Source organism: Zea mays, chromosome 4 (assembly GCF_902167145.1).
Source record: "Zea mays cultivar B73 chromosome 4, Zm-B73-REFERENCE-NAM-5.0, whole genome shotgun sequence".
Lineage (NCBI taxonomy): Eukaryota > Viridiplantae > Streptophyta > Magnoliopsida > Poales > Poaceae > Zea > Zea mays.
The window spans coordinates 126,007,037-126,078,785 of NC_050099.1; the positions used below are offsets into that span (position 1 = coordinate 126,007,037).

General features: G+C 47.9%; 2 protein-coding genes and 1 long non-coding RNA gene across 8 annotated transcripts; 1 reads left to right on the forward strand and 2 right to left on the reverse strand.

Annotated features, from left to right (window-relative positions):
• The first annotated feature begins 29,326 nt into the window (after positions 1–29,326).
• Positions 29,327–32,146, forward strand: LOC100282166 (nucleoside diphosphate kinase). Of its 6 annotated transcripts, none has more exons than XM_008679018.4 (6): positions 29,376–29,592; positions 30,005–30,229; positions 30,368–30,475; positions 30,596–30,705; positions 30,794–30,837; positions 31,685–32,146. In XM_008679018.4, exons 1-5 carry the CDS (start codon positions 29,516–29,518, stop codon positions 30,817–30,819), a joined length of 546 nt encoding a protein of 181 aa, XP_008677240.1. In that variant the 5' UTR covers positions 29,376–29,515; the 3' UTR covers positions 30,820–30,837; positions 31,685–32,146. The 6 variants fall into 6 exon arrangements, with proteins under 6 accessions (XP_008677239.1, XP_008677240.1, XP_008677238.1 ...); XM_008679016.4 differs by having other exon boundaries at positions 29,379–29,592; positions 30,578–30,705; XM_008679015.4 differs by having other exon boundaries at positions 29,380–29,592; positions 30,578–30,705; positions 31,707–32,146.
• Positions 32,147–33,267: 1,121 nt separating this feature from the next.
• On the reverse strand, positions 33,268–34,202 carry LOC103653652 (uncharacterized). The gene is made up of 2 exons (XR_565620.3): positions 33,905–34,202; positions 33,268–33,730 (listed from the first exon to the last, which is right to left on the reverse strand). It is a non-coding gene; the product is annotated as an uncharacterized lncRNA (long non-coding RNA).
• Positions 34,203–34,583: 381 nt separating this feature from the next.
• Positions 34,584–35,979, reverse strand: LOC118476945 (uncharacterized). Its single transcript, XM_035967323.1, has 2 exons — positions 35,779–35,979; positions 34,584–35,689 (listed from the first exon to the last, which is right to left on the reverse strand). The coding sequence occupies exons 1-2, from the start codon at positions 35,941–35,943 to the stop codon at positions 35,366–35,368; spliced, it is 489 nt and encodes a 162-aa protein (XP_035823216.1). The 5' UTR covers positions 35,944–35,979; the 3' UTR covers positions 34,584–35,365.
• Positions 35,980–71,749: the final 35,770 nt, after the last annotated feature.

Here is a 71,749-nt window from a genome sequence, read left to right on the forward strand (position 1 = left end):
TGCGAAGATGCCTTCCACACATTGAGGCACCATCTGACCACAACACCGGTGTTAGTGCAACCCGACATCAGCAAGCCATTTGATGTGTACTGTGATGCCTCTGGCACTGGACTGGGTTGTGTCTTGATGCAGGACAACCGATTCATTGCTTACACATCAAGGGACTCAGACCTCATGAGAAAAATTATCCCACTCATGACTTGGAGTTAGCAGCAGTGGTCCATGCATTAAAAATATGGAGACACTATTTGATGGGAACCCACTGCAATATCTTCACTGATCATAAGAGCCTTAAGTACATCTTTACTCTGGCTGATCTGAACATGAGGCAGAGAAGATGGCTAGAGCTGATCAAGGACTACGACATGGAGGTACATTATGACCTAGGGAAGGCTAATGTGGTGGCAGATGCCTTGAGTCGGAAATTGCAATGCAACTGTGTTATGATGGATTCTCGCATCAACACCCTATGTGATGAGTTGAGCAAAATGAAGATTGAAGTGATCCCTTCTGGTGCTTTGTCTCACATTTCCGTTGAGCCAACTTTGCAAGACCAGATCATTATGGCCCAACTGAGTGACAAGAGAGTACAAATCATTAAGGAGAACCTCCATCAGAAGACAGAGAAGTATAAATGTTTTCGCCAAGACGAAAAGGGTATATTGTGGTTTGAAAGCAGATTGGTGGTTCCTAAAAATAAAGATCTCAAGAAGAAGATCTTGGATGAGGCCCATCTCTCCAAATTCTCCATGCATCCAGGAAGCACCAAAATGTACCATGATCTGAAGCCCTTGTATTGGTGGACCAGAATGAAGAGGGAGATAGCCCAATATGTATCAGAATGTGACACATGTCAGAGGATAATGGCAAGCCTCTTGAAATCAGCTGGAGCCTTGCAACCCCTATCTATACCTTCGTGGAAATGGGATGACATCAGCATGGATTTTATTGTGGGTCTGCCCAACACCTCTAATCATCATGATTCAATTTGGGTTATTGTGGACCGATTGACGAAAGTGGCACATTTTCTTCCAGTGCACACCACTGATAAGGCTCAGAAGTATGCAGAGTTGTACATTGACCGAATCGTGTGTTTGCATGGATTACCCCGGACCATTGTCTCTGACCGAGGAGCCCAATTTGTTGCCAGATTTTGGGAACAACTGCAAGAGTCTTTGGGAACCAAGCTAATCAGAAGTTCAGCTTACCACCCGCAGACTGATGGTCAGACCGAGAGGGTAAATCAAATTCTTGAAGATATGTTGAGGGCTTGTGCAATCGATTGTGGCAAGAACTGGTATAAGCACCTCTCCTTGGCAGAGTTTGCTTATAACAACAGTTATCAATCCAGCCTAAAGATGGCACCCTTCGAAGCTCTCTATGGAAGAAGGTGTAGAACACCCCTCAATTGGTCTCAGCCTGGAGAAAGAGAAGTTTTCGGACCTGACTTAGTGACTGAAGCCGAAAGGAAGGTCAAACTAATAAGGAAGAATCTAGAAGCTGCTCAGGCCAGGCAGAAGAGTTACCATGATAAGAGAAGGAAACCTCTCCAGTTCGAAGTGGGAGATTTCGTATACTTGAAGGTATCGCCCACCAAGGGAGTGCAGAGGTTTGGGATCAAAGGCAAGTTAGCCCCTCGCTACATTGGACCTTATGAGATCATAGAAGCATGTGGACCCGTGGCATACAAATTGAAGTTACCTCCAAAAATGTCTGCCATCCACAATGTATTCCATGTATCCCAACTGAAGAAGTCTGTTCGATTGCCGACTGAGATCATAGCAGAGCCAGAATTGGAGATAGAGCCAGATCTATCGTACCAAGAGTACCCTTCCAAAGTTCTGGATTTCAAAGAAAGATCAACTCGGGCTAAATCGATCAAGATGTATAAGATCCAATGGAGTAATCACTCAGAATAAGAGGCTACTTGGGAGACTGAAGAATTTTTGCATTCCAACTTCCCCGATTGTCTACCTAAGGAAATTGGTACGTAATCATGACCAACCCCTCCCCCTACCCTTTGAATCTAAAAATAAGAAAAATGATCTTAATATAGAAAGAGTTAATTGTAAGACTAAAATTAAAAAGGACTTCCTTCTGAAGTTGCAAAGAGAATGACATTCGAAGAGCAGTTTACCAAGAAGAACCTTAATGAATAAATCACCCACATCAAGAAAGCCTTAACCCTCACTTCACCTCGGGAGGACTCCGACCCGAATCTCGGGACGAGATTCCTTTAAGGGGGGAAGGCTGTGACACCCCAGTGTCACATAGGGTTTCTTCTTTAAGCTAACTTAAACCATTATCACATGTGAACCAAATAGAAGAATGAACATCAAAAATTAATAACAAAGGTTTAAAGTGAGTCTTTTTCATCTTAAGAAAATTCTCCTTAATCATTTCATGAACCTCAAGGTAAAAAGAACTCTCAAACCCTAATTAATCATAAGTGGACCATTTAAGCACATAAAGGGAATTTGGGAAAAGACTTGGGAAGAATACAAAATTTTCTTAAGAACCAAATAACAAAGTTGTAGTGCGCTAAATGACCAACAAAATATAGTCAGAAGGTTTTGCCATTTGGATTTTCCAAAATCCCCAAATCAGCCCTTGAACCAATGCCCTATGGGAAATTCAGAATTCTGAATTCTAAATTTCAAACCTTTCCTAAAGTTCAGATGTGTTCCCTATTATCCAAAACTCAAATCCTCGAAGTCCAAATATCAAAGTGGCGCCAAAATACCCTAGGAACACTCTGGAGAAGTTTGAGATCAAACCCAAATCGTTTGACATGACTTGACACAGGTTTTGTCTCGGTTTGGACAGTGCTGACAGAGCAATCTTCAAGCCACCATATCTTCTCACCCAGGCCATATCTTCACTCGGGACTCACACATGACAGGAAGACCTTGGCACGGCGAAGAGACGCTACACAGGATCCTTGGCAAGATATGCACGTTTTGGTCGGCCAACGGGCGTTTGAACTTGGGCAGAATCACACTTCCACGTGTTCGATCGCGTGCCCAAGCGCTCGGTCGCGCACTGGCTGCCCTCTGCGCGCGCACCGTGCACGGTCGGCTTCTGTCCCCGCGCCTGCGCCCAGCCATGCCTAAGGGCACCTATAAGTACCTCGGGTGCGCAATAGTCTGCCCTTCACTGTGCCTCATGCCCGAGCAAGAACTCCAACTCCGGCGAGCTCTCCTCCGCCCGCCATCACCGCCCGAGCCTCGGCCACCGCGGCCAGCTCCCCCCAGCCACTTCCAAGTCGCGCCAGTCACTCGGTTAGCTTCGCTAGTAGCTCGTGAAGCTTTCCAAGTCCTCGGACCCAGCAGAACTTCACCAGAGACCCGAGATCGTCCTCGCCAGACATCGGTCGCCCGCGGCCGCGCGTAGACCGAGCAATCCGATGAGCCATTCTCAAATTCCTCGCGCGCTTACCTTCCTTGATCTCTGGTAAAGCTCCCTGGCCCATTCAATCAGATTATGGCGCCGTGAGCAGGCCGGATTCCTCGCCGCCGGCGAGCTCCCCCGCCTGCGCACGCGGACCGACCTACTCCGACCATCATAGCCGACGATCCGTACCTCGACGTGATCGCTAGAGACCCCCGGACCTCACCCGACCCCTCACCGGAGCAACCTCGCCGTCGGTAAACCCCTCTGCCCTTTTCTACCGCCGCGGTCACTGTTCCATTAGGGGAAGGATCACGGGTTCGATTTCGTAAAACCCTAGGGGGTTTTCTGCAGAGTCATAGACTCAGATGAATAGTGAACTGGGGACCTGTCTGTAATACACTTAAAACCTTTCGCCAGGGACCCAGTGCAAAACCCTTTTTCCTTTATCCATTTCTGTTTATTCTTTTTAAATTCAGCAGAGAACTTAGGAAATTTATATCTTGAGTAATATTCAACCAAATTTAGCCAAACCAATTTTGCTGGATTCAAAATATTATGAACTATCACATAAAAATATTGAACCTTGTGCTTTCTATTTTAAATTTTAGAGTTTGAAATTAATTAAAGAAACTGACCAAACCTTTTTAAAAGGAACAAAATTAGCTATGCTTCTGTGCTGAACTTGAGAAAATTTGTAGAAGTTCAAACCCCACTTAGACATTGTTTAAAAATACTAAGCACCCTAGTATTGAACATTTAAACATGGTTATCTATTAAAAGCCATAATTGCCCAAAACTTAAGAAAATAAGAAAGGTATTAGAAAATAATGAACAGTGGATGCAAATATTTTTCCTAGTCCACTTAAGTAATAGAGAACCTAGGAAAAATAAAAGGAACCCTAGTCCAGAGCAAATTCAAGGTGAAATGTTTTATTAAGCACTAATCAAACTAGAAAGACAATTATTAGAATTAAGAAAACAATTTCAAAATTGTTAAGAAAAATTCAGTGGACTTGTAACCACTAGGACACCAATACAAAAATGATAAACACCCTAGTCCATCATTTTAAGTAGGGTAAACAAATATAACTTGATATTGAGCCATATTTCAATTAAATCATAAGGAAGCCAAAAAGTGTACAATAGTGGGCAAATAAATTTTTATCGGATTAATAATGAAGTAGGCCACCAGAGAAAAATGCAAAACCCAATTGAAAGCTACAAAGTAATACCCATTGCCCCTACTTCATGAAAAAGGCCATTTAGTTCAAGAAATTCCTACCACCCTTCCCTTAAGAAAAAAGTTACCCAAATTTAGAATGATTGCTCTTGCACAAAGAATAAGGTAGGAAAAATTAGAAATTTGTTGTTTGATATTTTTCAAATATAATGGTAGTAGAAAGCACCCCTTTGGCTAGAAACTTTAAAAAATCATAATAAAATAACTAATAAGTATTAGTGGCTGAAAATTTGTACAAAGTCATGTTATAGCATCTAAATGCCAGCAAAAAAAGTCTCAGAAAATAACCCCCTGTTAAAGGAAGGTTGTAGTTCAAAACACCCCCTCTGCCCTAATATTTGATAATTTTATACAGAGAGAACCACTCGCTCTTTAAGCCCCAAATTTTGAGACAAAGACTTATACATCAGTAAGAAGCCACTGTAATTTTTGCAGAATTTGTGGAAATTTATTAAGCTATCTTGTAGTTCAAACCCGCCTTAAAAGCATAAAAGAAATAGAAAAGAAGAGAGGGAATAATAAATCTCACTCCAATGAATTCAGCTAGGAATCTTAATAAACTCTCACTAAGACATTAAAAAGAAATCAATGGAACACCAAAATGAACTTACCAATTAGCTTAACCAAGCTTAACCCTAATTTGCTAAGTGTACCACAAAAATCATCAGTAGTAAGATTAAGCTCTACCTTATTAAATTGATCACCCCCATAAAATTTTAATTGCTAAATTGCATATCATGTCATGCATGTATCTTACTCATTGCATTCATTAGATTGCAATCTCGCTGACGGAGAGTACGTGCTCATCCCTAAGCAAGGAGGTGTCCACGAGGAAGACCAGGAGCAAGCTCTCGAGACTGCCATCGAGGATCTCCCCGTAGCCCCAGCATTTGAAGGCAAGCCCTGGTTTTATGCATAACCAGTGATATATATGCTACTTTACTTCACTTAATGTTTGTAGGCTTGCAATGTGCACTTAAGTGTAGGAGTTGCTTGAAACCTTTAGTTGCATGAACTCAGGATTCCTTTTTGAGATGGATACTAGTACGCTAGGTTGAGTAGCTGCTATGCTAATCAGGATCTCGGTAGAAGTCGAGTGATTTTTCTAGCACTCGAGCGAGGTCAGGAATTGATTGTATTCATCTTGATAATGGGATCTAGGATGGTCTATGGACTTGGATCCAGGGAGGATGCCTTGTCCATGAGACGAGAAAAGAAATTAAGGATTAATGTGTGGATACCTGAGTCAAGCGTTTGAACGTACTAAACACATGTCGAGAAATATGGTAACCGGTAAACCTAGTACCTGAGTGAAGCCGGGCGTGGACTTTTCTCCTCACTTGTCCTGAGACTGGGTCTCCCATGCTAGCTATGGTGGGTACAAGTGCGGTCACTGCACGGCGGCAGCCGGGGTCAGTGGAGCATTGTATGCCAAGGCGGTGAGCCCTGGCCGCGAACGGGGAATCGATGGGGACGGTTGACGTGTGTGGGGACGGAGTGCCCTTACATGTCGTGTGTTTAGGTTTACCTTGCAAGGTTAAAACTCGATTTGAATCGTCTGCTTCTCGTAGCTAATGAGACTGCTTGACCCCTTGTACTACATTGAGTAAGAAGTGAAATGAGGTTTACATGAGATAACTTGTTGATTGTACTAAATGCTTGTTACCATGTATGTTTAGAAGGAGCAAACTTAGCTAAGATAAAGATGCTAGAATTTGAAAAGCTAAAAATTGATTTTAGACTCAGCTAGTGCTTTTGGCAAACCAAACCCCTCAGCCAAACAGCTGCATGGTCTAGAGGTAGAGGAGTAGTTTGCTCACACCGGGTAAGTCTAGCTGAGTATTAGTATATTCAGCCTTTCTTGTGGCATAATTTTTGCAGGTACGCTCCAGGATATGGTTGACGGTGTAACTTGGCCCACAACCCTGCCACCGGGTTGGACGGTTGAGTGGGATGCTGCTCCGACAGGAGAGGAGCAGGAGGAGTAGTGGGCTAGGCCTTGCCCTATTCCTCCTTTTTGATGATATCGATTATCCGCTGCAAATCTATCTTATGAACTTATTTCAGTTTACTTGAGAAACTCCGATTTATGTAATAACTCAATACTTTAATTTGAGGTTTTCTTGTTTTATTGTATTTCTTCTGTGACTCACCTTCGAGTGAGTTTGTGGTATTTGATCTTGGTTAAGTGGCTCTATCAGACTAGATCTGAGGGACTGACGGGTTATTTCGGTTTAAGTGTGTTGTGGCCCTTGAGGCGTGACTTAGGCACTTAAGCTGGAATAATTCGAGCGGTTCTGCCACAGCGCCAAATGTTGTGGCCAGGAAAAAAAATTGTGATCTATTTAGTTAAGCTTTGTGGATAGTTTTATATTGTAATATAAGTGTTATTAGGGTGCGACATAATATATATGTTATTAGAGGGACCGGGGTTGTAGTCCCGGCCGAATTTTTTGTTTTTAGCCCTTTATGCGACAAAAATGTACAATTACACCCCCAGAAATTTTATTTGCATGTTTGGACCCAATACTCGGCGCCATAGGCTATGGCGCCGAGGTAACACATCAAGCCGCCATAGGCTATGGCGCCAAGCTCTGACGTGGCACTAACGGCTATCTGCGTCTTAGGGCTGACGCGGCGCCGACGCGGCCTCGTAGCTCTGCGCCACAGATCTTGGCGCCGAGCTACGGAGGCCTATAAAACCGGTCGTGCTGCTGGCCGAGAAGACCTCATTTCTTCTCAATTCAAAACTTCATCAAAAGTTGTTGTATTCAAAGTTTCGAGTTGCAACACTTCATAGACCAAGGTATGGTGTCTCACTGATTCGTTTTGTATATTGTGTTGTACTTTTTCGATTATTAGTTTCCAATGTTGCTCATAATATATATAGTATCGTTAATATGACGAGTACATTTCATTTGATAGTTTGTGTAAACCTATTATAAAGTCTATTAGGTACAAGTGATAATTATAATAGTTTATTAGATGAAAGACATGTACCGGGAGGCGTTGTGGCAGAAGAAAAGTCGTCCTCGGGAGTTATATCCAGACGTATCTAGTAAGGATGCTCCTGTTCCTCTTGAACTTCCTGTGTCTAACTGTGACTATGGCAGACTGGCTTGGGTATGTCAATCCAAACATCCAGACATGGCTGCTCGCTGCTTCTACCTTTGTGGCGGTTTTAACATACATAGCTTATGACTTGTGACTTAATTTTGTTCGAATTTTTTATTTACTAGTTGTGTAATAGTGCTTCGTTCCATTGTTTTAGGAGCACCTGAGGTGTTTCTTTTTCCAGTGGATCGACGGTCCTGATAAATTTGACCCTCGATATCTTCTTTTCGCTAATTGGTTGTGTGGAAGGACTAGTCATGAGCGTTTTAAGCATTGGGTACCTCCTCCCCTAAATCCTCCACCAATGAAGGATGCAGAGAAGGAGGTAGCAACAGAAAGAAGGATGGACTCACCGCCTCGATGCGATTGTGGAGATCGTGCTGTCATTGACGAAGACACTGCGAAGCACTTTGTGTGTCCGAATATTGATTATCTGAACCCATCGATGCGCTAAATGTATAAACTTGTTATTTTTTACAATAAATTACTAATTTATTCTCCTGCAGCCATACGGGTGGCGTAAGTGTCGTTTCAGAGAGTGGTTGTATGGTCCTTTGTCCCATTGGCCAGAGGTAGAGGTAAAGGAAAAGAAAAAAAAAATCAGTGGGCGGAAGAGTTGAAGTTTGATCCAGTACTCTGCAAATGTGGTATTAAAGCTAAGTATGGATTAGTTCCTTTCGAGCTTGGTGTTGGATATTTTTTTGGACATATGGTAGATTACGATGAGGTTGGTATTTACTATAATGTTAGACCCGTACTTACTATTTTTTTGTAGGAGACGAGGAAATGCAGTTGGGAAAGTTATGACGACAAAGGAGAGGTGATGCGCACAATAGAGTCCAAGAGACTAATGGGACAGAAGATGCGTTGTGGATCTCAACTCGTCGATTCGTACATTAACAATCGCATATGCGACATGCGTAGGTACGCAAAATCTGCCTTTTTTGACAGCCCGAAGCGTGCAGAGCAGAGGAGGTTGAAGGCGGCAGATGAGAAGAGAGCACAGGATGCAAGGGAATGGGAGGCGGCTAGAGCCGAGAAACAGATGTTGGATAATCTTGCTGATCGTCTCAAGGGAAGTGAGTGAGAAAAATGATACTATAATTTTGTTAGTACAATTTATTTATCCTGACTTTGCTAACTTATTTTTCTCATTATATTTGCAGAGATTGGATGTGGCGTAAACTATATGGCAGATGAGGCACATGCAAGATATGTTTAGGAAAAATGGCGACGGTGGAGCTGATGGAGGAGGACGACGACACATCTAGATTGAGTGAGCTTATCGCTCTCGTAGAGGCAGGATTACATGGGGAAGAGGAGGACGACACATCAAGGTTGAGTGAGCTCATCGCACTAGCTGAGGTAAAAATATTAAGTGTTACAAGGTTAGTAAAAATATTAAGATATCAAGAGGAACAATATCAAGGTTAGTAAAAATATCAAGAGGAGGACAACACATCAAGATATCAAGGTTTGTAAAAATATTAAAATGTAACAAAAACATTGACATAGTACAATAAAAGTTGTGTAAAATAAATATTAAAATGCATCACACCTGACTAAGTGTCCAAATGCATGTACGTGAGTTGTGGCCAAGTCTCTCGCATTTTCCGCATTCATTCTGCTCTTGGTCCACGAGAAAGGGGGAAGCTCGACCTCTCCTACTGCGGCCAGAAACCTGATCCAAAACCATGTTGCACCGGCTCCTTTTCCTACTACCACATTTGTCCCATCGATGCGCTGGATCAGCAACGTATACCGGACCGGTGTACGTTGGCCACTGTGACTCATCAAGAAATGGCTCAGAACGAGGGCTCCAGGTACGTACTAAGCTCTCTACACTGAACTCCGAAGGTATTCTGCTCTCAAATGCAAAGTTACGATGATGTGCGGCTGCAACATAATGAGAACATGGAAAATGGTACTGTCTAGGTTTACCACAACCGCACGAGAATGCATCAAGTAACACGACATGTGTCCTCGAAGGCCGCACCTCACCGTCGGAAGTTATGCCACCTATTGTTGTTACCTCGTATTTACCCAACTCCTCATCAAAGCATTGTACCTCATGTCTATGGGCACGTTCCTTTGCATTATTAAGGTGTGTTGTTGGTTTAGGTGCCCATCTCTGCCCTCGCGTCTGCATTGCCTTGGCATGTGCGTGTCTATCATTAAACCATGCCACGAGCCTATAAAAAGTGAATGTTACTATAGCATTGACTGCCATGTCGCGTATACCCTTGAGCACACTGTTAAATGACTCGGCCATGTTGCTAGTCTGGAACTCGAACCTCCAGCCACCTTCGTCGTAGGCCCTTGTCCATTTCTGCGGTTCCCTCAGCAATCCAGCAATCCAGTTCTTACCTTCAGCATTTGTTGCATCTTTTAGTTCCTTCAACTTATCCTCAAAAAACGAAACCTCCAACTGTCGACAGACCTCCTCAAAAAGGGGGAAGTTAGCCTTGCTATGATCCTTTCGAAAAAAAGATTTTCTGCTAGATGTCGAGTGCACCATCTGTGGTGCATGGGTGCATAGCCAGGAATCTGCTCTTTCACTGCATTAAGAATACCTTGGTGTCTGTCAGATATGACACCAACCTCGCGACCAGGGCCCACGACATGGATCCGAACAAGTCGCAAGAACCAAGACCAACTATCTCTGTTCTCCCTCTCCACCAAAGCAAATGCCAAAGGAACCAATGCGTTGTCTGCGTCACATGATATGGCAACCAACAATGTGCCCTTATACTTCCCAAGCAGAAAAGTACCATCAATAGAGAGCACGGGACGACAATGCCTGAAGGCCTCTACGCACTACGAGAAACACCAGAAAGCACGAAAGAAGATCTCTCTGCCATTCCTCCATTCATTAGGTTTAGGGATGTACTCGTAATGCATGCCTGGGTTTTTTGCTTTGATTGCATTGAACAATGCTGGTAACTTCTCGTAACCCTCCTCCCAATCCCCGTATATCATCTTCCATGCTCGCTGCTTTGCCCTCCATGCTTTTCCATACTTGATCCTGTAACCAAATAGCTCCGAAGTCATTGTCATAATTGACTTTACCTTCAAGTTTGGCTGACCCTTCAATATCCCCAATAGCCATTTCGCAATTAGGGTAGATGTCAACTGACGATGCTTAGAGCTCAGCTCTGTCTGGGCACAAGTGTGTGGACCTACAATTTTGGTGATCTTAAACTTTTTGGTTTCCTTCTGCCTTCAGGCACATACCCTCCAATTACATTCTGACACCTCGCACACAATAGTGTAACGACGCTATGTATACGAGTGTCTCACCTTGAACGGCCTCTTGCGGTTCACAGAATATTCCTGTAGCCATCGTCTCAGTGTAGGCAGGTCCTTGAAAAGTAAGCCTACCTTAATCTCAATGATGTCGGTGTTATCCGGAGCCTCTAGCAGTTCATCATCACGTCCTTCTGCATATGCACCAGTGGAATGACTTAGACTGCTAAATTCATGTACTGCAGGGTCATGCTCGGGACACAAACGTCTTATGAGTTCAATTTTTTGCTCGGTCATTTCTTGAACCGGACGGTGATCATCAAAATCTAAGGCCCGTGCAGCCTTATATGGCTCCTCCTCATCCTCAATCTGAACATCAACACTATTTGATGCCCTGCATATGTTGTCCATATTGTATGATACAGTCACATCAAGATAAGCACCATTATCTATTTGTGGAGATCCTGCATCGGGTCGAAGCAGGAAATACTACATTAAAAAGTCTAATCAAACGAAATAACGATGGATATGAACAACATGTTAAAGACACTTATTAGGATGATCTTGAATGATATCCTAGGTCAATGGGATCTCCTGGGGGTACCACCAGATTAGAAGCCCCACAAACAACGGGAAGAGGACGAGAAATGTCATACTCGTGTGAGCCCGATTGAGCATCGGGCACAACAGCCACTTCTTCCGGAAGCTCTAGCAAAGGAGCTTCAATACGAGATGCATTTGGCATTTGTGGAGACAACCCGACTGGAGCATCGCAATGACTAACAGATAACTTTTGAACAACCACATCCAAACATGGTGGAACAACCGTCTTCACAATTCTTACATATCTCACCCAATCATCTTTTGAGGCAATGGAGATCAACTGTCGGACAACTGTTCCATATGTAATATGGGACAACAAACCCTGAATTGATATTCTAGGGTCGTTTATATTGCAACTAATCTCCTCACAAGCTCGAGCGAAAATCTAGCCAAAAGATGGTCTTTCATCGAACATCATGGTCACGTTCTTCATACCATAAAAACTAACATTCCCATAAGCATCTGTCTCCACTTCCTCCATGGTATAGTGTCACTAGGGTGTCCATCTATTGCAAACACATATTACTAACTCAATATCCATTAAATATGGTATCTGACTAACACTATCAAGTAAAAAATGGGCAGCACCTCCCCTATATGGTCAAGTTTCTAAAATCTGCAGATAAACCTTTAGCGCGATGGCTGAACATATAAAAGTACTAAATAAACCCTAAGCTAAATAAATGCTAAATAATGTTAATTAACACTAACTACTACCTTACAAGTAAACCATAAACCCTAAACTATGCTACAAAATTAATGACTACTCACTAACGACTAACTAATAACTAATACCTAAACCTAACTCATTAATAACAAATAAATACATAAAAATTAAAGAATAATTAAAAATGGCACATGGCATGAGAACTAATTATAAATGACTTATAAATAACATGTAAACAATAACTAAAACTAACTAAACAATAATATCAAATAAATACATATAAATTAATTTAAAATTAGAAAAAATTACCTTGGAGCAGCCGGCGGCGGGTCGGGCGGCCGGGCGGCGTGGCGAAGGGCGAGGAGCAGGGGGCGGGGCGGCGCTCGGACGGCGCAGGGAGCGACGCGGCAATCTCGGGGAGCAGGGTGGCGCAGGGGACCGCGCGGCCGGCGCGGCGACTCGGGCAGGCAAGCGGCGGAGGGACCTCGGGGGGGCGGCGCGGCACAGGGAGAAGAATGAAATCAACGGGAGCGAGATTGGAAAGGAAGAAGAAAGGCGGCTCGGGCGCTTAAGTCCTAGCTTGGGCCAAGATCTATGGCGCCGAGCTAGGCGCCACGTCGGCTGTCGCGTCAACAAGCTCGGCGCCACAGGTCATAGCGCCGATATGTGTTAGTTCGGCGCCATAGCCCATGGCGCCGAGCTTTGGGTCCAAAGTTGCATTTAAAAATTTTAGGGGTCCAAACGTAAATATTTTTAAAAATAGTGCTGAAAAAGAAAAAATTCGGTAGTCCCGGCAGTCCACCTCCTAGATCCGCTTCTGAATACATATGAACTTAAAAGGAATAGATAGACTGACATTTCGAGTCACGACACGCACAAAAACATACAGGGCTTCATCAGTATAGAGCTCGCTCAAGCCGTACCTTTCCCTGAACTTTTCTTTGGATTAAAAATGACACAAATGAGGCTCCAAAGGAATGGAAACGTATATATATGGCAGGGGATTTGCCGCCCTCCTACCAAGCACCAGGCTCCCTGTCCACCTATCACTTGGGCAAGGAGCTGCGAGGACCATTCTGTAAAAAAAATTACATTTAGCATATGTTTTATATGGCTTTAGAGTAAAATTCTAAGAAAAAGCTAGCTACAGCATGAGAAACACGTAACTTTAGAGTTGCAAATTCTATGAAGTTTTTAGAGCTGTAATACAAAATTTTAGAGTACCTCTTTTGGTACTCTAAAATTGTCGGGGACCATAATTAGGGGTACCCCCAAGACTCCTAAACTCGGCTGGTAATCACCATCAGCACAAAGCTGCAAAGGCCTGATGGGCGCAATTCAGGTCAAGGCTCCGTCCACCCAAGGGACACGATCTCGCCTCGCCTGAGCCCAGCCTCAGACAGGAACAGTAGACCCAGGTGGATTCACGCCTCGCCCGAGGGCCTCCTCAAGTAACGGGCGCACCTTCGACTCGCTCGAGGCCCAGCTTGGGCAGGCTTCGCGGAGAAGCAACCTTGGCCAGATCGCCACGCCAACCGACCGTATCGCAGGAGCATTCAATGCAAGGATCGCCTGACACCTTATCCTGACGCGCGTTCCTCAGTCGACAGGGCCGAAGTGACCGCAGTCATTTCGCCCCTCCACTGACTGACCCGACAGGAAAACAGCGCCGCCTGCCCTACTCCGACTGTCGTGCCACCCGCCAGGGTGAGGCTGATAGCAGCCAAGTCCAGCCTCAGGCGCCATAGGAAGCTCCACCTCGCCCGACCACAGGGCTCAGACTCCACCTCGACCTCGGAAGACGGTCTCCGCCTCGCCCGACCCCAGGGCTCGGACTCCACCTCGACCTTGGAAGACGGTCTCCGCCTCGCCCGACCCCAGGGCTCGGACTCAACCTCGACCTCGGAAGACGGTCTCCGCCTCACCCGACCCCAGGGCTCGGACTCCACCTCGACCTCGGAAGATGGTCTCCGCCTCGCCCGACCCCAGGGCTCGGACTCAACCTCGACCTCGGAAGACGGTCTCCGCCTCGCCCGACCCCAGGGCTCGGACTCCACCTCGACCTCGGAAGACGGTCTCCATCTCGCCCGACCCTAGGGCTTGGACTCAACCTCGACCTCGGAAGACGGTCTCCGCAGCGCCCGACCCTAGGGCTCAGACTCAGCCTCGACCTTGGAGGACGGTCTCCGCCTCGCCCGACCCTAGGGCTCGGACTCAGCCTCGACCTCGGAGGAGTCACCGCCTCGCCCGACCTCAGGCTCGGGCCGACCACGCCGCAGGGGGGTACATCATTACCCTACCCCTAGCTAGCTCAGGCTACGGGGAACAAGACCGGCGTCCCATCTGGCTCGCCCCGGTAAACATGTAATGATGGCACCCCGCGTGCTCCATGACGACGGTGGTTCTCAGCCCCTTATGGAAGCAAGGAGACGTCAGCAAGGACCCGACAGCCCCGACAGCTGTGCTTCTACAGGGCTCAAGCGCTCCTCCGACGACCACGACATCACATGAACAGGGCTCTAGCACCTCTCCCACCGCCACGATGGCATGTACATAGGGCTCTGGCTCCTCTCTGCTAGACACGTTAGCACATTGCTACACTCCCCATTGTACACCTAGACCCTCTCCTTACATCTATAAAAGGAAGGTCCAGGGCCCTCATACGAAGAGGTGGCCGCGCGGGAGAACGGGCTGACGGATAGGCTCTCACTCTCTCTCTCTCTCCCTCGCGAACGCTTGTAACCCCCTACTGCAAGCGCATCCGCCATGGGCGTAGGACAACACAAGCCACGATTCCCCTTATTGTTCCCCCTTGTGTTCCGTCTCGCGTCGACCCATCTGGGCTGGGACACACAACGACAATTTACTCGTCGGTCCAGGGACCCCCCGGGGTCGAAACGCCGATAGTTGGCGCGCCAGGTAGGGGACTACTGCGTGTTGACGAACAGCTTCCCGTCATGCTCCAGATGGGTAGTCTCTAGCAACCTCTCCAGCCTGGGTCGCTGCTCCGTTTCGGGAGTCTCGAGTTCATGTCCCTCGACGGCAGCTACGACATGGTACTCCTTCCTCCGCCGCGCGACAACGACAACAACGGCCGTCAGCCCGCCCGACGGCGGCAAAATCGACGACGTCTTCCCCGCGTGACGGAAGAGCAGCATCCGGGTCTTTTCCGTCACCTTCCCCGCCGACGGAGGAGGAGGCGGGGCAACCATGGCCAAGCAGGAGGCGGCACCTTGTTGGCTGTCGAGCGAGTCGACGACGCCGGCGCCCCAGCGGGGGACACGTTGGGCGTTGACCTCGCGTCTGAGACAAAGACGAGCGTCGTTTCCCCGCAACACGCCATCCCCAAGCAGATGGACGACGCCAGCACGCTCGCGAAGGACTTGCTGGGCGTTAGCCTCGTACCTGAGATAACGGTGCAGTCCGTCCCCGACGTGACTTCCTCACCATCCGTCGATCAAGAGGTACCGTCCGTTTTCCACCCTGTGCCTTTTAGATTCAGCTTCGACCCACCAAGCGATCCCGCTTCGGTGGACGCTTTCATAAAGGCATATCCTAACCTTCCGGGGTACCATATGTGGTCAACCTGGGACCGACTGACGGCCGTCTCGACCTATGGGCCCCCGGGTTCCGAGGAAGATGACGAGCCCGACTCTGGTTGGGATTTCTCCGGGCTCGGTAACCCCAGTGCCATGCGAAACTTCATGGCCGCATGTGACTACTGCCTCTCTGATTGCTCCGATGGTGGCCACAGCCTTGACGACGAGGATTGTGGCCCAAGTCGCGAATGTTTCCACGTCGATCTAGGGGGTCTCGACGAAGGCAACCACCTTGGTATGCCGGAGGACGGTGATCCCCCTAGGCCTGCGCCTCGCGTTGACATCCTTCGGGAGCTAGCTGTGGTCCCAGTCCCTGCGGGGGGTCAGGACGCACAGCTTGAGCAAATCAGCGAGATGCAGGCCAGGCTCGACGAGGAAGCAGGACAACTTGTGCAGCTCCGGCAGAACATCGGGCAGGAGTGGGCAGGCCGAGCTCCGGCCGGAGAAGCGCGTCATCTGGCCCAAAACGTCTAGCACCGCATCGCCGACGATGCCAGGGCAAGGCTGCCCCCGGCTTCCAGTGGGGTCGGCCAGAACCTGGCTGCAGCGGCAATACTACTCCGAGCGATGCCGGAACCATCACCACCGAGGGGCAACGTATCCAGGGAGAGCTCAAGAATCTCCTTGAGGATGCCGCGGTCCGACGGGCCGAAAGCTCTGCCTCCCGAAGGCAAGGGTACCCCCCCCCGGAGCATCGCGCCGCGACTTCCCGATTCATGCGGGAAGCCTCGGTCCACACCGGGCGCACGCGAGACACAGCGCCTGCGGCCCCGGGTCGCCTCGGCAACAAGCACCACCGCCGCGACCATTGAGCCCACCTCGACGAGAAGGTGCGCTGAGGCTACCACCCCAGGCGTGGGGGACGCTACAACAGCGGGGAGGATCGGAGCCCTTCGCCCAAACCGCCCGGTCCGCAGGCTTTCAGCCGAGCCATACAACGAGCGTCGTTCCCGACCCGGTTCCGAACCCCGACTACCATCACCAAGTACTCAGGGGAGACAAGGCCGGAACTGTGGCTCACGGACTACCGGCTAGCCTGCCAGCTGGGTGGAACGGACGATGACAACCTCATCATCCGCAACCTCCCCCTGTTCCTCTCCGACGCCGCCCGAGCCTGGCTGGAGCATCTGCCTCCTGCGCAGATCTCCAACTGGGACGACCTGGTCAAAGCCTTCACCGGCAACTTCCAGGGCACATACGTGCGCCCTGGAACTCCTAGGATCTCCGAAGCTGCCGCCAGCAGCCGGGAGAATCCCTGCGGGACTACATCCGGCGATTTTCGAAGCAGCGCACCGAGCTGCCCAACATCACCGACTCAGATGTCATCGGCGCGTTCCTCGCCGGCACCACTTGCCGCGACCTGGTGAGCAAGCTGGGTCGCAAGACTCCCACCAGGGCGAGCGAGCTGATGGACATCGCCACCAAGTTCGCCTCTGGTCAGGAGGCGGTAAGCAGCCTCAGGGGCGCCAGCCGGAAGACGTCCCCGAGGCGTCCGCTCAGCGCGGCACCAAGAAGAAAGGCAAGAAGAAGTCGCAAGCGAAACGCGACGCCGCCGACGCAGACCTTGTCGCCGCCGCCGAGCACAGGAACCCTCGGAAGCCTCCCGAAGGCGCCAACCTGTTCGACAAGATGCTCAAGGAGTCGTGCCCCTATCATCAAGGTCCTGTCAAGCACACCCTTGAGGAGTGTGTCATGCTTCGGCGCTACTTCCACAAGGTCGGGCCCCTAGCGAAAGGTGGCAGAGCCCACGACAACGACAAGAAGGAGGGCCACAAGACAGAGGAGTTCCCCGAGGTCCACGACTGCTTCATGATCTACGGTGGGCAAGTGGCGAACGCCTCGGCTCGGCACCGCAAGCAAGAGCGCCGGGAGGTCTGCTCAGTGAAGGTGGCGGTGCCAGTCTACCTAAACTGGTCTAACAAGCCCATCACCTTCGACCAAGGCGACCACCCCGACCGCGTGCCGAGCCCGGGGAAGTACCCGCTCGTTGTCGATCCCATCGTCGGCAACGTCAGGCTTACCAAGGTCCTCATGGACGGAGGCAGCAGCCTCAACATCATCTACGCCGAGACCCTCGGGCTCTTGCAGATCGATCTGTCCACGATCCGGGCCAGCGCGGTGCCCTTTTACGGGATCATCCCCGGGAAGCGCGTCCAACCCCTTGGGCAACTCGATCTGCCCGTCTGCTTCGGGACTCCCTCCAACTTCCGAAAGGAAACCCTCACGTTCGAGGTGGTCAGGTTCCGAGGAACCTACCACGTAGTGCTGGGGAGACCATGCTACGCCAAGTTCATGGTCGTCCCCAACTACACCTACCTAAAGCTCAAGATGCCGGGCCCCAACGGGGTCATCACCGTCGGATCCACGTACCGACACGCGTACGAATGCGACGTGGAGTGCGTGGAGTACGCTGAGGCCCTCGCCGAATCCGAGGCCCTCATCGCTGACCTAGAGAGCCTCTCCAAGGAAGAGCCAGACACGAAGCGCCACGCCGGCATCTTCGAGCCAGCAGAGACGGTTAAGTCCGTCCCTCTCGACCCCAGCAACAACGCCTCCAAGCAAGTCCAGATCGGCTCCGAGCTCGACCCCAAATAGGAAGCAGTGCTCGTCGACTTTCTCCGCGCGAACGCCGAAGTTTTTGCGTGGAGTCCATCGGACATGCCTGGCATACCGAGGGATGTCGCCGAGCACTCGCTGGATATCCGAGCTGAAGCCTGACCCATGAACCAGCCTCTACGCCGATTCGACGAAGAAAAGCGCAGAGCCATAGGCGAGGAGATCCACAAGCTGATGGCTGCAGGGCTCATCAAAGAGGTATTCCATCCCGAATGGCTAGCCAACCCTGTGCTTGTGAAAAAGAAAGGTGGGAAATGGCGGATGTGTGTAGACTACACTGGTCTAAACAAAGCATGTCCGAAAGTTCCCTACCCTCTGCCTCGCATTGATCAAATCGTGGATTCCACTGCTGGGTGCGAAACTCTGTCGTTCCTCGATGCCTACTCAGGGTATCACCAAATCAGGATGAAAGAGTCCGACCAGCTCGCGACTTCTTTCATCACACCTTTTGGCATGTACTGCTACATCACTATGCCATTTGGTTTGAGGAATGCAGGCGCAACATACCAAAGGTGCATGAACCACGTGTTCGGAAAGCACATTGGTCGAACGGTCGAGGCTTACGTCGATGACATCGTAGTCAAGACGAGGAAAGCCTCCGACCTCCTCTCTGACCTTGAAACGACATTCAAGTGTCTCAAGGCGAAAGGCGTAAAACTTAATCCTGAGAAGTGTGTCTTCGGAGTCTCTCGAGGCATGCTCCTGGGGTTCATCGTCTCCGAGCGGGGCATCGAGGCCAACCCGGAGAAAATCGCGGCCATCACCAACATGGGGCCCATCAAGGACTTGAAAGGAGTACAGAGGGTCATGGGATGCCTTGCGGCTTTGAGCCGCTTCATCTCGCGCCTCGGCGAAAGAGGCCTACCCCTGTACCGCCTCTTAAGGAAGACCGAGCGCTTCACTTGGACCCCCGAGGCCGAGGAAGCCCTCGGGAACTTAAAGGCGCTCCTTACAAGCGCGCCCATTCTGGTGCCCCTCGCTACCGGAGAAGCCCTCTTGATCTACGTAGCCGCAACCACTCAGGTGGTCAGTGCCGCGATCGTAGTCGAGAGACGAGAAGAAGGGAATGCATTGCTCGTCCAGAGGCCGGTCTACTTCATCAGTGAGGTACTGTCTGAGACCGAAATCCGCTACCCGCAAATTCAGAAGCTACCATACTCGGTGATTCTGACGCGGCGAAAGTTGCGACACTACTTTGAGTCTCATCCGGTGACTGTGGTGTTATCCTTCCCCCTGGGGGAGATCATTCAGTGCCGAGAGGCCTCGGGTAGGATTGCAAAGTGGGCGGTGGAAATCATGGGCGAGACAATCTCGTTCGCCCCTCGGAAGGCCATCAAGTCCCAAGTCTTAGCGGATTTCGTGGCTGAATTGGTCGACACCCAGCTTCCAGCAGCTCCGATCCAACCGGAACTCTGGACCATGTTTTTCGACGGGTCGCTGATAAAAACAGGAGCGGGCGCGGGCCTACTCTTCATCTCACCCCTCGGGAAGCACCTCCGCTACGTGTTGCGCCTCCATTTCCTGGCGTCCAACAACGTGGCCGAGTACGAGGCTCTGGTTAACGGGTTGCGCATCGCCATCGAGCTAGGGGTTCGGTGCCTCGACGCTCGTGGCGACTCGCAGCTTGTCATCAACCAAGTCATGAAGAACTCACACTGTCGCGACCAGAAGATGGAAGCCTACTGCGACGAGGTTCGGCGCCTGGAAGACAAGTTCTATGGGCTCGAGCTCAACCACGTCGCCCGACGATACAACGAGACTGCGGACGAGCTGGCTAAAATAGCCTCGGGGCGGACAACGGTTCCCCCGGACGTCTTCTCCCGAGATCTACATCAACCCTCCGTCAAGACCGACAACACGCCCGAGCCCGAGAAGGCCTCGGCTCTGCCCAAGGCGCCCTCGGGCACCGAGGGTGAGGAACTGCGCGTCGAGGAAGAGAGGAATGGGGTCCCTCCTAATCGAAACTGGCAGACCCCGTACCTGCAATATCTCCACCGAGGAGAGCTACCCCTCGACAAAGCCGAAGCTCGGCGACTGGCGCGGCGCACCAAGTCGTTCGTCTTGCTGGGTGACGGAAAGGAGCTCTACCACCGCAACCCCTCAGGCATCCTCCAGCGATGCATATCCATCGCCGAAGGTCAGGAGCTATTGCAAGAAATACACTCGGGGGCTTGCGGTCATCACGCAGCACCTCGAGCCCTCGTTGGAAACGCCTTCTGACAAGGTTTCTACTGGCCAACCGCGGTGGCCGATGCCACTAGGATTGTACGCACCTGCCAAGGGTGTCAATTCTACGAAAGGCAGACGCACCTGCCCGCTCAGGCCTTGCAAACAATACCCATCACCTGGTCGTTTGCTGTGTGAGGTCTGGACCTCATCGGTCCCTTGCAGAAGGCACCCGGGGGCTTCACGCACCTGCTGGTCGCTATCGACAAATTCTCCAAGTGGATTGAGGTCCGACCCCTAAACAGCATCAGGTCCGAACATGCGGTGGCATTCTTCACCAACATCATCCATCGATTTGGGGTCCCGAACTTCATCATCACCGACAACGGCACCCAGTTCACTGGTAGGAAGTTCCTGGACTTCTGCGAGGACCACCACATCCGAGTGGACTGGGCCGCCATAGCTCACCCCATGACGAATGGGCAGGTAGAGCGTGCCAACGGTATGATTCTACAGGGACTCAAGCCGAGGATCTACAACGACCTCAACAAGTTCGGCAGGCGATGGATGATGGAACTCCCTTCGGTGGTCTGGAGTCTGAGGACAACGCCAAGCCGAGCCACGGGCTTCACGCCGTTCTTTCTAGTCTATGGGGCCGAGGCTATCTTGCCCACAGACTTAGAATACTGTTCCCCGAGGACGAGGGCGTACAACGACCAAAGCAACTAGACCCGCCAAGAAGACTCACTGGACCAGCTGGAAGAGGCTCGGGACATGGCCTTACTACACTCGGCACGGTATCAGCAGTCCCTGCGACGCTACCACGCCCGAGGGGTTCGGTCCCAAGACCTCCAGGTGGGCGACTTGGTGCTTCGGCTACAACAGGACGCCCGAGGGCGCCACAAGCTCACTCCTCCCTGGGAGGGGCCATTCATCATCGCCAAGATTTTGAAGCCCGGAACATACAAGTTGGCCAACAGTCAAGGCGAGGTCTACAGCAACGCTTGGAACATCCGACAGCTACGTCGCTTTTACCCTTAAGATGTTTTCAAATCGTTCATATGCCTCGTCCATACACAAATAAAGTCTAACCATCAAGGAAGGGTCAGCCTAGCCTCGGCAAAGCCCGACCCTCCCTCGGGGGCTAGTAGGGGGGAATCCCCTCTGTGTCAAAATTTTCCTCAGAAAAAGTCCTACCAAAACGACTTTCGTGTTCCCCGGCTATGTCAGTAACAGAACCCCGCGAAACGAATAAGAGCGCATGTAAGCGGCAAGGCCGACCGAGCCGAGGGACTCCTACGCCTCCGGGATACGGATACCTCACTCGTCACCTTTTACAAAAAAATAACTCTTACTCCGATAAGCGATTCTACTACTGACGAACAAGTCCGAATACTCGAAACGGGAGGAAAAGAAACGCAGCTTTATAACACGACGATAAAGTGTTCAGGCCTCGGCGGCCGCGAAAGACACATACATGTTCAAAACAAACTGCTCCTGTAGAATCAGGCATCGCCCGAGGGAGGAGCTGCACCCTCGGCTTCGTCTCCACCCTCAGCGCCGTTTCCACCCTCGGCGAGATCCGCCCCGGCCTCGGACGGTGACGCAAGCGGAAGGATTTCCACCTCGAAGGAGGACGCCAGCACCGTGCTTGGGCCCGCGGCGGCCGCGTCAAGCCTCTGAACTTCGGCCAGGGCAGCTTCATCTTTGTCGGGAAGATAGTACCCCTCGCTGACTCGCTTTAGATCCACATCGTAGTGGGAAGCAAGCACGGCAAAGGCCCGCCTAACGCCGTGATGCAGCGCCTCACGGAGTCTGCCGCGCATATGGCCGCCCAAGGCCTGCAGGCGACTCTGGGGGGAGCTCCCCAAGGGGACGTCGTCAAGACCAAAAATCTGGCAGAAGGCCGAGACAGCTTCGGACATGGCCGCGCGGTCGGCTTCCTTCTGCTCAGCCGCCTGGGCAAGTGCCTTGGCGGACTCGTTGAGGGCAGACTCGAGCTCTGCAAACAGCCAAAACAGAATTCTTCAAACACGAGTTGAAGAACGAGGCTAAATCAAAATCTCAAAACAGCCAAGACATACCTTCAGCCCGGGCATGCTGCTCCAAGGCTGCGGCTTGGGCGGACTGAGCAGACCCGACGGCCACGACCAAGTCCGCCGCAAGGGCTCTGGCCCAAGTAGACGCCTCGGCTAGCTGGCCTCCAAGGGCCTCAACCCGGCTTTCAGCCTCGGCCGCCTGGCTCCGAGATTGGTCCCGCTCACCGATGACCTGGCCAAGCTCCAACTGCCGCTGCTGCGCTTCTGCGCGTGCCGCCGCTGCCGCTGCCCCCAGCTCGTCGTGGAGCAACCGAAGGTCCGCCGCCTCGGCGCTCCGTTGGGAGAGGCGCTCGGTAGCCTCGGCAAGCGCGGCCCTCAGAAACCGCAGCGAACCCCAGATGTCGGCCTCGCGGTGGATGAACGACGACTTGGCGGTGCTCAGATCCGTCAGATCCTGAGGAAGGGGAGCAGGGCGTCACGAAGAATGCCTTGATCATGTGAAAGGTACGCCTGAAATCCTTACCTGGAGGATCCTGGGAACGTCCCTGGATAGGACCTCCATGGTCGGCCGAAGCTACCCATCGTTGCCTCGGCACACTCACGAAGCTCGTCCCGAGACTGCTCCTCCCGCTCATCGTCAAGAACGAAGAGGGGTTTCGAAGCACCACGGGTCCAGAACCGGAGCGCCTGCCCACACCGCTCGTTGGGACCGCACTGCGCGAGGATGAGGTCGCCGCTCCCTAGGACGGGCCGCGGTTCCGCGCCCCCCTCCTCCAAGGCATCGGCACCCCCTGCAGTCGGCGCATCGGGTACCTCCTCGGCTAAGGGGGCAGGTTTCCGATCGCCGGCCTCGAGTAGCGGCGCCTCGGCCATCTCAGCATCGGCGGCGACGGGTGGCTCCACGGCCAGAACGGCAACAGCCTCGGCAGAAGCCAGTGCCAGCGCCGGCAACACGTCAGGTGGGCTCGAGGCCGCGGCCGCGCCAGCAGTCTCCCTCGGCACGACGGCCTCCTCGACGGAGGGGTCAGCCTTGGAGGCTCGCCCCATGGCGACTCGTACCGCCTGAGCCCCCTGCTTGGGGGCATCTTGTGAGGAGGCCAGCCGACCGGCGTGGCCCGGTGCGGCGCTGGCTGCAGAAGCCGGCGCCGTCTTGAGGACCTTCCGGGGAGCCAGACCGGTCGAGTCGTGCCTCCGTTTGCTGGGAAGAAAAGGAAAAGTAGGATCAGGACACACAAAGAAGGAGCTGGGACAGAGGTATCCTCAGATACTTACCCACTCCGGACCACGACCAATCGTGCCTGCGGGGAGGCCCCTCGAGCCTCGGTCCCCGCGGGCACTACCAAGGTTTGCCCCACTGCCGACTTCAGCAGCATCCCCGCCTTAGGCGCCCGGGGCGCCGAAGGGACGGTCTGCCCAGGCGCAGTCACGACGACCTGAGGATCAACCTCCTGTGCGGCCGGCACGGGCAACGGCTCTTGGGGCACAGGCGGGTCGGCCTGACTCCCTGGGGTCACCTCAACTACCTCGGCCAAGGGGTCAAGTACCCCCTCGGCCTGCCCCTGTTCTTCAGACCGGGACCCTGATGTCCCGGCCCCGGATACCGACGGCGCCAGCCCACTCAAGGGCTGGCTCGACGACCCCTGGCCCAGTCGCAGATCTGGGCTGAGGCCAAGGCGGGCCGCCATGTCGTCGTCTTTGTCATCATCATCGTCGTCATCGTCGTCAGGCGTCTCCGGCGACTGCTCCCTCGGGAGCCCGTCCCTCTCCTGCTTCCGACGACGCCTCTCCAAGGCGTCCCGAGCCTGCATCCGCTCGCGGGCCCGAGCCTTTTTCGCGTCCTTCTTCTCCTTCTTCTTCTCCGCAGCGACCCTCCGCGCGGCTCGGTCCACCGTGTCCTCCGAGACCGGTGGCAGAGAAGGCTTGTGAAACCCCAACTCCTGGAGACGGACGGAAATCTCGGCTGTGAGAACCAAGGGCAATCTGACACAAGAAGGAAGAAGGAGCGAACACTCACCAGGGATATGCACCCGTGCTCGGGACGCATCGAGGGCTGGGTAAGGGCACCGGCGTCCAGCCTCCCTACCGTGCCGGCTACTCGCCTGTGGAGGTCATCGGCGGGGAGGGGGACCGAGGACATCTGCGAACCCTCCAAGTCGACCCCCGGTGCCATCTCCGAAAGCAGCAGCCGCCGCTCCGTCAAGGGGAGCACCCTCCGGCGATGGATGGCGGCAACCACCCCCGCGGCGGTGAGCCCTCCGTCTCGCAGCTCCTGCAAGGACTCTAGAAGGGGCTGGAGATTCTTCTGTCTCTCGCACGGGGCCCCATAGCACCAGTTGCTGCCGGCGGCGGTCACCACTCGTTGAGAAAACGACGGGAGCCTCCCATCGTCGTTCCGGAGGTAAAACCACCGGCGCTGCCACCCCTTGTTCGAAGACACAAGGATGGCGGGGATGTACTGTTGCACACGCGCCTGCCTCAACTGGAGGATGCAGCCACCGACCCGCACCACCATGCGGACTCTCTTTTCCCCCGTCGTCGACGCAAAAGGCTCCGCGGAGAAGAAATGGGTCCACAGATCCCAGTGGGGGTCAATCCCCAAAAATCCTTCGCAAACCGCCGCGAAGATGGCTGCTTGCGCGATAGAGTTGGGGTTGAGATTGTGCAGCTCCACCCCGTAGAAATGCAGAATCGCCCGCATGAAATGGCTTGCTGGCACTCCGAATCCCCGCTCATGGAAAGAGACGAAACTCAGCACATACCCCGACGACGGGGACGGGGCAGCTCCGCTCGGAGGAGCCATCCACTCCGGCTACGGGTCACCGGAGAGGGGACGAAGCAAGCCATCGGCAACAAGGGCCTCCAGATCATCCACCGTGACGGTGGAGAAAGGCCACGGGTCACGCGGCGGAACGACGGTTGCCCGGTCGGCCATCACCAAGCGAAGGGGGTGGCGACGGAGAGGAAAAGGTGCGCGGTAACCAAAGCAGGAGGCGAGCAGCAGAGTAAAGAACCACACCGGTCCCTCTTCCGAATATATAAAGGCCCGGGCAAGACCCGTTCAACACTTCGCCCGAACCCGCCGCGAAATTCAAAACTCGAAGGCGAAACACCTGTTCCTCGAACGGCTCACGCAACGGCTGCCCCGCAAACCACTCGTCCCGCCGCATTAACTCCGTGGCAGGGCAGGCGACACCTTTGGCAGGCGAAGCGGGCGACGCTTCACCTCCGCCATGATGACCGCGTCAAAAAGGTGCGCCACGTCGTTCAATTTTGTATCCTTTTCCTCTTCCCCTTTCTCTCTCTTGCTACAGGGACCGGGAAAGGGGATACTCTGAAAGGGATCCTTCTCTGCGAAGGAAGCGGGCCCCGAGCCCTCCTACTGATCAGGGGTTCGAAGGCTGGCCCCTCTGAAGGGTTCGACAGCCGCCTCAGAGCACTCGGGCTCCGCGCCCACTACTGGTCAGAGGTTCGAAGGCTGGCCCCTCGGAAGGGTTCAACAGCCGCCTCAGGCCACTCGGGCTCTGCGCCCACTAGTGATCAGGGGTTCGAAGGCTGGCCCCCCGAAGGGTTCGACAGCCGTCTCAGAACACACAGAGCGAGGGATGACTCTGGGTACGTCCGATACATGGCCAAGGCTCGAGCTACGCTCCTGATGTACCCTAGGACATTTCCGAGACCAGCAGGAGCGATTCTGTAACGGAATCCCATCAGAGGGAGGCATCGAGCCCTCGAACCCTATCAAACGGGACCGGGTCCAGCAAATCACCTGCAGGTACTTTTGGAGCGCGCCTCTGGGCCACTAGCCGACCCTTATCAAACGGGGCACGGGCGTCCACTCGGATCACCCGTTAGCAACTCACTGGAGACACCATGTTCGGCGCCCTCCGAGGGCAACATGGCGCTTTCCCCCCCTCCTCCTTGCGGAAAGGCGACGAAGGGGCGTATGATAAAAGCCGAGTCAGTCCTTGACCGTCCTCTCGCTCTGTGCGGGGGCTGCTCTCACAAACCCGGCTCCGGCCAAACCGTTGACAGCGTCAACATACCAGCCCGAGAACTCGGAACCTGACTATGCACCCGGGCTACGACCAGTTCGCATGAGGGAACAACCAGACCGGCCGAGGCGTCACAAATGGCACTAAGACCTCGGAGGAGTCAAACCACTCCTCCGAGGCCTCGGGGGCTACACACGGCGGGTGCGCTCACGCACACCCACCGGAACAAAGTGTAACCGAGAAAGGCCGGTCCCCTTGCAAAAAAGTGTGACAAAGCCTCCAAGCGAGTACCAACACTCCCTTTGAGGCTCGGGGGCTACTGTCGGGGACCATAATTAGGGGTACCCCCAAGACTCCTAAACTCGGCTGGTAATCACCATCAGCACAAAGCCGCAAAGGCCTGATGGGCGCAATTCAGGTCAAGGCTCCATCCACCCAAGGGACGCGATCTCACCTCGCCCGAGCCCAGCCTCGGACAGGAACAATAGACCTAGGTGGATTCACGCCTCGCCCGAGGGCCTCCTCAAGTAACGGGCGCACCTTCGACTCGCCCGAGGCCCAGCTCGGGCAGGCTTCGCGGAGAAGCAACCTTGGCCAGATCGCCACGCCAACCGACCGTATCGCAGGAGCATTCAATGCAAGGATCGCCTGACACCTTATCGTGACGCGCATTCCTCAGTCGACAGGGCCGAAGTGACCGTAGTCATTTCGCCCCTCCACTGACTGACCCGACAGGAAAACAACGCCACCTGCCCTGCTCCGACTGCCGTGCCACCGGCCAGGGTGAGGCTGACAGCAGCCAAGTCCAGCCTCAGGCGCCATAGGAAGCTCTGCCTCGCCCGACCCCAGGGCTCGGACTCCACCTCGACCTCGGAAGACGATCTCCGCCTCGCCCGACCCCAGGGCTCGGACTCCACCTCGACCTCGGAAGACGGTCTCCGCCTCGCCCGACCCTAGGGCTCGGACTCAACCTCGACCTTGGAAGACGGTCTCCACCTCGCCCGACCCCAGGGCTCGGACTCCACCTCGACCTCGGAAGACGGTCTCCGCCTCGCCCAACCCCAGGGCTCGGACTCAGCCTCAACCTCGGAGGACAGTCTCCGCCTCGCCCGACCCCAGGGCTTGGACTCAGCCTCGACCTCGGAGGAGTCACCGCCTCGCCCGACCTCGGGCTCGGACCGACCACGCCGCAGGGGGTACATCATTACCCTACCCCTAGCTAGCTTAGGCTACGGGGAACAAGACCGGTGTCCCATCTGGCTCGCCCCGGTAAACATGTAATGATGGCACCCCGCGTGCTCTATGACGACGGCGGTTCTCAGCCCCTTACGAAAGCAAGGAGACGTCAGCAAGGACCCGACAGCCCCGACAGCTGTGCTTCTACAGGGCTCAAGCGCTCCTCCGACGGCCACGACATCACATGAACAGGGCTCTAGCACCTCTCCCACTGCCACGATGGCATGTACATAGGGCTCTGGCTCCTCTCTGCTAGACACGTTAGCACATTTCTACACTCCCCATTGTACACCTGGACCCTCTCCTTACATCTATAAAAGGAAGGTCCAGGGCCCTCGTACGAAGAGGTGGCCGCGCGGGAGAACGGGCTGACGGATAGGCTCTCTCTCTCTCTCCCTCGCGAACGCTTGTAACCCCCGACTGCAAGCGCATCCGTCCTGGGCGCAGGACAACACGAGCCGCGGTTCCCCTTATTGTTCCCCCTTGTGTTCCGTCTCGCGCCGACCCATCTGGGCTGGGACACGCAGCGACAATTTACTCGTCGGTCCAGGGACCCCCGGGGTTGAAACGCCGACAAAAATAACTAAAAAACAACATATACATAGTGTTTGGAGTTATTTACATACAACTAGTTAGAAAGCAATCTAATTCTGGAGCAGAGCTGCTCCACCCAGAGTTTTATGTCTTGTTTAGAATAGCTTCAACTCCAAAAAATTTGGTGGAGCTAGTAGAGCAGGTCATTAGATACTCTAGAAAATCGTGAAGCTGAAGCTGTAAGCCTTTAGAAGACATTTAGATAAGTCATTTTGTTTATTATTTATATTAAAAATATTTTTAAAATTATTTAAATTGATATTATGTGTTCTAGAAAATCATGGAGCTAGAGCTAAAACTTGGAGCCATCCTTGCTCCTGAGTGTAGTAGAGCCATTCTAAACACGTCCTTAGATCTCTGCCGCCCTTAAGACCAGCTCTTACGGTCTCCCTAATCCTCCCCACATCCGGTTGGTTTTTGGTGAGAAACCCCTTCAACAATCTCCCACACCTCACCGCACATGCGGGGACTTCTAATTTTCTCTGACACTTTAATTACTCCATTTTGTGATATTAACCTTTTTTAAATACCGTAACTTCATGATAATGTGTATTATTGTAGTATAAGTAGTCAATAATTTTTAAACTTTAAAAACTAATAAAAAATATCAAAGAATTGAATTATATTATAAGGGGAGTTGGATAGAGTGAGTGGTTGGAGACGTTCTGGATGTGGATGGAGTATATTTTGAGATGATGTAATAAAATATGATAGAAATGTGATGGAATGGTTGGAGATGGTGTTAAATGTAGCTTTTAAAAGTTGAGATATAAGATAAAATAATTTTAAATATAAAAAGGAAAAGATAGCATGGCTGCTGCCTTCTTCACTGGGCCGAAATAGATCAGACCGGACAACAGAGAGAGGGGCCTCCTTCAACTCCGGGCTAGGTCCACCGCCGGAGAAAACGGGACTGTGTCTGTGTCGGCTGGCTGACCAGAACACTTGAGCAGACTAGCAAGGCCTTCAGACCGGGAGGGCTCCCTGTCCTGTCCCCCGCGCCGCCGCGGATGGCCGGAGCCACCACGCCGGCATCAGGCGCCCTCGTCAGGCTCTGCCTGCCTTCGCTCCTCCTCTTTCTGTACCGGTAAGAGGTGCCTGTTTTGTTTCTACCACCACTCCTGCGCAGCTGCTCTGCTGAACTTTGGGTTCCTGGCTATTGCTCCCACTGCATTCCATCCAGCGTCCAGAAACATGCTAGACTAGTACTAGGATGCTTGCTTCGGAACATCTGAGCAAGGTTTCGGCCGCCCGTTTGGTCATATCAACAACAAGCATGCCTACTTGCTCGTGGACCTAACTATGCACACAGTGATTCTTCAATCGAGTCGACGTACATAAATCTTAATTCTGGATCAGTCAAAGTAGATCTTATTTTGGGGCCGCATTTTGGGGTGCGTTGTATGCTGTAGCTGTACAAGCCTACAAAGCTGCAAGGCTCGTGTAAGCTATGCATAGGCTTGCAAGTGATGTTGGATTTTGGAATGCTATCAATTCAGGTGCTGCAGATGTGAGGCTGTTGAGATGGAGAGAACCCTTGCGATGATCAAGCCCGATGGTTTGTCAGGTAAGTACACAGAAGCAATCAAGGAGGTCATCTTGGATTCTGGATTTCATATCGTCAAAGAAACCGAGGTCCAGCTTGATGCTGAGAGGGCATCTGTCTTCTATGCGGAGCATTCCCAGAGAAGCTTCTTTGACAGCCTAGTCAAGTACATAACAAGGTATTATTGTTGTTGGAAAGGCTCGTGTCTCTTAAGTTTCTTGCATAATGCTTCTAGTCTATGCAGCAGCCTTCAGACGCTAACATTGACACTAACAGTTTGTAACATGACTCCTTTTATCTTTGTGTTGATCTTTAGTGGTCCAGTTCTTGCTATGGTTCTGGAAAGACCTGACGCCGTTGCGCAATGGCGCACTTTGATTGGACCAACTGATGCAAAAAAGGCCAAAACCTCTCATCCAAACAGGTTAAAAACTACATTTGTTTTCCTTTAACATGTTATGTGTTTGGATACATTTTTTTATTGCATTACTGTATTCATTTCTCTTTGTTTTGTGGTCGCCAACAGTACTCTTTGTCATTTCAGCATTAGAGCAATGTGTGGGCTGGACTCTGAGAAAAATTGCGTGCATGGTTCGGATTCACCAGAATCTGCAGACAGAGAGATCTCATTTTTCTTCGGAGAAGCTGAATCCGGTTGGTTTCTTCACTACTTGTTTCATATACGGAAGTGCAAAGATCACCCCATAAAACTTTCTTGACCTTATTTTTTTTGATAATGCAGTAACTGTGGAACATGATGAGCTATAGACGCCACACTGGTATCAGGCAAGTCAGCAAACTGAATTTTGATGTGTCTTTGAACTCTTAGGCTATCTCCTGTAGCTTCTTACTCGTACCCGTTTCTTATTATTTTAAAAGTTATTATGTAAACAGTATAATTTATAGTGCAAAACAGTGTCTTGCATGGCCATATGCTTGTGGCTTCATATGCAGAGTTTACTGATCTGCTGTGCACATTGTGATTGCTAAGACTAGGATGGCTGAGCAGCTGAGGCCTATTGGCCATTCATATGCTTCTGCTTGCTCAAGTGTTTACTCTCGAAGTAATTATGGGCATGTTTGGTTCGGATTATTATTCTCTTTTCCACGGAGAAACACCAGAATCGACGGATAGTCCGCCAAATGTCATGCTTTTTCCGCTTTTCCTCACCGCGGCTTCGGTAGCAAGCGTGGGGTTGAACAAAAAGGCCAGAATCGTAAGACGCCAATAGAATCATGATTCTCCCCACCGTCGATTGTTTCGGACGCGCTCCCGTGAAAAGCGAGTACAAACATGCCCTATGTGTAAAGAAACTTATATACTACTCCCTTCATTCTTTTTTATTTGTCGCGGATTCGAAAACAGAGGTAGTATTTGATTGCACTGGCACTGCACACAAATAGATCTTTGCAACTGTCACTTGGCAGTCCTTCAAATAATGCAAATTAGGATACAGTAGAATAGAATCCATGAAACGGGAAGAGAAGTGCTGGTTTGTCCAAGAGCCGGATGCTTAGGATCAGGAATTTATTTTCAAATAATGCAAATTATGCTGGCAGATTGGTTTCTTTTTTTTATTTTTATTTTCGCAAGGATATAGATTTGCTTGTGGTCTGTTTATTCATCATGCAGTTTCGTTTGCTTTGGTGAGTAGTGGCAATATTGGCCGGCTCATTGGACAACGTGGGAGAGTATCGACTCTGCTGCTTCTAGTGTTCGTCATGCTTCTTTTATGAACTAAACCCGAAGACGCTGCAATTTGAGGAGGGGATGTCAGTTGTCACAGAGGAGAGAGTCATTTTTAGGGCTAGTTTGGAAATCTCATTTTTTTCAAGAGATTTTTATTTTCCTAAAGGAAATTAGTTTATTTTTCTTTGAGAAAATAGAATTCCCTTGGGAAATTAGAGTTTCTAAACGAGCCCTTAATTTCGTAAAATTATGTCCGGAGTCCATATTTCCTATCGGAGCACCATGGTCCTTGAACTTGCAAAACTATATGGTGCAAACCAAATATTGTTTTTTCATCCGTGTTGACGTCTTGTGTGGCATACTTTGACAGCTGCGTGAACTTGTTGAGGTATTCACTTACAATTATATTTTCTTGCTTCAATTTTGTGAACTCCTTTCTCTTCAAACGAACGAGTCCCAAGGGAACATAATAATCCTGAGAACTTGCCCTAATCTCATTCCAGGTGATGGTGGCCACCTCATCATGAGCATTGCATTATGCTTCCCACCAATCAGTTGCAGTGTCAGTGCCACAAACTGATGGGCTGCGAATAATACCAACTAACTGATAGGCAGCGAATAATACCATCTCACGATCATTGCATACCATCTCACGATCATTGCATTGTACTACTGAAAGGATCACGATGCCGAAGAGGAAGGAGTGAATTGAACTTTTCTAAAAATCAACAATAATTAAACTCTAAGCAAGAGCCTAACTTCACCCAACAACAGGCAATAAGAGAATACTACTAGAAATACAATAATATTAAGACATTGCTTCAACTACTTGCTAAACAAATAAGCAAGGTAAAATGCTTGAATTAAATGCGGAATGTAAAGAAAGGTTTAGAAAAGTTCTCCAATTTTTTTCCTGAGGTCTCGAAGAGTCGGCACTCTTCCCTAGTCCTCGTTGGAGCACCCGCGCCTGGGTATCGCTCCCCCTTGGTCCTCGCAAGAACCAAGTGCTCACTATGAGATGATCCTTTGCCACTCCGGCGTGGTAGATCCCTCACGACCGCTTACAATCTTGAGCCGGGTCACCAACAAATCCTCCAAGGTGATCACCGAGCTCCCAACGCCACCAAGCCGTCTAGGTGATGCTGACCACCAAGAGTAACAAGTCGTAGACTTTCACTTCACCAAGAGAAGCCTAATGCATGCGGTGTGTGCTAGCATCTAGTGTCATGTTTAGTACAAAATTGGTCATAAAAAGCATCTTATGACGAAAATGCTGCGTCATAAGGGTCGTCATATAACGACCGTCACATTATGTACCTTGTGACGACTGTTCAGAGTACCGTCACATAATGTCATCACCTTTTGTGACGGCTGCGTTCGTCCGTCACATATTGTTGCTATATATGACGGTGTTATCTGTCACATTTTTTCCAGTCAACGCGTCACCTAAAGTTGGGATTGTCACTTATGACACCCACATACAGTGACGACACACTGAGCTTTCATGATAGCTCACATAATCATAATACACAGAAAAGCCATCATACACAACATTCTCATCACAAGTCATACACAATTCCAGCACACTAGTTCTTCCACAACAGAGGTTCAAACATACAAAGGTTCCACCACAAAGGTTTGAAGCATTCAAACAGATTGCACGTAGTTCTGACAAAGTTCTAACCACAGATATGTTCTAGCAAGGTAGAAAAACCTTAAGCAAAGACATCATCCTCAGACTTGGTATGCATCCCTACCTCAATCTTTCTAAAGTTTCAGGACAGCTCATAGCAGTGCATTGGTCTCTTCAAACTTGGTATGCATCCCCTTCACTTCCTCTTGGGCTTGGCGCAGCAAACTTTGGTTTTCTTCAAGTGCGGCCTGTTGAGCTTGTAGTTGTGCTTGCAACTCTTCCTGCTTCCTAGCAGCTTCCTCTCTTTCAGCTTGGAGTTTTTCCTCAAACTGATATAAGATTTCTTCAAGTGCGGCCTGTTGAGCATATAAAAAACTTGGGATATAAGATTTGCCATGAAATATTGGTACATGCCAACAGCAATACAACATAGTCAAATAATGGGCATATTGGACTAGACATAATGTTAATCATTGTTCTATCTCATCAGTCATCACATACAAATAGTGTGCCTGACTAAAACAATTCACCTTAGGATCTCGTAGGTAGTGAACAATTTCCTCAAGTTCAGCTTTAGCTTCGTCGAACCTCTTCATTCAATCCAAGCCTTGTATATAACCCAAAATTGAACAATGCTGAACGGGTGAAAGAACTAATAATAAACCTAACATACTAACAAGCAGATTTGACTGCATAGTATGATGCCATTTCCTATAACATTAGTCAATGAAAGGCCCTTTTGTATTTATATTTGCATATGAACACTAACAAGTCGATGATGGTATTCTTGGGATTTGACATAGTATGCTGCTTACATGCTTAAATATATCTCAGCATTTATGGAAATGGATTGCCTTTCGAATCTACAGATATTACATGGATTTCCTTTCTAACCTACAAATATTCCAACTTCAGTGTACCGAGTGCATAAAACTTACTGGGGAAAACCCTCCTTTCCATACTTATCATAAGCCTCCTTTTCCCAGGATCACTAAGAACTTGATAGGCCTCTCCAAGTTCCTGTTAAGACCAAGTGATTTAGTTCAACATTTTGTAGCAGTCAGAACATACAGAGGTCATACCAATCTGTCCCAAAGATTATGCATGCACAATACCAGTCGACAGTTTAGGTATTTCAATTGGAGAAAGATCAAACTCAAACTAGTCCGCATCACAACATGCAACCGAGGAGGATGCAGTCCACGACGTTCACCGGCAGGGAGACCACCAGCTTCTCCTTCCCCAAGTTCAACCAGAACCGGCTCCAGCTCTCCACCAACCTGACGTTCACCGGAAACTCCACCGTCAGCCAGGGGGCGTTGCAGGTCACCCCGAACAGCGGCAACAACTTCAGCACGTACCTCGCCAACCAGGCCGGCCGCGTCTTCTACTCCACGCCCTTCGTGCTCTGGGCGGCGGCCGCCAACTCCAACGCGTCCAGCGTCGTCGCCGACGGCCGCCGCGTGGCGTCCTTCTCCAACGGGTTCGCCGCCGTGGAGTTGGACACGATGAAGCAGCCCTACGACCCCGACGGCAACCACATCGGCCTTGACGTCAACGACGTCCGCTCCTCCAGCGCCACCTGCCCGCTCGCGGCCCTGGGCATCGAGCTCGCGCCGGGCGACACCGGCGCCAGTGACGGCAGCAACTTCGTCTGGGTCGACTACGACGGCGCCGCGCGGCGCCTGCAGGCGTACATTTCGCCCAACGGCACCAAGCCGTCCGCCGCTGCGCTCAACGCGTCGCTGGACCTCTCCGCGGTCGTCGCCGCCAGGGACGCCTACTTCGGCTTCTCGGCGTCCACCGGCACGGACGACTACCAGCTCAACTGCGTGAAGATGTGGAACATGACGGTAGAGGTGCTGCACGACGACGACGACGACGACAGGCTGCCGAAGAAGCTGTCCGGCTAGAAGCTCGAGCTGCTCGCGGGCCTGTACCTCATGAAGAAGCGGAGGAAGGTCGGGGACGACCCGATTTGGGGAAACCAATCAAATCTTCGCCAGATTTGGGGCCTGCCGGTGAACAACAGGAATGGAGTCACCAGATTTGGGGAAACCAATCAAATCTTCTGGGAAACCAAGCAGAGTAGGGGGAGCGGGGAGGGCGGAGAATGTAGAACGCGATGCGATCGTCGTGCTGCGCAGACAGAGAGCAGACAGGTGGAGCCATGGAGGTGGAGTAGGCCAACAGCGGTTCCTCCTCCGGCCGTGGCATAGTATGTCGCCTCCGAAGTTGGTTCGGAACTTGAAGACGAAGATGCAGTCGGGGTCCTTCACCTCGTAGATCTTCGCCAGCCTCTCTTTGAGCTCCGCCTGCGCGAATAATGAAATACCGTCAAGACCGCGACAGCCATCACGGAGGGCAGGGAACCGAGAAACTAGGAGAGGACGAGACCCACAACCTTGGAGACGTTGGGGCGGCCGGGGTGGATGACCTCGAGCACGAACTGCTTGCGGGAGAGAAGACGGTTGGTCATGAACTTGCGTGTGCGGAGCCTCCGGTGTGGGGCGAGGGTGCGCTGGGGGAGGGCGGATCGGGCTGCGGTGAGCCGCAGGAGGGCGGCCATTCCTTGCTAGCGGTGGCTAGGGTTTGTGGGGGTTCTGGGGGCGGGCGCGTGGTGGTGGGGGTGGACGCGGAGGTGAGTAGCCGAGAGGATAAGGCAGGAGGGAAATTTTGGTCATCTTGGGCGGGAGATGGGAAAGTGAATGCGATCAACAGAAAGGGGTACGGTCCTTTTTTTGGAAAAAACATAAAGTAACGCCGCTAAATCATCAAATAAAGGCACATCTAAGCGTCATAAAAGTAAAACCGTCTACCGGCTTCTGGCGCCTGACAATATATGACGAATCTTCGTACCCTTATGTGACAAAAAAAACACTATCGTCATAAAATCTTCATGGCCTCATGAAATTATGACGACTCAAAAAATTCCATCATATTATGTGACATTATATGACGATAACTGACCTTGTCATTAGGTATTTTGTCATAAAAGGACAAATTTCTTGTAGCGCTCTAGGTGGCTCTCACTTGCACTAATGAGGTCTTAATGCGGGATTAAGATTTTCTAATCACCTCACTATGCTTTGTGGTGCTTGCAATGCTCTAGCAATGTATGACTATCAATGTGGGCTGCAAGACATTCAATATGGTGGGTGGAGGGGTATAAATAGCCCCACCCACCAAACTAGCCGTTACCAGAACTTCCTGCGTATGGACGCATTGGACAGTCCAGTGCGCCACTGTTGCGCCAACGGTGCGCCACCAGTGCGCCAACGGTCGAATCCAACGACTAGTTCTGATAGCTAGTCGTTGAGCTGGTGGCACACCGGACAGTGAACAGTGACAGTCCGGTGTGACGACTAAAATTCCATTTTTGCAACTCATTGTTCTCGGGTTTTTGCGGGGGATAAGCTCTTCCCAGGCCAGACTGGCCCCACTGTCAGAGGGCGCACCGGACAGCCCAGTGCACATCGGACAGTCCGGTGCCCCTAAGACAGAAACCCTAATTCTCATTTCCTTCTGATTTTCAAATCCGTTTTCGTTCTAACTCGTGAGTGTGTTATAGAGTGACACTTAGCACTAGATGTGAGTGTGAATATGCACCAACACTACACTAGAACTCTCTTGGTCAAACTACTCACCGACAACCCCTGTTTATAGTACGGCTAAAATAAAATAGAAGACCTAACTCTATACCGAGTGTCCGCAACTCCTTGACACTCGGAATACGAAGACCTTCATCTTTTGATTCGTCGTTTCAGTCGTCGCTTCAAGTTCTCATCTCGGGGATTGTTTTCACCGTTATAGTACAACTTCCTGTAATGCGACCTAACTTACCATTGTCTTTGCAAAACAAATGTTAGTCACATATAATATTACGTTGTCATTAATCACTAAAACCAACCAGGGGCCTAAATGCTTTCAATCTCCCTTTTTTTGTGATTGATGACAACCCTACAAGAGTGTGAGAGTAGTTTGTTTGAAATTTCTGTCATTAGAGAAGATGGTTAGTTATACACAATAATTTTGACAGAAAGATGCGTGTAAAGGAATAATAAATATAAGCGCATACACGACGTAAGTTTCTTGTTCATACAAGAATGAAATGAAATCGATGAACAAGAACTGAAAGACTGGTGATAACATCTTAGGTGAAAACATAATTACACATACAATCAATAGTAAACATCGAGAGCATATCATAGAGTTTGTGAGTTAAGCGTCATACAAAAGTGGAGCTAGTACAGAGAGTATCAAGCAAATATATTACATCAAAATACAAAAGGTACTCTCAACTAACTCCCTAAACCCCTAGCTCTCACAACTCTCATATCTCTCCCTCTTTGGCGTCAAACACCAAAAGGGTTACCCGAACCTACACAATAGAGGAGGAAGGAGGAGGCGAGGGCGCATCCGGTCGTGGTCGAGGCAGAAGCGCAAACACAAGCTGGGGGTCGGAGTCAGTCTCGGATCCAGGGTCTGCAGTAGAAACTGGAGCTGATACTGACTCTGACAGAGGCTGTGATGCAGGAACCACCGGAGAAGAGGTAGTCACGGACACCGCCACAACAGCAGTGGTAACAACAGGCGCTGGTGGCACTGGCGGCTGAGCACTGACGGTTCCGACAGGTTCCGACAACAGGCGATGAGAAGTCCAGAGTGACCGGCCGGAGCGGAGAGGGAGAAGGACCAAAAGGAGGAAGTGGGGGTCCTGTCTGAATAGCTGGCACAACAGCGACCTGAAGAGCTGGAGGAGGGGCAGACTGAACTGGTGGGACCTGAACACCGATATGCTACAGGATATGAGTCATGATAGCCCAGTGCTCAGCCCTGTCTGCCAAGAGCTGCTGCTGCAGAGTGTCCTGACTGTCCTGAATGGTCTGAAACATAGATAGTGAAAGGGAATTAGGCTTACACCTATTTCCTAATTGATTTTGGTGGTTGAATTGCCGAACACAAATAATTGGACTAACTAGTTTGCTCTAGTCTATAAGTTATACAGGTGCTAAAGGTTCACACTAAGCCAATAAAAAGACCAAGAAATGAGTTCAACGAAGAGAGCAAGGGATAACCGAAGTGTGCCCTGGTCTGGCGCACCGGACTGTCCGGTGTGCCACCGGACAGTGTCCGGTGCACCAGGGGACTCCAAGCTGAACTCTTCACCTTTGGGAATTCTCAGAGGCGCTTCGCTATAATTCACCGGACAGTGTCCGGTGCTCCAGGGGAGAGCGGCTCTGAACTCGCCAGCTTCGGGAATCCGCTCCGCTATAATTCACCGGACATGTTCGGTGCACACCGGACTGTCCGGTGAGCCAGCGGAGCAATGGCTACTTCACGCGCAACGGTCGACTGCAACGCATTTAATGCGCGCCTGCGCGCGCAGAGAACAGAGCACGCGCGAGTGGCACACCGGACAGTCTACAGGACTTGCCCGGTGCACCACCGGACAGCCAGGCGGGCCCACAAGTCAGAGCTCCAACGGTCGGAACCCAACGACTAGGTGACGTGGCTGGCGCACCGGATAGTGTCCGGTGGCGCACCGGACTGTCCGGTGCGCCATGCGACAACAGCCTCCACCAAACGGCTAGTTTGGTGGTTGGGGTTATAAATACCCCCAACCACCCCACATTCAAGTCATCCAAGTCTTCCCACTTCAACTACTTACAAGAGCTCTAGCATTCAATTCTAGACACACCCAAGTGATCAAATCCTCTCCCAATTCCACACAAGGCTTTAGCGATTAGTGAGAGAGATTTGTTGTGTTCTTTCGAGCTCTTGCGCTTGGATTGCTTCTTTCTTTCGTTCTTACTTGCAAACAACTCAATTATAACCGAGGCAAGAGACACCAATTGTGTGGTGGTCCTTGCGGGGAAGTTTGTTCCCGTTTGATTGAGAAGAAGAAGCTCACTCGGTCCGAGGGACCGTTTGAGAGAGGGAAAGGGTTGAAAGAGACCCGGTCTTTGTGACCACCTCAACGGGGAGTAGGTTTGCGAGAACCGAACCTCGGTAAAACAAATCCACGTGTCACACTCTTTATTCACTTGCGATTTGTTTTGCACCCTCTCTTTCGGACTCGTTTATATTTGTAACGCTAACCCGACTTGTAGTTGTGATTAAGTTTGTAAATTTCAGATTCGCCCTATTCACCCCACCTCTAGGCGACTTTCAATTGGTATCAGAGGCCGGTGCTTCATTAGAGCCTAACCGCTCGAAGTGATGTCGGGAGATCACGCCAAGAAGGATATGGTGACCGACGACAAGCCCACTACAAGCCATGGGAAGGCTTCATCGGAAGATTCCCGCAACAAAGGGAAGGGGAAGGAGAAGAAATCCTCTTCCCACAAGTCGCATCGGAGTGGGGACAAGACAAAGAAGATGAGGAAGGTAGTCTACTACGAGACCGATACCTCATCGCCATCTACCTCCGGCTCCGACGTGCCGTCCATCACTTTTAAGCGCCATGAGCGCAAGAAGTTTTGTAAGATTCCCCTACGCTATTCTCGCATTTCTAAGCATACACTTTTACTTTCCGTCCCATTAGGCAAACCACCAACTTTTGATGGTGAAGATTATGCTAGGTGGAGTGATTTAATGCGATTTCATCTAACCTCACTCCACAAAAGTATATGGGATGTCGTTGAGTTTGGTGTACAGGTACCATCCGTAGGGGATGAAGATTATGATGAGGACGAAGTGGCCCAAATCGAGCACTTCAACTCCCAAGCCACAACCATACTCCTCGCCTCTCTAAGTAGAGAGGAGTACAACAAGGTGCAAAGATTAAAGAGCGCCAAGGAAGTTTGGGACGTGCTCAAGACCGCGCACGAGGGAGATGAGCTAACCAAGATCACCAAGCGGGAGACGATCGAGGGGGAGCTCGGTCGCTTCCGTCTTTGCCAAGGGGAGGAGCCACAAGACATGTACAACCAGCTCAAAACCTTGGTGAATCAAGTGCGCAACCTCGGGAGCAAAAAATGGGATGACCACGAAATGGTTAAGGTTATTCTAAGATCACTTGTTTTCCTTAACCCTACTCAAGTCCAATTAATTCGTGGCAATCCTAGATATACACTAATGACTCCCGAGGAAGTAATCAGGAATTTTGTGAGCTTTGAGTTTATGATCAAAGGCTCAAAGAAGATCAACGAGCTTGACGGTCCCTCCACGTCCGAAGCACAACCGGTCGCATTTAAGGCGACGGAGGAGAAGAAGGAGGAGTCTACATCGAGTAGAACACCCATCGACGCCTCCAAGCTCGACAACGAGGAAATGGCGCTCGTCATCAAGAGCTTCCGCCAAATCCTCAAACAAAGGAGGGGAAAGGATTACAAGCCCCGCTCCAAGAAAGTGTGCTACAAATGTGGTAAGCATGGTCACTTTATAGCAAAATGTCCTATTTCTAGTGACAGTGACAGGGGCGACGACAAGAAGGGGAGAAGAAAGGAGAAGAAGAAGTACTACAAGAAGAAGGGCGGCGATGCCCATGTTTGCCGGGAGTGGGACTCCGACGAGAGCTCCACCGACTCCTCCTCCGACGAGGACGCCGCAAACATCGCCGTCACCAAGGGACTTCTCTTCACCAACGTCGGCCACAAGTGCCTCATGGCAAAGGACGACAAAAGGAAGAAGGTAAAATCAAGATCCTCCACAAAATATGAAACCTCTAGTGATGAGGATAATGCTAGCAATGAGGAGGATAACTTGCGCGTTCTTTTTGCCAAGTTAAACATGCAGCAAAAAGAAAAATTAAATGAATTGATTAGTGCTATCCATGAGAAGGATGATCTCTTGGACTCCCAAGAGGACTTCCTTATTAAAGAAAACAAGAAGCATGTTAAAGTAAAAAATGCTTACGCTCTAGAAGTAGAGAAATGTGAAAAACTTTCTAGTGAGCTAAGCACTTGCCATGAGAGTATTGACAACCTTAGAAATGAGAATGCTAATTTGTTAGCTAAGGTTGATTCAAATGTTTGTGATGTTTCAATTCCAAATCTTAGAAATGATAATGTTGATTTGCTTACTAAGATTGAAGAATTGAACATTTCTCTTGCTAGCCTTAGAAATGAAAATGAAAAATTGCTTGCTAAGGCTAAAGAATTAGATGTTTGCAATGCTTCCATTTCCGACCTTAGAAGTAAAAATGATATATTACATGCTAAGGTTGTAGAATTAAAATCTTGCAAACCCTCTACATCTACTGTTGAACATACTACTATTTGCACTAGATGTAGAGATGTTAACATTGATGCTATTCATGATCACATGACTTTAATTAAACAACAAAATGATCATATAGCAAAATTAGATGCTAAAATTGCCGAGCATAACTTAGAAAACGAAAAATTTAAATTTGCTAGAAGCATGCTCTATAGAGGGAGACGCCCTGGCATTAAGGATGGCGTTAGCTTCCAATAGGGAGGCAATATCAAACTTAATGCCTCTCCTAAGAAATTGTTCAACTTTGTTAAGGGCAAGGCTCCCATGCCTTAGAATAACGAGGGTTACATTTTATACCCTGCCGGTTATCCCGAGAGCGAAATTAGGAGAATTCATTCTAGGAAGTCTCACTCTAGCCCTAACCATGCTTTTATGTATAAGGGTGAGATATCTAGTTCTAGGCAACCAACCCGTGCTAAGTTGCCTAAGAAGAAAACTCCTAAGGCATCAAATGAACATAGCATTTCATTTAAAACTTTTGATGCATCTTATGTGTTAACTAACAAATCCGGCAAGATAGTTGCCAAGTAAGTTGGGGGCAAGCACAAGGGGTCAAAGACTTGTGTTTGAGTACCCAAAGTTCTTGTGTCTAATGCCAAAGGACCCAAAACCATTTGGGTACCTAAAGTCAAGAACTAAACTTGTTTTGTAGGTTTATGCATCCGGGGGCTCAAGTTGGATTATCGACAGCGGGTGCACAAACCACATGACAGGTGAGAAGAAGATGTTCTCCTCCTATGAGAAAAACCAAGATCCCCAACGAGCTATCACATTTGGGGATAGAAACCAAGGTTTGGTCAAAGGATTGGGTAAAATTGCTATATCACTTGACCATTCCATTTCTAATGTTTTTCTTGTAGATTCTTTAGATTACAATTTGCTTTCCGTTTCGCAATTATGTCAAATGGGCTACAATTGTCTTTTTACTGATGTAGGTGTCACTGTCTTTAGAAGAAGTGATGATTCAGTAGCATTTAAGGGAGTGTTAGAGGGTCAGCTATACTTGGTAGATTTTGATAGAGCTGAACTTGACACTTGCTTAATTGCTAAGACTAACATGGGTTGGCTCTGGCACCGCCGACTAGCCTATGTTGGGATGAAGAATCTTCATAAGCTTCTAAAGGGAGAGCACATTTTAGGATTAACAAATGTTCATTTTGAGAAAGACAGGATTTGTAGCGCATGCCAAGCAGGGAAGCAAGTTGGTGCTCATCAACCACACAAGAACATCATGACGACTGACAGGCCGCTCGAACTCCTACACATGGATCTATTCGGCCCGATTGCTTACATAAGCATCAGCGGGAGTAAGTACTGTCTAGTTATTGTGGATGATTATTCTCGCTTCACTTGGGTGTTCTTTTTGCAGGAAAAATCTCATACCCAAGAGACCTTAAAGGGATTCTTGAGACGAGCTCAAAACGAGTTCGGCTTAAGGATCAAGAAAATTAGAAGCGATAACGGGACGGAGTTCAAGAACTCTCAAATTGAAGGCTTCCTTAAGGAGGAGGGCATCAAGCATGAGTTCTCTTCTCCCTACACACCACAACAAAATGGTGTAGTGGAGAGGAAGAATAGAACTCTATTGGACATGGCAAGAACCATGCTTGATGAGTACAAGACTTCGGATCGGTTTTGGGCCGAGGCGGTCAACACCGCCTGCTACGCCATCAACCGGTTGTATCTGCACCGAATCCTCAAGAAGACATCATACAAACTCCTAACCGGTAAAAAGCCCAATATTTCATATTTTAGAGTCTTTGGTAGCAAATGTTTTATTCTTCTTAAAAGAGGTAGAAAATCTAAATTTGCTCCTAAGACTGTAGAAGGCTTTTTACTAGGATATGATTCAAACACAAGGGCATATAGAGTCTTTAACAAGTCCTCTGGATAAGTTGAAGTTTCTTGTGACGTTGTGTTTGATGAGTGTTGGAGACTTGTTCTCAAATTCTAAGAGTTAAGAACAAGGCAACATAAAAAGTGTTAAATGTTAGGGTCCTTCGTCCTTCGAAGCATTATATCCCCTCGGGAAATAATGAGTCTCGGACGAAGGTCATGAGAGACATACCTTCGTAAACATGACAAGTAATGACGAAGGACTCACATAAAGCATGAAATATGATATAAGCATCACCAAAGAATCATTTCTATTTTATTAACATGGAAAAACAGAAATGATCCCAAATTACAAATGTACCTTCGGTCCTGAGAGAAGGTGGAGAGTACAAGCGTGACACCAAAAGCAAAATGACAAGTCCGCGTGAACAGTACGGGAGTACTGTTCATCTATTTATAGACGCGGGACGCAGCCCTCGTAAAATTACATCCATGTCCATTACATTTGTTAACGGTTTATGGAAATCTATTGAGGACCCCGAAGTCTTTTTATCTTTAAGTCGGTTCCCCCTTGTGCTATCGCGCCGAAGCTTCCCTGCGTACAGCTTCGGCTGCCTTCGACCTTCGCCTGGCTCAGCCTTCGTCCTGGTCGTGCTCCATATCCATAATTCTGAATCCGAAAATACCTGTTCATATAATTCACTTGGAAAGCATTGTCAAATCATGTTTTTGAGGACCTTCGGAGGACGAAGGCCCCCAACAATGAGACTAACGGCTCTCAAGTAGAGCAAGTTGATCTTGATGAGATAGGTGATGAAGAGGCTCCGTGCATCTTGCTAAGGAACATGTCCATTGGGGATGTGTGTCCTAAGGAATCCGAAGAGCCTCCAAATGCACAAGATCAACCATCCTCCTCCACGCAAGCATCTCCACTAACTCAACATGAGGATGAGGCTCAAGTTGATGAAGGAGAAGATCAAAGAGATGAGCCACCTCAAGATAACGACAATGATCAAGGGGGAGATGCAAATGATCAAGACAAGGAGGATGAAGAACCAAGGCCGCCACATCCAAGAGTCCACCAAGCAATCCAACGAGATCACCCCGTCGACACCATCCTCGGCGACATCCATAAGGGGTAACCACTAGATCTCGTGTTGCACATTTTTGTGAGCATTACTCTTTTGTTTCCTCTATTGAGCCACACAGGGTAGAGGAAGCACTTCAAGATTTGGATTGGGTTGTGGCGATGCAAGAGGAGCTCAACAACTTCACTAGGAATTAGGTATGGCATTTGGTTCCACGTCCTAATCAAAATGTTGTAGGAACCAAGTGGGTGTTCCGCAACAAGCAAGACGAGCATGGTGTGGTGACAAGGAACAAAGCCCGACTTGTGGCCAAGGGATACTCCCAAGTCGAAGGTTTGGATTTCGGTGAAACCTATGCACCCGTAGCTAGACTTGAGTCAATTCGTATATTATTAGCCTATGCTACTTACCATGGCTTCAAGCTTTATCAAATGGACGTAAAGAGTGCCTTCCTCAACGGACCAATCAAAGAAGAGGTCTATGTTGAGCAACCTCCCGGCTTTGAAGATAGTGAGTACCCTAACCATGTTTATAAACTCTCTAAGGCGCTTTATGAGCTCAGGCAAGCCCGAAGAGCATGGTATGAATGCCTTAGAGATTTCCTTATCACTAATGGATTCAAAGTCGGAAAGGCCGATCCTACTTTATTTACTAAAACTCTTGACAATGATTTGTTTGTATGCCAAATTTATGTTGATGATATTATATTTGGGTCTACTAACGAATCTACATGTGAAGAATTTAGTAGGATCATGACACAAAAATTCGAGATGTCAATGATGGGGGAGTTGAAGTACTTCTTGGGATTTCAAGTGAAGCAACTCCAAGAGGGCACCTTCCTAAGCCAAACGAAGTATAGTCAAAACATTCTAAGCAAGTTTGGAATGAAGGATGCCAAACCCATCAAGACACCCATGGGAACCAATGGGCATCTCGACCTCGACACGGAAGGTAAATCCATCGATCAAAAGGTATACCAGTCGATGATAGGCTCTTTACTCTATTTATGTGCATCTCGATCGGATATTATGCTTTCCGTATGCATGTGTGCAAGATTCCAAGCCGACCCTAAGGAAGCTCACCTTACGGTCGTAAAACGAATCTTGAGATATTTAGTTTATACTCCTAAGTTTGGGCTTTGGTATCCTAGGGGATCCACATTTGATTTGATTGGTTATTCGGATGCCGATTGGACAGGGTGTAAGATTAATAGAAATAGCACATCGGGGACTTGCCAGTTCTTGGGAAGATCCTTGGTGTCTTGGGCTTCAAAGAAGCAAAATTCCATAGCTCTTTCTACCGCCGAAGCCGAGTACATTACCGCAGGCCATTGTTGCGCGCAACTACTTTGGATGAGGCAAACCCTTAGGGACTACGGTAACAAATTAACCAAAGTTCCTCTTCTATGTGATAATGAGAGTGCAATTCGCATGACGGATAATCCCGTTGAGCATAGCCGCACTAAACACATAGCCATTCGGTATCATTTCTTAAGGGGTCAGCAACAAAAGGGAGATATCGAGATTGCATACATTAACACTAAAGATCAATTAGCCGATATCTTTACCAAGCCACTTGATGAACAAACTTTTAACAAACTTAGGCATGAGCTAAATATTCTTGATTCTAGGAATTTCTTTTGATGTCTTGCACATATAGCTCATAAGTATACCTTTGATCATGTCTCTTTTATATATGCCATGACTAATGTGTTTTCAAGTGAATTTCCAAACCAAGTCATAGGTGTATTGAAAGGGAATTGGAGTCTTCGGCGAAGACAAAGGCTTCCACTCCACTCCATAACTCATCCTTCGCCGTCGCTCCGAGCAACTCTCCGTCTTTGGTATAATCTTCACTCATATTTTATTTGCCAAAGGGGAGAAAATAGTTAGAAAAGGGCTTATATTTCACTCAAAGTATCCGTTTTTGGCGATTCATGCCAAAGGGGGAGAAAGTATTAGCCCAAAGCAAAAGGACCGCACCACCACCTAATTTTAAAAACTAATAATTTTCAATTGGTAAATTTCAAATTGGTATCTTATTGTGTTCAAAAGGGGGAGAAAGTAGTATTTTCAAAATCGATATCTTAAAACCCTCTTGAACACTAAGAGGAGGATTTCATTAAGGGGGAGTTTTGTTTAGTCAAAGGAAAAGCATTTGAAACAAGGGAAGAAAATCTCAAATCTTGAAAATGCTTCGCAAACTCTTTTTCATTTCCCTTTGACTATTTGCAAAAGAACTTTGAAAAAGATTTACAAAAGAATTTTGCAAAAACAAAACATGTGGTGCAAGTGTGGTCCAAAATTAAAGAAACAATCCATGCATATCTTATAAGTATTTATATTGGCTCAATTCTAAGTAGCCTTTGCACTTACAATTATGCAAACTAGTTCAATTATGCACTTTTATACTTGCTTTGGTTTGTGTTGGCATCAATCACCAAAAAGGGGGAGATTGAAAGGGAATTAGGCTTACACCTATTTCCTAATTGATTTTGGTGGTTGAATTGCCCAACACAAATAATTGGACTAACTAGTTTTCTCTAGTCTATAAGTTATACAGGTGCTAAAGGTTCACAATAAGCCAATAAAAAGACCAAGAAATGGGTTCAACGAAGAGAGCAAGGGATAACCGAAGTGTGCCCTGGTCTGGCGCACCGGACTGTCCGGTGTGCCACCGGACAGCGTCCGATGCACCAGGGGACTCCAAGCTGAACTCTTCACCTTCGGGAATTCTCAGAGGCGCTTCGCTATAATTCACCGGACTGTCCGGTGCATCACCAGACAGTGTCCGGTGCTCCAGGGGAGAGCGGCTCTGAACTCGCCAGCTTCGGGAATCCGCTCCGCTATAATTCACCGGATATGTCCGGTGCACACCGGACTGTCCGGTGAGCCAGCGGAGCAACGACTACTTCGCGCGCAACAGTCGACTGCAACGCATTTAATGCGCGCCTGCGCGCGCAGAGAACAGAGCACGCGCGGGTGGCAGACCGGACAGTCTACAGGACTTGTCCGGTGCACCACCGGATAGCCAGGCGGGGCCACAAGTCAGAGCTCCAACGGTCGGAACCCAACGACCAGGTGACGTGGCTGGCGCACCGGACAGTGTCCGGTGGCGCACCGGACTGTCCGGTGCACCATGCGACAGCAGTCTCCACCAAACGACTAGTTTGGTGGTTGGGGTTATAAATACCCCCAACCACCCCACATTCAAGTCATCCAAGTTTTCCCACTTCAACTACTCACAAGAGCTCTAGCATTCAATTCTAGACACACCCAAGTGATCAAATCCTCTCTCATTTCCACACAAGGCTTTAGTGATTAGTGAGAGAGATTTGTTGTGTTCTTTCGAGCTCTTGCGCTTGGATTGCTTCTTTCTTTCGTTCTTACTTGTGAACAACTCAATTGTAACCGAGGCAAGAGACACCAATTTTGTGGTGGTCCTTGCGGGGAAGTTTGTTCCCGTTTGATTGAGAAGAAGAAGCTCACTCGGTCCGAGGGACCGTTTGAGAGAGGGAAAGGGTTGAAAGAGACCCGGTCTTTGTGACCACCTCAACGAGGAGTAGGTTTGCGAGAACCGAACCTCGGTAAAACAAATCCGCGTGTCACACTTTTTATTCACTTGCGATTTGTTTTGCACCCTCTCTCTCGGACTCGTTTATATTTCTAACGCTAACCCGGCTTGTAGTTGTGATTAAATTTGTAAATTTTAGATTCGCCCTATTCACCCCCCTCTAGGTGACTTTCAGATAGCATCCGTTTGGACATCTGCTGCTGTATAGCTACATGTCGAGCCTGCTCGACTGTCAGATGAGCCTGCTACTATGTAAGAGATTGAAGTATCGCAACCAAAGTAGGGTCAATAGCAGGAGGGGCAGTAGGGACAACACTAGAACTCCCTGCCTCGTGATCATGTGAGTGAGGTGGCACATGAGGCGGTGGCAAGATCCCAAGGTCATCATCATCATCGGAAGAAGTGTCAGCAGCTGTATCCTGGGTCTCGAACTGTCGAAACGCGTCATCCTCAGCCTGAATATCTGGCACTGGATCTGGTACTGGGTCTGGGTCCTCAGGGGCTGGACGATATGAACCAAATTGGAGTCGAGAGTCGAGAGGCCTCGAGGGTGCCTTGGAACTAGGACTGGGTCCTCGGAAGAAGTGATAGAGGTAATGCGCATACGGTAGCTGACGACGAGCACGAATACCATCCAATAATGTGTCCTCGATCTCACATATAAGAAAGTCAACCACGACAAACTCTGAATGTGAGATCAAGGCACCAAGAAGCCAAAGCTGAATATGTTTAGTGGCCTCTCTATATCCCATCCTGGGTAGAAGTGTCCGTCTCATTAGCTCATACAGATACTTCGCTGTAGGGGTCAAGTCAGCTGGAGAGCATCGCGACCCATCTGGGAATGGAGGTCTGAACAGGGCCACGACTTGAGCTGTGGCTGGTGCAACTCCACCATGAGGGAGACAAGGAGGATCTGAGGTACCACAGCACAGACTGTGAAGCTGAGTCGACGACTCTAGAAATCCAAATAGCTGGCGTATCTGGCTGGCATGTAAGATGACACCTCTCTCTCGAAGCGGAACCTCATCCACTGATGATCCGGGTCAATCCATACTGTAGCATAAAATACACTAACCCACTCCTCAATATATCTGGCACTCGTAGTCAGTAGAGAAACTAGCCCTGGCAGATAAGAGAGATGCACCTCTAAATCGGCACTGGCACCGGCGGCTAGCAGAAAAGCAGGTAGATCCAAAAGTCGGTGCGCTCGCAGGGCAATCTGCGCTGATAACTGTGCCCGAAAGGACTCCTGAGTCCTGGTAGCGAATAAAGCTGCCGTTGCATGGTCCCTATGAGCTGGCAACTAGGACTCCACGGGTACGTGTCTGAACTGACGTACCCGGGTTGCAGTGGCACGCTGAAGGTCAAGCAGCCGAGGATCAGCAACTAGGGGTCGCACCTCAAACTCGTCATGCTCCCTGAAGGAGGTGGTGGAATGGGCGGAGCGGAAATGGGAGTGGGAGGTGGAACAGTGGAAGTTGGAGTGGTGGAGGTGGTGGGTATGGCAGAAGTGGTGGATGGCTCTGGAGCGACAGGAGCTGGTGAAGTGGGAGGTGGAGTAGAAGCTGTGGCAGAGGGTGTAGAGGGGGCGGAGGAGCGAGGCCGAGCTGCGAGGCGATGAACTCTGTAGGCAATCTGGTCTGAGGAAATCTGCAACTGGCCACCCTGCTCTGCCTGATCTGCTGCTGCTGCCGCTGCAAGTGCTGCACGGGCGGCTCTGTCCATACGCCGCTTCTTCCGGCCTTCCTACTGCTCAAGGTACACAGTCTTGCCCTTGACCTGCCTGAAGGGGCGAGGAGGGTCCTCGTCGTCTCCTCCCCCTGGCGCTGAGACATTCTTCGTCCGCACCATTATGACCTGAGTCCTGGAAACCTCACGAGAAAGAGAGAATCCAGACAGGACAGGAGACAGGCACACTGGTAGACGGGATCACTGAAATGACAGAAGAGGTGAGCACATATTAGTCATATCATCATAAGTATATGGAATGTGAATAAATACATACACATAGATTTATGACACAGAAACAGAGTGATATGGAGAAACAGATGTCAAACGACGTGAGAACGACGTTTGAACGAGGAATTGTGCCATAGGAAGTTTGAAATTCGAAATGGGGCATGAACTCACTTGGAATTGAGCCGATATTTCACGAGTAGGTATATATGAGTGAATATGAGTGAACTGTGCGATTGGTTTCAAATTTGACGAAGAAAGTGAATTTGTAGCACTCGACTCAGAATCAATCACTACAAATGGGAAACTATGGTAAATCAGTGTCTGGGATATCGGATTGGCGTGAAATTTGACAAATATGTTACTTGAGGTGTCATGAAGGTGCTGGAAAAATCTGGGGTCGATTTGAGCAAATTTGAGTGGTTTGGGCATTTCACCGAACATGTGACGTGCGAGGGTTTGGGTTTTGAGTGAAATGACTATTTGGGGGTTTAAATCCTCCAAAAAGGAGATGGACACCTGTAGGAGGATGCAAGAGACACATAGGCACACATGGATGTACTTGGATTCATAGATTGTACATGAATTGGATATGTGCACAAGAGGTGGGAGGTTGAGCTCACTGCACAGAGAAACAGAGAGGAGGAGAAGAAGCTGGGGCTGCTCACCAGAGAGTGAAGAGGGAGGAGCACTTCGAGGGAGCACAACCGGAGCTCCCTACCGGTGATCGCCGGTGGTGAGGACAAATCGCCGAGAGGGAGCCAGAGAGCAGCAAGTGAGGGAATGAAGAACAGAGAAGACTGGCTCGGGCTTGGGCTAGGGAAAGTTTTTTAAAAATGCTTCATGGGCACACCGGACAATCTACAGTGTCTGTCCGGTGCACATCGCATAGAGCACAGTAGGTGTCCGGTGAACCACTTGATAGAGAGCCACAAAGCTGGATCTGCGCGCTCCCAGCCGGTGCACCGGACAGTGCACAGTGCAGTGTCCTGTGCACACCGGACTGTCCGGTGAGCCCAGACAGAGAGAATTTTGAAATTTTCTAGCTAATTTTGAACCAAATCAAATCCCAACTTATAAGCACACAAAAGAACACCTGTTGGGACAGGTATTGGTACCCTCACATATTCTATCATATTTTTCAAAATATTTTGCCATAGGCTAGATAGTTTTTAGAGAAAATAGTCAAATGGTGAGATTTGCATTGTGGCTTTGCCATAGGGATTTCATGAATGACTTGAGTTTTGAATACTCCCCCTAAGTGCAGTGCCACATGCATATCTCAAGAACCAACAATTGCATAGTAAATGAAATTTTAAGTACTAAAAAGCTTAAATGCTAAGACTTGTCAAGTTTGAGCCCGAGTTAAGATTTTTGACTCGCTTTGTTGGCGGTTATCTTAATTAGGTTAGACAAGTCCTAGATGCAATACAAGAAACTTAAATATGCAATGCAGGCTTGACAACACCATTTTTAAGTGAAATTTCTGAGATCAAGAATGTTTAACTCATTCCTCAACATACAAAACCGGGGTTTATCTAGTGGCTTTGTGAAAATGTCCGCTAATTGATCTTCCGATCTCACTCCTTCTAAAATAATGTCTACTTTAGCAACATGATCTCTAGGAAGTGATGATGGATATCAATGTGCTTGGTGCGAGAGTGTTGTACAGGATTATTAGCAATTTTAACAGCACTCTCATCGTCACACAACAAAGGTACTTTTTCTAGAACTACACCGTAGTCTAGAAGAGTTTGTTTAATAAAGAATTTGTGTGCAATAAGCACCCGCGGCAATGTATTCTGCTTCGGTGGTTGACAAGGTGACACTATTTTGCTTCTTAGATGTCCTTGAAACTAGTGATCTCCCAAGCAAGGGGCATCCCCCGGATGTACTTTTTCTATCAATTTTGCAACCGATATAATTTGAATCGGAATAGCCAATTAAATCAAAGGTAGCTCCTTTGGGATACCAAAGGCCAACGCTTAGGTGTGCTTAAAATACCTAAGAATTCTTTTAACAGCACGAAGATGAGCTTTCTTAGGATTTGCTTGAAATCGAGCACACATACATACACTAAACATGATATCGGGCCTAGATGCGGTAAGATACAATAAACTACCAATCATGGAACGGTAGAGGGTTTGATCAACTGGGTTACCTCCCTCATTTAGGTCGAGATGTCCATTAGTAGGCATGGGTGTCTTGATTGGTTTGCACTTCTCCATGTTGAATCTTTTCAACAAGTTTTTGGTATACTTCTCTTGTGAGAGGAAGTTACCATCTTTCATTTGCTTGACTTGAAAGCCGAGGAAGTACGTCAACTCACCAATCATAGACATCTCGAACTCCTTCGACATCAACTCACCAAATTCCTTGCAATGATAATCGTTTGTCGAGCCAAAGATTATACCATCAATATAAACTTGACAAATGAAAATATCACCGTTATGTTTCTTTGTGAATAAAGTTGTGTCGACGGTCCCGATCTTGAAGCCCTTTTCGATGAGGAAGTCGCGAAGACGCTCATACCAAGCCCTTGGAGCTTGCTTTAACCCATATAGCGCCTTGGACAACCTGTAAGCATGGTTAGGATATCTAGGGTCTTCAAACCCGGGTGGTTGCTCAACATATACAAGTTCATTTATGAAGCCATTTAAAAATGCACTTTTTACATCCGTTTGATAAAGCTTTATGTCATTGCATGATGCATATGCAAGTAGGATACAGATGGCTTCAAGTCAAGCAACCAGTGCAAAGGTCTCTCCAAAATCTAAGCCTTCAACTTGAGAGAATCCCTTTACAACAAGTCTTGCCTTGTTCCGCACAATCACACCTAGATCATCTTGTTTGTTTCTAAACACCCATTTTGTTCCAATAATCCTTGCATCTTGTGGATGCTTCTCCAGGGTCCAAACTTGGTTACGAGTGAAGTTGTTTAATTCTTCATGCATGACATTCACCCAGTCCGGATCCTGTAGCGCCTCATCTATACAAGTAGGTTCAACACAAGAGACAAAAGAGTGATGTTCAATAAATGAAGCATGTTTATGAGAACGAGTGATAACCTCTTGTGAAGGACTCCCAATGATTTGATCTTGTGGGTGTGCTTGAAGCAGTGATGAGTTTCTCTTCTCAACCACTTGGGAAGAAGGTCTTGGAACATCAACATCTTCAGCTTGTACCCTTGCTTGTTCATAAGAGACAAATGTATCTTCATTTGCATGCCTCTCATCTTTTTCATTATTATGTGCTACATTTGATGAAGAAGGCATGTCAATATTTTGCACCTCTTCTTTATCTTCTTTTGGTTTGATGGCTTCAATTGACATGTTCTTCATAGCTTCCCTAAGTGGCTCATCACCTACATCATCAAGATTTTCAAGTGCTCCTTGTGAGCCATTAGTCTCATCAAACTCCACATCATATGTTTCTTCTACCACGCCAGTGGCATGATTGAATACTCGATATGCTTTGGATTTTGATGAATAATGTGACGGAACCTCCCAAGTAATTAGGCCCACCTACAGTTGTCCTTGTCCAACGGACCTCAAACAACCCTGTAGGTGCCCCTGAATCACTTGACAAGTTCGGTATCTGCTTTTCTTACCTTTCCCAAGAGCGTTTCACCCGTCACGCAGACATTACAAGCATCGAAGTTACGAGAATGCGGAAGCAATTACATGAACTTACCTTTATTTAAAAGTAAGATAGAGTTGAATATTTACAGACCAGGATATATCCTATGAGTGCAGAGTAATATTATTACACACCAAGGGAGGAAAAAACTCCTCCCACAAAGTTTTAAACAAAAGTTCTTATGGAGGATCCTTTCCTCCCACAACTTCATTTCTGGTGTTCTTCCTTCGGTACCACCTTAGAACAGAAGCAACAAAAGTTTGTCGCTTCCTCACCTAAAAACAACGGGGAATAAAACCCTGAGTATGGAATTACTCAGCAAGTCTTACCCGACTAAAGAAAAGACTCTCAAGGGTATGCTGGTTTAAGGGAGTCAAGGTAAGGTTTCTCAATGATCAAAGACTCTGTTTTGCAGAAATGCTTACTAAAAGTGGATCCTTAAAAATCTAGTTTTATTGTCAGGTTAGGTAAAATTACCTGCATCTAGAGTTCTTTCTACCCTAGTTCAAACACTTGACCTGCACTAGCCAATTTCTTAACAAACCCTTCATCTTTACTGGAGTTCTACGTATAAGTTAGTGACCAAGTCTTCATAACCGCGAAGGTACGGCAATCCGAATCGATTATACTCAGCTGAGGATCTCCAATCACACGACATATGTAGCACTTAACCCTTGCATATGTCAACCCGCCATCGGGGTTCTTAAGAACAGATCAGGTTCACGTCAACCGAGAGCACAGATACACCACCGTCCAGCCTCTTGCCACGGAGGATACACGCTACTCTCGCCACCGCTCCACGCCCATTGCGTGTTATCTTATTCTGGCCTTAGTCTGCCCGAGGCAAAGCTTACCCATGACGAGGCATGTGACCAGTTAAAGGGTCCTCGGTCAGCAGGACTATATCGACACGGTCCTTAATCGACTCAGACGGAGACACTACACCGAGACTCTCTTCTTGTGCAAGTCACCCGCCCGGTCTCAGCTTAATCATTTCAACCCAAAGTTTGGTACCTGGCAGAGGTACATCTTTTCCGATGTTGAACCCATCATGGCCTTGATGGATCCACCATCAAATTTTATTTTCGAAAACATCCCTCCACTTTTGCCACATCATCTTTTTGTAAAAACAAAACATTTTGTTTTTCTAAAGCAAGGCTAAGCATCAAAAATCTTTTGTAAAACGGGTGATCAAGGAAGGTAATCAAATCCAAGGAAGGTAATGCAGGAATTGTTTTAGCAATCAACTCCTACCACTTAATGCATCAAGAAAGTGAGAAAGATTTTTAAAACACAAGGAGGTGGCAAATGCACCGGAGCTTGCCTTCGTTTATAGGTGAGTCAGGCTCGGATCCGCAGATGTCAAAGTAAAAACAATTCCCTGCCTGATGTTCCGCAGGTGGTGGTGCAGTCTTCTCTTCTTCTATCTCAACCTCTTCCTCGTTTTCTAAATATAACCATATATATATATATATATATATATATATATATATATATATATATATATATATATATATATATATAAGACTGAATGCCATGTAATGCTCATGAGAGTGCAAAGATAATAATAGTTTATTATCTAAAGTCTTGAATACAACTTTCCTTCACGGAACTCCGAGAACTTAGGGTTCCGGAGTCATTAGTGAAGTTCAAAGAGCAGGGGGGTAGGGTTTTGGGTTCTAGTATCAAACAAGGTCCAAATCAAACCAAATTCTACCCAAGGCTTCTAAATAATATTTAGAGTTCAAATAAAAAGTTTGGGCATTTTTGGAATTATTATCTATTTTCTAAAAATCCAGAAGCAATGCTTTAGGCTATTTTAAATGACCCAAAATTCCCTATTTGTCCTAAAAATCATGAAACTATTTTTATTAAATCCTATGGAAAATTAGGAATTTGGCAAAATTGGTTTGACATTTTTAGGATTTTTCTACAATTTCCTAGAATTTATTTGGCTCTGGAAGAAAAAGAAAAACTTGTAACAGTCATTGGACCGAATCTAGCCTAGGTCGGCCCAACAACAGCAGATACGCGCCCGCGCCCGCACGCCTGCAGATTTTGCACGGAGACCCCCATGGTTTTGAATATCCCGAACCGAGCCCAAAACACTATTTAAACAGTCGCTGACACTTTACACAGGGGTCCCCCGACTTCTGTTTCTTCACCAAATAAACCCTGACGTCGAACGACGTTGCGCAGAGCTCCGGCGAGCTCGCGCATCGGCCAAACGGTGACCGCAAGCACTACGACTAACCCAGCGTGTTCTTGACGATTGGTGGCGGTCTAGTTCAATCTGGTGGGTCGAGGAGCTTGAGGAGGGCCTAGGGATGCTAGAACAAGCGACGGAGAGACTTGAACTGACCTGAGTTGAGCTGGCCGCGGCAAGGTGTTCTTCGCGGTGTGATGAACCGATTTGGGGAAAACTCAAAATTCGTGAGCCCTGGCGAACGATTGAGGGTGGGAGCGGGTGCTTTGGTTTCATGATGACATAGCGCAGCAGCCCCGGCCTTCAATTTATAGAGGGCTTAGGCGGTGGCGCACAATTTGGTCGAGCAGTGCTGGCGGCCGGAGATAGGGAATAACACGGTGGCTGTAACCGTGGCAGTCACCGGTGTAACGGGCAAGGAGAATACTCCTAAGGGTGCCACGCTTACTACCACGTAGTAACAAGCTTCGGCGTGGCGCAACCGAGGTCACCGGCGCTTCCACGGCGTCTCCGGTAGTCCGGCCACGTCGCAACGACTATAATCACGGCGATAAACTCAAATTCGCGATCCTATCCATTCCCAACAACCTTGCTTACTCTCTTAAGCAAAGTTATTCACCTAAGATAGATCTACATAGTTGATGTGGTAACCTAGGGCAAATTCTCAATAATTTGGAAGATATAGAGCTCCAAAGTTGAGCTAATATCACTGAAAATCAGACTTAATCATTTGAGAAAAAGTGTGGCTTTTTGCATATAAGCCCAAAACTTAGGGTTTAGACTGCAAATCCACCTATTTGTGAACCATAATACTTAAGATGCTTTATTAACATGGTTTTTGCACTTTAGCCCAAAAGTGGATTAATTTTGCACTTAACCCCCTAGGGTTTGGATTTAGGGTTTTCAAGGGTCCTTTTCAGGGTTTTTGGTATCTCAGGGATGTAAATGTAACTTAGACCTATCCTTAGTAATATTTATGACTATTTCACTTAATCTTTGGGGTTTTCTCTATTTAGTCCCTGTTTTGCCCTTCTAATCCCCATTTAGGGTTAAGTACCCTACACTAGGGTCTTATTTGCAAAATGCTATAACAATACAACTTGTTTGAAATTTTTACCTAGTGAATGCATCCTAGGTGTATCAAACATATGAAATGCTGATGCTCATGATGTTATGCTCAAGTTTGAGTAACAATAACACTAGGGGTGTTACATCCTTCCCCCCATAAAAGAATCTCGTCCCGAGACTAAAAGTCCTAGGGTAAGTAATGGAAAAGGAAACACGTCATGTCTTTATTTCCTTATTCTTGGTACAAGGCAGGGGTGGTTTGGGACTCACTCCTTTATTACAACCACTTTATACTCTTTACAAATTACAAGAGGCTAAAAAGCCTGGGAAATTCTTGTCTAAAAAGTCTTGAGTTTCCCATGTGGCCTCATCTTCGGAATGTTGGTTCCACCGTATCTTATAAAACTTGAGAGTTTTTCTCCGGGTAACCCTGTCCTTTTGATCCAAGACTCGAATAGGATGTTCGGAATATGTCAAGTCTAGTTCAAGGACAATATCTGTCACTTCAATGGTTCGATCTGGAACCCGAAGACACTTCTTCAACTGAGACACATGGAACAAATTATGTACAGTAGACAAGGTTTCAGGTAGTTGGAGTCGGTATGCCACTGGTCCACATTGCTCAAGTATAGGGAAAGGACCAATGTATCGGGGTGCAAGCTTCCCTTTAACCCCGAAACGCGATACACCCTTCATCGGGGAGACCTTCAGATAAACATAATCTCCGACCAGAAAATACAAGGGCATTCATCGTTTGTCTGCATAACTTTTCTGACGAGCTTGAGCTTTCTTCAAATTATGAGTTATTTTCTGAACCTTTTCTTCGGTCTCTTTCACCATATCAGGCCTGAAGAAGTACCTTTCACCAGGTTCAGATCAATTTAGCGGAGTACGACATCGTCGTCCATATAAAGCTTCGAAGGGTGCCATCTTGATACTTTCTTGATAGCTATTATTATATGAGAACTCTGCTAGTGGTAAACATTCATCCCATTTCTGTGGGAATTCCAACACACATGCCCGCAGCATATCTTCAAGTATTTGGTTCACCCTCTCAGTCTGCCCACTTGTCTGAGGATGATAGGCCGAACTGTGGAGCAATTTGGTACCCAGGGATTTATGAAGTTCTTCCCAGAATTTGGATACGAATTGAGGTCCACGATCCGATACTATAGTCTTCGGAACCCCGTGCAAACTGAGAATGCGAGCAATGTACAGCTCCGCATAGGTGATGACGGGATATTTTACTTTGACTGGAAGGAAGTGGGCGATCTTTGTAAGTCGATCAATGATAACCCAAATGGAGTCAAACCCTTTTGCTGTTCTGGGTAATCCCACAATGAAGTCCATACTAATATCTTCCCATTTCCATGTTGGTATTGGTAAAGATTGTAATGGACCAGCAGTCTTCATGTGTATGGCCTTGACACGTTTACAAGTGTCACATCTAGCCACATAGCGTGCAATTTCAATTTTCATCTTCGTCCACCAGTAATGCTGCTTTAGATCATGATACATCTTAGTGCTTCCGGGATGAATAGAATAGCGACTAAGATGTGCTTCATCTAATATTTGTTGGCAGATTTCTTCATTTTTTAGGCACCACTATGCGGTTGTTGAACCATACAATGCCTTGATCGTCTTCTCTGAAACATTTGGCTTTTTCAGCCCTTATCTTCTCCCGTTTATGTTTCATACCGTCATCATTTTTCTGTGCGTCAATTATCCTTTGTAAGATGACTGACTCCAACTTCAAATGATTTGAAGTCCCATGCTGAATCATTCCCAGGTTCAAATTTTCCATCTCCTGGCATAATGTAATGTGAGAAGTACTCATTGTTAGACAATGGCAGGAAGCCTTGCGACTGAGTGCATCTGCCACTACATTTGCTTTGCCTGGGTGATAATGGATCTCTAATTCATAATTGTTGGGGACTTGTTCTCAAATGCTATGAATTAAGAACAAGGCAACATAGAATATTAAATATCAAAGCCCTTCGTCCTTCGAAACATTATTTCCCCTTGGGTATAATGAATTTCGGATGAAGGTTATGAAGGTCACACCTTCATAATCATAATAAGAGACAAGAAAAGATTTGTGCATGAAATAGAGAGAATAACATAATTATTTTAAAAATTATTATTGATTTATTTCCATTTCATTTTACTTGTATAAACGCTGACAAATTACAAATGTACCTTCGGTCTGAAGGAAAGCGAGGGTACAAGCGTGATGCAAATACCAAGTCAGCGTGAACAGTACGGGAGTACTGTTCATCTATTTATAGGCACAGGACGTAGCCCGTGTAAAATTACATTAGTGCCCTTTACATTTATCAATAACTCTACAGTAATTCTTCAGGGTCTAATTTGGCTTTTCATCTTTAAGTCGGTTCCCCTTTTCTACTGTCATGCCGAAGCTTATCTGCGCATAGCTTCGTGATGATCTTTTCCTTCGTCACAATCGCCTTCCGTCCCACTCAAGCTTCGTCTTGACCATACTCTTATATACTCGTAATCCAATTCCGAAGATACCTGCTCACACATTTCACTTGGAAAACATTGTCAAATCATGTTTTTGAGGACCTTCGGAAGCCGAAGGCCCCCAACAGTAGCCCCTCGCAATATTAATTTGTTGTACTGATAAATTCATATTGCGATATGGACGAAGGCCTTAAGCCGAAGGTCCGAAAAAACACCTTCCCCTTGCTAGAATAGCAATCAGTCTTTGACAAGCGGGACCCTCCAGTTTTCAACGCTCTGGGCGTATAAATAAGAGCTCATCCCGAGTTATTGGACACGCTCTCTTGCCAACTGTTTTTACTCACCCAACCTTTAGCCTACGCGCAACAACCTTTGCTCGGCCTTTTAAATTTTAAGGCTTCGGAGTTGAGAGCACTTTCTCAGCGTTTGCAAGGATGTCTGAAGATAACAAAGTTGTTGGTGATTCGAAGCTGAGTCTTTCTGAGGAAATGCATCTGGGTTTTCTTCAATCTATGTCGAAGACTAATACAGAGAAGATTACTAAAGAAATTTTGGAAGGTTTATCTGAAGATACTTGTGACAGCGACAACTATGATGTGGATAGTGGTGGTGAAGACTCCGAAGATCGACCTTGGCGACCAAGCCATGCGGTTTTCGGCAAATCAAGTATTAAAGAAAATCATCTTGTCAACATGAGGGGAAGATATTTCCGGGACTTGTCCGTTGTGAGGGCCGACGAAGGAGAGAAGACTTGTCCAACTCCTGAGGAAAATGAAGTCGTAGTATTCCGAAGCTTCTTGAAAGCTGGACTACGATTTCCCCTAAGCAGCTTTGTTGTAGAGGTGCTGAAGATATTTGAAATCTACCTTCACCAACTTACCTCCGAAGCAATCATAAGGATGAATATCTTCGTGTGGGCCGTGAGAAGCCAAGGCCTGGAACCTGATGCGAAAAGTTTCTGCAACATACACGAATTATTATACGAGACAAAACCCTGGGGTAAGGAACAATATCACAACAATTTTGGCTGCTACAGCTTCGGCTCCCGGTCTGGGTCAAGCTGCCCAGTGCCGACCTTTCGAAAGAGGTGGCCTGGCGACTGGATGACGAAATGGTTTTACGTGAAGAATGACTTGAAATCACGAGAAGATATAAAGAAGATCATTATGCGTCCCATCTGGCAACGCTTCGGCCTGCGGAGGCCGAAGGTGGAAATGAATGAAGCAGCCGAAGAATGCTAGAGAGCCTTCGGAGTTGTTTGCTCTTTTATTGGGACGAGGGATTTGGTCCAAGAACACATTGCCTTCAGAGTATGGCCGCTTGTGGAAAAATGGGAAATGCCGCAGGAGACCATTAAAGAGGCTGACGAAGGTGGACTAGTCAGGCTGAAGTACACTTTTAAGTTCAGAGATAAATTCGTTGAGCCAGATGATGACTCGCTAAAAAGCATTGAAACTGTAAGTGATGAACTACTTGGGGTATATTCAAAGGCCGAAGATACTGCATTGTCAGCAGCCTTCGGAGGCCGAAAAAAGAAGAGACTGAACCGAGTGTTTGACGCAATTGGGTTCGTGTACCCCGACTACCACTATCCAGTGCGGGGTCAAAAAAGAAAGAACACTTCCTCTGCGAAGGAAACTACTTCAGCCGCTCCTAGTGAGCCGGCGCCGAAGAGGAAAAGGGTAAAGATTCTCACACACCGGCCACGTTACATTGAACTGGCCATAGTGCCTGAGTTCACCGGTGAGACCTCTTCGGCCACCGAAGCTAAAGAATCAACTCTGCTGCCAGGAATCAAAGAGCTGGTCAAAGAGCCAGCAATAGAAAAGATAGAAGAAGCAAAGACTGAAGAAGCGAAAACATTAGAAGTTTTAAGTCCTTCAGCAAAAATTGAGTCAGAAAAAAGCCAGAAGGGTCCAACAGTGACCCCGAAAAGAAAAACGATGGTTAATGTGTTGGATGTTTTGGAGACAATTAAATCTTCGAGCATAACTCCAAAGAAAACCATTGGAACTTCTGAAGTGTCTACTGAAGCCTTTGTTGCTGAAACTTCGAAGCAACAACTTGAAGCTGAAGCTGGGCCTTCAGAGCCCTCCAAGGAACAACCTTTGGAAACCGAAGAAACAAAGGTTACAAAGGCAGCATTGGAAGCCGAAAAAATAAAAATGTTAGAGCCAATTTCGGTTGAAGGAATTGACACTGCTGCCCCCGAAGCACCTTCCAACATAAGCGATTACATTGTACGACATGCTTCAGGGAAAAAACTATCTGAAGAAGAGATTTATGAAGCTAATCACTATGCTAGAGAATTAAAATATCCGAAGGGAGCATTAGTGTTCAATGGAACAGACGAAGATGACTTCCTATACTGCCTCCCTGACAATAAAGAATTATCTGTCTGCCGGGAGATGGCTAGGAGTATGGGGTTTCCGAAGCTTGAAGCTGGATTATGCGCTATGACGAAGGAGGATCTTGCGGATAGCCTTGCATACAATAGCCTGAAGGTGCGAGAATTGTATATTTAGAAATTTACAATTTTTGAATCATTCTTTTATTCTTATACTAATTCTTGTATATATATGGTTTAATATTGAGTAACGCGCTGAGAGCGCAAAAGAATGCCGAAAACGAGAGCTATAATATTGCTTTCGACAATCTATGATCAGAGGTTATTAGGCTGAGGAACGAAGCTCTGGAAAAAGATAAAATTCTGCTTACATTGGTGGACAAGATAAAGGAAGACGAAGCTACCTCTAAGGCTCAAGCTGAAGCCCAAAAACGCGAAATTAAAGATCTTCAGAAACAGCTAGCCAGAGCTAAGGAAGAGCGTATTCTTGAAGAGACAAAACGAGAGCTTAGTGATCAACGGGCCAATCATTTAGAAATAAATGTTAAAGAGCTTCGTGCATCCTAGAGAAGATGCTATGATAAATCCATAGTGTGTGTCAAGAAGATAAAATCCAGCTTCGCCAACGTTGGCACATTCTCTAGCGAAGAGAATTTCTCAAGAGGCAATCCCGAAGGTCCGATGGAATGGATCAGTCATGAAGCTGAGGCCTTCGAAGAAATCCTGAATAGCCGCGGAGACATATGTGCTTTTTCAGGTGCTAGAGGAATTGCTACTGTTTTGGAGAAGAAAGGTTGTGAGCATGTAAAAGCTCTAGCGCAATCCGAAGCTACCTTGTCCCCCGAAGACATTAAAGACCCCTCAGCCGAAGCAAGCATGATCGGCGGAAAATTTTTCACTGATATCTGGGACAATGGCGGCCGAGAAATGGCGCAAGAAATTCAAAAGAGCGAAAAAGGCATCCACGATGCTAGAAAAGTAGCAGAAGCTGCCGAGAAAAGTACAGAGCCCGAAGGGCAAATAGGTATTAATTAGTGGTTTTTATTATGTTGTAATTTTTTATTCCAGACTTTGTTCGCGGTTTGTAATAGTAATATAGCCGTATCTTCTCTTCCCTTAGAACCTGCTGAGGCATCTCCGGGCCCCCACCCGAAGGGGGACGATGAAATTAGAAAAATGGCCGAAGCCATTATGGACAAGGTTGTCGACCAGCTACTGAACGAAGCTGCAGAAATAGTTCTTAAGGAGGATTAAATGCTATTGTAGAAACATTTGGAACGTAACATGTGTAGTACATTGTAACTTTGAATGTAATATATAATCTATTTATAGTTTAATTCTTTACGATGCATGAAATTTTGCATACATACCATTTTTTGAGCCTTCGGCGAAAAAACACCTTCCCTTCTTTTCATGCTTCGTGAAGAAAATCTTTTCTATATCACAAGAATTTGCATACTTCTCTGATGAAGAATATCCAAGCTTCGTGAAATATTCTCCGAAGCTATAAAAAAGTTTTGTGTTGCCTCTCTAATGAAGCTACACTTCTTCTCGATTTATCTTGTGCCTTAGCACGATTTTCTCTTTTCCAAAATATTCTTCGAAGATCAACACTGTATCCCCTTCTTGCTCCACATGCAATATGCTGTATGATGCTTATGTTATGCAGAATGATGTGATGATGTTATGTTATGCAAAATGATATTTGTGCCACAGATACATATCCCTGTAATAGAGCACACATACTTTTTATATCAGCGCTGACTTTTCGCTGTAAACCTCCCTTAGGAGCTTCTTCGCCTTTTACTTTCAGCGGAATCAGCGTCTATTTTTCGCTATAAGCCTCCCTTAGGAGCTTCTTCACCTTTTACTTTCAGCGGAATCAGCGTTTATTTTTCGCTGTAAGCCTCCCTTAGGAGCTTCTTCGCCTTTTACTTTCGGCGGAATCAGTGCTGACTTTTCGCTGTAGGCTCAGAAAACTTACTCTGCGCTCCCTTAGGAACGACTTTTTACTGTTTCGAACAATTTGCACTGTTTCCGTTAGAACAAATTTTTGATAATACAAAGGTCCTTCATGCCACCATAAATTCGTATGCTTCGTCAACTCAAGCCTATGGAAAAAACATATTTTTATTATGGTAAAAGACGAAAGTGTTACAAGAAATTGAAAAACGATAAAAGACACTTAAACTTCCCATAATTGTTCCTTATTAACAAAAAAGTAATACTGAATGTAAAAATGCGAAAAAACTGCTGTTGAGGTAGGATATTTATCAATAAATGTGCTTCGACTCTGGCACAGTGCTATTGACTGTGTGAGCTTCGGACTCCTCTCTGAAGTCCCTCTGAAGGTGATTGTGCTGACTCCCTTCTGGCTGTTGTCCTCGCTGCGTCGGCAGTGGCGGTGGAGGCTGTTGCCAAGATGCTTGGGGTTGGCTTGCCGAAGCAACAGAAGCTGCAGGGTGGTTGCCTACATATTCTGGAATATAAGGCGAATGATACGAAGCAGTATGCATGACCTGCTTCGGCTGACTTTGTTGCGTTGCTGCTTCTGCTATCTCCTTCTGCTTCTGGATGGTAACGTGGCACATCCTGGTGCTATGGCCCTTGTCTTCACCACAGAATAGGCAGTAAATTTTTCTTGGCTGATCTCCAAACCTTCCCCCGAAGCCCCTGGCGCCTCTGCCCCTTGGCGCTGACGGCCGAAAAGAACTTTGCTGCTGCCCCGAAGCTTGTGAAGAGTATTGTGGCCTTTGCTGCTGGCTCCCTCGATCATCACTTTGAGTAGAGTTATGAATTGACCTAACATGCCTTGGGTGAAATCTTCCTCCGAAGCCCCTGGTCATCTCAGAGAATCTGAATGCTTCCTCCCTTCTTTGGCGGAAGTCATTGTCAGCTCGAATATACTCGTCCATCTTCTAGAGCAGCTTCTCCAAGGTTTGTGGTGGCTTCCTGGCAAAGTATTGCACTGAAGGTCCCGTCCGAAGCCCCTTAATCATGGCCTCAATGACAATTTCATTGGGCACTGTTGGCGCCTGTGCCCTGAGACGCAGAAACCTTCGGACATACGCCTGAAGGTATTCTTCATGGTCCTGGGTACACTGGAAGAGAGCCTGAGCGGTGACTGGCTTTGTCTGAAATCCTTGGAAGCTGGTTATCAACATATCCTTCAGCTTCTGCCAAGAGGTGATTGTCCCTGGCCGGAGAGAGGAGTACCAGGTCTGAGCGACACTCTTGACGGCCATGACAAAAGACTTTGCCATGACTGCAGTATTGCCACCATACGAAGATATGGTTGCTTCATAGCTCATCAAAAATTGCTTCGGGTCTGTATGACCGTCGTACATGGGGAGCTGGGGTGGCTTGTAAGACTGGGGCCATGGTGTAGCCTGCAATTCTGTTGATAGAGGAGAAGCATCATCGAAAGCAAAATTTCCATGATGGAAATCTTCATACCAGTCGTCCTCATTGTAAAAGCCTTCCTGATGGAGCTCTCTGCGCGGAGGCCTTCGGCTCTGGTCATCTTGAACAAGATGACGAACCTCTTCGGAAGCTTCATCTATCTGTCTCTGAAGGTCAGCTAAACGAGCCATCTTCTCCTTCTTGCGTTGCACCTGTTGCTGAAGGATCTCCAGGTTTTGGATTTCCTGATCCAAGTCATCTTCCGGAGGCATTGGACTAACAACCTTCCTCTTCTGGCTTCGAGCCTCTCTAAGAGAAAGGACGTCCTGATTGGGATCCAACGGCTGCAGAGTAGCAGCCCCTGTCGCTGAAGCTTTTTTCGGCGGCATGATGAAGGTGATGCTTGCCGAAGGTGTTCAAAGCTCAAGAAATGGAAGTGAGTTCACCGGAGGTGGGCGCCAATGTTGGGGACTTGTTCTCAAATGCTATGAATTAAGAACAAGGCAACATAGAATATTAAATATCAAAGCCCTTCGTTCTTCGAAACATTATTTCCCCTTGGGTATAATGAATTTCGGACGAAGGTTACGAAGGTCACACCTTCATAATCATAATAAGAGACAAGAAAAGATTTATGCATGAAATAGAGAGAATAACATAATTATTTTAAACATTATTATTGATTTATTTCTATTTCATTTTACTTGTATAAACGATGACAAATTACAAATGTACCTTCGGTCTGAAGGAAAGCGAGGGTACAAGCGTGATGCAAATACCAAGTCAGTGTGAACAGTACGGGAGTACTGTTCATCTATTTATAGGCACGGGACGCAGCCCGTGTAAAATTACATTAGTGCCCTTTACATTTATCAATAACTCTACAGTAATTCTTCAGGGTCTAATTTGGCTTTTCATCTTTAAGTCAGTTCCCCTTTTCTACTGTCATGCCGAAGCTTATCTGCGCATAGCTTCGTAAAGATCTTTTCCTTCGTCACAATCGCCTTCCGTCCCACTCAAGCTTCGTCTTGACCATACTCTTATATACTCGTAATCCAATTCCGAAGATACCTGCTCACACATTTCACTTGGAAAACATTGTCAAATCATGTTTTTGAGGACCTTCGGAAGCCGAAGGCCCCCAACAATAATCCTTGATCAGCTCGAACCATCTCCTTTGTCTCATATTGAGCTCTGACTGGGTAAAGATATACTTCAAACTTTTATGATCTGTATAAATATGACAGATATTACCCAGCAGATAATGACGCCAGATCTTCAGGGCATGAACCACTGCAGCTAGCTCCAGATCATGAGTAGGATAATGCTCCTCATGCCGGCGCAACTGCCTTGAAGCATACGCTATTACTCGGCCTTCTTGCATTAATACGCAGCCGAGATCACTGCCTGAGGCGTCACAATACACATCAAAGGGCATATTAATATCCGGTTGAGCCAATACCAGAGCAGTGGTTAATAATACCTTCAATTTTTCAAAAGCTTCATTACACTTGGAAGACCAATTGAACTTAGTCTCATTCTTCAATAGACTCGTGATTGGCTTCACAAGCCTAGAAAAATCTGGTATAAATCGGCGGTAATAGCCAGCCAGTCCAAGGAAACTTCGGACTTGATGAACAGTGGTTGGGGGTTTCCTCTCCAAGATATCCTTGACCTTGCTGGGATCTACCGCAATCCCTCTGGCAGATAACACATGTCCCAGAAATTGGATTTCTTCCAGCCAGAACGCGCATTTACTGAACTTGGCATATAACTGATGTTCTCTCAAGCGCGTTAATACGATCCGTAAATGTTGAGCATGCTCCTCTTCATTCTTGGAATATATTAAGATATCATCTATGAAGACCACCAGGAATTTGTCCAACTCGGGCATGAATACCAAGTTCATCAGATAAGTGAAGTGGACAGGAGCATTCGTCAGTCCGAAGGACATTACCATGTATTCAAATAATCCATACCGCGTAGTGAATGCGGTCTTTGGTATATCCTCGGACCTGATACGGATATGATGATAGCCCGATCTGAGATCAATCTTGGAGAATACCCTCGCTCCGGTCAGTTGATCAAATAAAATGTCAATCCGCGGAAGAGGGTACTTGTTCTTGATAGTGACCTCGTTCAGGGGTCGATAATCCACACACATCCGTAAAGTTTGATTCTTCTTCTTGACGAATATGGCTAGGCAACCCCATGGTGACGAGCTTGGCCGGATGAATCCTTTCTCTAGTAGATCTTGTAATTGAATCTTCAGTTCTGCCAGCTCATTTGGAGGCATTCGGTACAATCTTCTAGAAATGGGAGCCGTACCGGGCTTCAACTCAATTACAAACTCTACATCTCTTTCGGGTGGCAATCCAGGCAAATCCTCTGGAAAGACATCTGGGAACTCACATACTACCAGAATATCCTTGATCTCCGGTATAATGGCTTCATATATTCGGCCAGTAGTTTTAGCTAGAATGGGGATGGACAAAAGAATTTCCTCTTGATTATGATTCAACCTGATGGTTCTCTGATCAGTGTTGAGGGTTGCTTTATGTCGGGCCAACCAATTCATGCCCAAGATGGCATCTATGTCTTGGCATTTTAGAACAATCATATTAGTAGGAAAGTCCCGTCCGGCCAATGTTACGGGCACTTGATAGGCCACTTCTCTAACAAATATTTGTCCCCCAGGTGAGTGAATTTTAAACCCTTCCTTTGATTCATGGCATGAAATGAAATATTGCTCCACAAATTTCTTGCTGATGAATGTATGCGAAGCACCAGAATCAAAGAGAATAACTGCGGGCTGATTGGCCACAAGGAACGTACCCATCATTACCGGTTCACCGTCCAGTGTGGTGGCCACTTGGGTGTAATAAATTTGTCCTGTCTTCTTTATGTTCTTGCCCGTATTTCCCTTAGCTTGAGAAGAATTCCCAATACCTTGTTGATCGTTTAAGCGATTCTGCTTCGGGTAGGGGCAATCCTTAATAAAATGCCCAGATTTTCCGCAATTGAAGCATCCCGTTGACGAACTGGGAAGGGCAGGGAATCGAGTGCCTGGGGCACCTGGCTGACTTGTTGCAGTGGGGGCAGCATTGGGACGGATGAACACTGGTTGCTTAAAAGGGAAGGAGGGTGGACGTGTTGAAGAACGACCCTGATTAAAAGGCCGGATAACAAACCGTTGCCTTTTTACGGGGCCCTGACTAGGCCTGTCACCTCCAAAACCCTTGGATTTTCTGGCGCCTGCATACTTTGCTTCAACTGCCAATGCTGTACTGACAGCTCTTCCATAAGTAAGGTCGATGCAGGTTGCCATCTTTCTTTGCAGTCGATCATTTAAACCTCTCATAAAACAATTCTTCTTCTTCAAATCTGTGTTAACTTGATCGATTGCATACTGGGATAAGTGATTAAATTTATTGAGATACTGATTAACAATATCCCCTCCTTGCTTTAGCTTCATAAATTCCTTCTGTTTCAGGTGGAGGACTCCCTCAGGTACATAATGCTCTCTGAAGGCCAACTTAAACTCATCCCAGGTTACTTGATGACCAGCCGGTTGTACGGCAACAAAGTTCCCCCACTAGGTGCTGGCAGGGCCACGCAATTGCTGAGCCGTGAACAGGGGCTTCTGAGTTTCGGAACACCGAAGAATACCAATTTCTGCTCAATGACGCGGATCCATTCGTCCGCCTCTAAAGGGTCTTTCGCCTTGACGAACAACTATGGGCGCGTCTCGGAGAAATCCAAATAAGAGGTCTCACGGGGGCCCTGCTGATAGCCCCACCCCCTTGTTGTTGGAGTTGTTGACCCGCCATCTCCCGTAGGAAACGGGTATTATCCGCTGTCGCGTTTACCAAGGCGGCGATAACCTCGGCAAGTGTGGGAGGGACTGGAGGTGGGTTTGGTGTTGCCTCCCTCCCACGGGAGGTACTAGCCCCGTCCTGAGCACGAGTCCAGTAAGGCATCTATGGCAACAAACATTTGAAAACAATATAATATGCCAAAGAAAACCATCAATTTTACATTACTAAAAAGAGTAATGTTATAGACTCGAATTTTACAACAGGATTTCACTACCTATTATACAATAACACTACCTATTATACAATAACACTACTTCTATTTCTACTATTACACCACTACTCCTGCTTCCTGTTGCTCCTGGCAGCCTCGTCGTCGGGCGTGGGAGACCACTCATCGACCAACCTCATAGAGGGAGGGGGCCTGAAAAGGTCCAATTCGCCACCAAAAGCTTCTCCCGCTACATGAGAAGGTCCGGCTTCCGTCCCGACAGGATTCGCAGGTTCACTGGGGTGCAATTGCGAATACAGTACATGAACTTCTTCATGTAAAGTATTGCAATAAGCCTGCAGGTCATCAATGGCCGAGCTGAGCTCCTCTACTCGAGCTTGAGCCTTTGCCTCCTTAGCCCAGGCAAGCGAACGAGATTGAACTACCCAGTCGAGCGCTAAATCTCGGTCCGCGAGCTGATCTCGCAGGCGGCGGACGTCACTTCTCAATTCATTGATTCTGTTGCCATCTGCGACCCATATGTCAGTCCTGCGTCGGAGTTCTGTTTGAAGCCGATTCACTTGCGCTTCAAGATCCCCGATCGGATCATTACTCCTGCTACTACTATCCTCGTGTCTTGGGGGCAGTTGATGACATGGCACACCAATTGGGCCAGTATGCTTGCGCGCAGTTCTCCTCGTGCGCGGCGGCATTTTTCTACGGGGGAAAATTTTATTAGCATAGTTCTTAGCATGATGCATGTATAATTACAGAATCAACCTTAGTTGATTCACACCTTCTATATGTTGCACTCTTACTATCTGGTCTTAAAGATAAACTCTTCAGAAATACTTAGGTAAGAAGGGAAGAGATTTTCTAGATAAGTCTTTATAAAATTCTTTGAAGATGCCTCATAATATCTGCAGAGAAGGGCTTCGCTCCGATACCAGCTGTGACGGAACCTCCCAAGTAATTAGGCCCACCTACAGTTGTCCTTGTCTAATGGACCTCACACAACCCTGTAGGTGCCCCTGAATCACTTGACAAGTTCGGTATCTGCTTTTCTTACCTTTGCCAAGAGCGTTTCACCCGTCACGCAGACATTACAGGCATCGGAGTTACGAGAATGCGGAAGCAATTACATGAACTTACCTTTATTTAAAAGTAAGATAGAGTTGAATATTTATAGACCAGGATATATCCTATGAGTGCAGAGTAATATTATTACACACCAAGGGAGGCAAAAACTCCTCCCATAAAGTTTTAAACAAAAGTTCTTATGGAGGATCCTTTCCTCCCGCAACTTCATTCCTGGTGTTCTTCCTTCGGTACCACCTTAGAACAGAAGCAACAAAAGTTTGTCTCTTCCTCACCTAAAAACAACGGGGAATAAAACCCTGAGTATGGAATTACTCAACAAGTCTTACCCGACTAAAGAAAAGACTCTCAAGGGTATGCTGGTTTAAGGGAGTCAAGGTAAGATTTCTCAATGATCAAAGACTCTGTTTTGCAGAAATGCTTACTAAAACTGGATCCTTAAAAATCTAGTTTTATTTTCAGGTTAGGTAAAATTACCTGCATCTAGAGTTCTTTCTACCCTAGTTCAAACACTTGACCTGCACTAGCCAATTTCTTAACAAACCCTTCATCTTTACTGGAGTTCTACGTATAAGTCAGTGACCAAGTCTTCATAATCGCGAAGGTACGGCGATCCGAATCGACTATACTCAGCTGAGGATCTCCAATCACACGACATATGTAGCACTTAACCCTTGCATATGTCAACCCGCCACCGGGGTTCTTAAGACCAGATCAGGTTCACGTCAACTGAGAGCACAGATACACCACCGTCCAGCCTCTTGCCACGGAGGGTACACGCTACTCTCGCCACCGCTCCACGCCCATTGCGTGTTATCTTATTCTGGCCTTAGTCTGCCCGAGGCAAAGCTTACCCATGACGAGGCATGTGACCAGTTAAAGGGTCCTCGGTCAGCAGGCCTACATCGAAACAGTCCTTAATTGACTTAGACGGAGACACTACACTGCGACTCTCTTCTCGTGCAAGTCACCCACCCGGTCTCAGCTTAATCATTTCAACCCAAAGTTTGGTACCTAGCAGAGGTACATCTTTTCCGATGTTGAACCCATCAAGGCCTTGATGGATCCACCATCAAATTTTATTTTCGAAAACATCCCTCCACTTTTGCCACATCATCTTTTTGTAAAAACAAAACATTTTGTTTTTCTAAAGCAAGGCTAAGCATCAAAAATCTTTTATAAAACGGGTGATCAAGGAAGGTAATCAAATCCAAGGAAGGTAATGCAGGAATTGTTTTAGCAATCAACTCCTACCACCTAATGCATCAAGAAAGTGAGAAAGATTTTTAAAACACAAGGAGGTGGCAAATGCACCGGGGCTTGCCTTCGTTTATAAGTGAGTCAGGCTCGGATCCGCAGATGTCAAAGTAAAAACAATTCCCTGCCTGATGTTCCGCAGGTGGTGGTGGTGCAGTCTTCTCTTCTTCTA

What these genes read in the sequence shown, in the direction of transcription:
- LOC118476945 (XM_035967323.1), bottom strand. Translation starts at nt 35,943, where the DNA reads ATGGCCGCCCTCCTGCGGCTCACCGCAGCCCGATCCGCCCTCCCCCAG. An exon ending in GCCGCCCCAACGTCTCCAAG is followed by an intron (nt 35,690 to 35,778) that starts GTTGTGGGTCTC and finishes TTATTCGCGCAG; the next exon opens with GCGGAGCTCAAAGAGAGGCT.
- LOC100282166 (XM_008679016.4), top strand. Translation starts at nt 29,516, where the DNA reads ATGGCCGGAGCCACCACGCCGGCATCAGGCGCCCTCGTCAGGCTCTGC. An exon ending in CTAGTCAAGTACATAACAAG is followed by an intron (nt 30,230 to 30,367) that starts GTATTATTGTTG and finishes GTTGATCTTTAG; the next exon opens with TGGTCCAGTTCTTGCTATGG. An exon ending in CTTCGGAGAAGCTGAATCCG is followed by an intron (nt 30,706 to 30,793) that starts GTTGGTTTCTTC and finishes TTGATAATGCAG; the next exon opens with TAACTGTGGAACATGATGAG.